The 71,625-nt window shown below is 42.9% G+C and overlaps 6 protein-coding genes across 6 annotated transcripts in view; all 6 read left to right on the forward strand.

The window, feature by feature from the left end:
- The first annotated feature begins 9,909 nt into the window (after window positions 1–9,909).
- LOC121546335 (oocyte zinc finger protein XlCOF20-like) lies at window positions 9,910–11,470 on the forward strand. The gene is made up of 2 exons (XM_041857533.2): window positions 9,910–9,943; window positions 10,132–11,470. Exon 2 carries the CDS (start codon window positions 10,573–10,575, stop codon window positions 11,257–11,259), a length of 687 nt encoding a protein of 228 aa, XP_041713467.1. The 5' UTR covers window positions 9,910–9,943; window positions 10,132–10,572; the 3' UTR covers window positions 11,260–11,470.
- Window positions 11,471–13,998: 2,528 nt separating this feature from the next.
- LOC121546330 (zinc finger protein 205) lies at window positions 13,999–19,783 on the forward strand. The gene is made up of 4 exons (XM_041857529.2): window positions 13,999–14,034; window positions 14,397–14,496; window positions 14,806–14,933; window positions 18,447–19,783. The coding sequence occupies exons 2-4, from the start codon at window positions 14,406–14,408 to the stop codon at window positions 19,386–19,388; spliced, it is 1,161 nt and encodes a 386-aa protein (XP_041713463.2). The 5' UTR covers window positions 13,999–14,034; window positions 14,397–14,405; the 3' UTR covers window positions 19,389–19,783.
- Window positions 19,784–20,272: 489 nt separating this feature from the next.
- Window positions 20,273–32,128, forward strand: LOC121546323. Its single transcript, XM_041857520.2, has 6 exons — window positions 20,273–20,896; window positions 21,143–21,273; window positions 21,477–21,656; window positions 30,091–30,255; window positions 30,640–30,751; window positions 30,980–32,128. The coding sequence occupies exons 1-6, from the start codon at window positions 20,614–20,616 to the stop codon at window positions 31,924–31,926; spliced, it is 1,818 nt and encodes a 605-aa protein (XP_041713454.2). The 5' UTR covers window positions 20,273–20,613; the 3' UTR covers window positions 31,927–32,128.
- Window positions 32,129–38,045: 5,917 nt separating this feature from the next.
- On the forward strand, window positions 38,046–40,678 carry LOC121546327 (zinc finger protein 613-like). Its single transcript, XM_041857525.1, has 3 exons — window positions 38,046–38,240; window positions 38,599–38,729; window positions 38,914–40,678. Exons 1-3 carry the CDS (start codon window positions 38,231–38,233, stop codon window positions 40,078–40,080), a joined length of 1,308 nt encoding a protein of 435 aa, XP_041713459.1. The 5' UTR covers window positions 38,046–38,230; the 3' UTR covers window positions 40,081–40,678.
- A 737-nt stretch (window positions 40,679–41,415) lies between these two features.
- LOC121546331 (zinc finger and SCAN domain-containing protein 12-like) lies at window positions 41,416–45,350 on the forward strand. The gene is made up of 3 exons (XM_041857530.2): window positions 41,416–41,451; window positions 41,681–41,802; window positions 43,242–45,350. Exons 1-3 carry the CDS (start codon window positions 41,439–41,441, stop codon window positions 44,184–44,186), a joined length of 1,080 nt encoding a protein of 359 aa, XP_041713464.1. The 5' UTR covers window positions 41,416–41,438; the 3' UTR covers window positions 44,187–45,350.
- A 19,544-nt stretch (window positions 45,351–64,894) lies between these two features.
- LOC123481620 (gastrula zinc finger protein xFG20-1-like) overlaps window positions 64,895–71,625 on the forward strand; it is a 14,271-nt gene continuing 7,540 nt past the window's right edge. The window contains exon 1 of the mRNA XM_045206314.1: window positions 64,895–65,401. Coding sequence (XP_045062249.1) covers window positions 64,911–65,401 — 491 coding nt within the window. The 5' untranslated portion in view covers window positions 64,895–64,910. The remainder of the gene's footprint in view (window positions 65,402–71,625) is intronic.

The raw sequence follows: 71,625 nt of genomic DNA on the forward strand, positions 1-71,625 counted from the left end.
CTGTGACAGGCAGCAATACGAAACAACACTAGTCTGCCGAAAAACCACACGAAGAGGAAGAAGTAAACGGAAGTGAACAGTGACCAAGAACACGTTAGCGTTTTTATTGTGGTTATTTAGTCATTTATTAACACCCTGGAACTCAAAATAAGACAAATTTAACTGCACAGCAACACATACTTACCACAGGCAGTCTTTAATTTGCGTTGGAGACAGGACTTGGTTAATAGATGTGTTATCTAGGTAACGCTAGCTAACTAGCTGCTAACGTTAACTAACAATGGCTAACTGTAATGGTAACGTTATGGTTTTTCACACTCAAATAGCCTCCATCATGGAGGTGCTAGCGAATGCAGCCGTGGCAGAGATCTGTAAACTTGTAGACGACGACTATGCAGTGTGTCGTTTGGAAATAACTCAAAGCCAGAAAGAAAACAGGGCATTGCGGAGGAAACTACAGCTACTGGAACTGAAGGTGTCACGGGAGCGCATCCTCGGCAGTCGTCCCAGAAGTGTCAAGATCCTCGACCGATACAGAGGAATGGCAAGAGGTACATTTAGCCCCGTTCCCCTCTGCACGTGTGTTTGGATAGTATGCAATAATTCCTCTGATGTGATTACTTGGCTATCTTGCAAGAAGTTTTGAGAAGTGTTAACTAACATCCTTGCCAATTATAGACAGTGTCAAAACTGACCGAGGTCAAAAGTTTCATATTGGATGTTCGGTGTATATTTGCTACGCTCTCGTCAATAGCTACCAAGCATGAGATAATACGATTTGGGATTAAACAATACGTGCCATGACTATGAAAATACTATATTCTGAATCAGAAGATGGAGAAAAATCCACACTTTTTTTCGTTGTTTTATTATTATTTATTATTTTCTGATTTCAATCTTCAATAGCTCTTAAATAGCGGTCTCTGTTTAGTAGTTGATTATTATCAGTTATTACAGTGCCTTCAGAAAGTATTCACACCCCTTGAATTTTGTTATTTATTTTTTGTTACAGCCTGAATTTAAAATGTATTAAATTGAGATTTTGTGTCACTGGCCTACACACAATACCCCGTAATGTCAAAGTGGAATTATGTTTTTAGAAATGTTTACAAATTAATAAAAAATGTAAGCTGAAATGTCTTGTCAATAAGTATTCAACCCCTTTATGGCAAGCCTAAATATGTTTGGAGTAAAAATTGCTTAACAAGTCACATAATACGTTGCATGGACTCACTCTGTGTGTAATAATAGTGTTTAACATGATTTTTGAACGACTACCTTATCTCTGTACCCTACATATAATTATCTGTAAGGTCCCTCAGTTGAGCAGTGAATTTCAAACACAGATTCAACCACAAAGACCAGGGAGGTTTTCCAATGCCTCGCAAAGAAGGGCACCTATTGGTAGATGGGGGGGGAACTAAAAAAAACGGACATTGAATACGCCCTTTGAGCATTGTGAAGTTATTAATTACACTTTGAATGGTGTATCAACACACCCAGTCACTACAAAGAGACATGCGTCCTTCCTAACTCAGATGCCGGAGAGCAAGGAAACTGCTCAGGGATTTCACTGCCTCGCAAAGAAGGGCACCTTGACAGAGCTTGAAGAATAAAAAAGAGTCACAGCTGTAATCGCTGCCAAAGGTGATCATATGTATTGACTCAGGGGTGTGAATACTTACAGTACCAGTCTAAAGTTTGGACACACCTACTCATTCCAGGGTTTTTCTTTATTTTGACTATTTTCTACATTGTAGAATAATAGTGAATATATCAAAACTATGAAATAACACATATGGAATCATGTAGTAACCAACAAAGTGTTAAACAAATAAAAATATATTTTATAACTGAGATTCTTCAAAGTAGCCACCCTTTGCCTTGATGACAGCTGTGCACACTCTTGGCATTCTCTCAACCAGCTTCATGAGGTAGTCACCTGGAATGAATTTCAATTAACAGGTGTGCCTTGTTAAAAGTTGATTTGTGGAATTTCTTTCATTCTTAATGCATTTGAGCCATTCAGTTGTGTTGTGACAAGGTAGTCCCCTATAGCTCAGTTGGTAGAGCATGGCGCTTGCAACGCCAGGGTTGTGGGTTCGTTTCCCACGGGGGGCCAGTATGAAAATAATGTATGCACTCTCTGGATAAGAGCGTCTGCTAAATGACTAAAATGTAAAAATGTACAAATGTAGGGATGGTATACAGAAGATAGCCCTATTTGGTAAAAGACCAAGTCCATATTATGCCAAGAACAGCTCAAATAAGCAAAGAGAAACGACAGTCCATCATTACTTTAAGAAACAAAAGTCAGTCAATCCGGAAAATGTCAAGAACTTTGAAAGTTTCTTCAAGTGCAGTTGCAAAAACCTAATCAAGTGCTTTGATGAAACTGGCTCTCATGAGGACCACCACAGGAAAAGAAGACCCAGAGTTACCTCTGCTGCAGAGGATAAGTTTATTAGAGTTAACTCAACCTCAGATTGCAGCCCAAATAAATGCTTTACAGAGTTCAAGTAACAGACACATCTCAACATCAACTGTTCAGAGGAGACTGCGTGAATCACCCGACCTCAATCCAATTGAGATGAGTTGAACGGCAGAGTGAAAGAAAAGCGGCCAACAAGTGCTCAGCATATGTGGGAACTCCTTCAAGACTGTTGGAAAAGCATTCCTCATGAAGATGGGTGAGAGAATGGCAAGAGTGTGCAAAGCTGTCATCAAGGCAAAGGGTGGCTACTTTGAATAATCTAAAATCTAAAATATATTTTTATTTGTTTAACACTTTGTTGGTTACTACATGATTCCATGTGTTATTTCATAGTTTTGATGTCTTCACTATTATTCTCCAATGTAGAAAATAGTCAAAATAAAGAAAAACCCTTGAATGAGTGGGTGTGTCCAAACTTTTGACTGGTACTGTATATAAATGAGATATTTCTGTATTTCATTTTCTATTAATTTCATTCAAAACATTCTAACATTGGGCATTCTGACGTAATAGATTTTATTGTAAACATAAACATTGGGTGCCTGGAGAACAGAGGATTCCCCATTATTGCATTTTTACCACCAGCCAATGGGATCACATCCCACCAGAGAAGCTCTCACCATTCAAACCACCCCGCCAGTTCACTCTGTGAACGCTGTAGCTTATTTTTTATCCAGCAAGCAAGAGCAAGGTGCTTCTTTCCTCTAAAATAATAATGATAGATAGATATATCTATAGATACAGTGTATTCGGAAAGTACCCCTTGATTTTTTTCCACATTTTGTTACGTTACAGCCTTATTCTAAAATTGATTAAATTCACGTTTTCCTCATCAATCTACACACAATACTCCTTAATGAAAAAGTGACGAGGTTTTTAGAGATTTTGGCAAATGTATTTAAAATAATGAACAGAAATACCTTATTTACATAAGTATTCAGACACTTTGCTATGAGACTCGAAATTTAGTTCAGGTGCATCCTTTTTCCATTGATCATCCTTGAGATGTTTCTATAACTTGATTGGAGTCCACCTGTGATTGATTGGACATGGTTTGGAAAGGCACACACCTGTCTATATTAGGTCCCACTGTTGACAGTGCATGTCAGAGCAAAAACCAAGCCATGAGGTTGAAGGAATTTTCCGTAGAATTCCGAGACAGGATTGTGTCGAGGCACAGATCTGTGAAAGGGTACCAAAAAATGTCTGCAGCATTGAAGGTCCCCAAGAACATAGTGGCGTCCATCATTCTTAAATGGAAGAAGTTCGGAACCACCAAGATTCTTCCTAGAGCTGGCCGACTGGCCAAACTGAGCAATTGGGGGAGAAGGGCCTTGGTCAGGGAGGTGACCAAGAACCCGATGGTCACTCTGACAGAGCTCCAGTGTTCCTCTGTGGAGATGAGAGAACCTTCCAGAAGGACAACCATCTCTGCAGCACTCCACCAATCAGGCCTTTATGGTAGAGTGGCCAGACGGAAGCCACTCCTCAGTAAAAAGCACACGACAGCCCGCTTGGAGTTTGCCAAAAGGCACCTAAAGGACTCTCAGACCATGAGAAATAGGATTCTCTGGTCTGATGGAACCAAGATTGAACTCTTTGGCCTGAATGCCAAGCGTCACGTCTGGAGGAAACCTGGCACCATCCCGACAGTGAAGCATGCTGGTGGCAACATCATGCTGTGGGGATGTTTTTCAGCGGCAAGGACTGGTAAACTAGTCAGGATCGAGGGAAAGATGAATGGAGCAAAGTACAGAGAGATCCTTGATGAAAACCTGCTCCAGAGCGCTCAGGACCTTAGACTGGGGCGAAGGTTCACCTTCCAACAGTACAACGACCCTACGCACACAGCCAAGACAACGCAGGAGTGGCTTCGTGACATGTCTCTGAATGTCCTTGAGTGGCCCAGCCAGAACCCGGACTTGAACCTGATCGAACATCTCTGGAGAGACCTGAAAATAACTGTGCAGAGATGCTCCCCATTCAACCTGACAGAGCTTGAGAGAATCTGCAGCGAGGAATGGAAGAAACTCTCCAAATACAGGTCTGCCAAGCTTGTAGTCATACCCAAGAAGACTCGAGGCTGTAATCGCTGCTAAAGGTGTTTCAACAAAGTACTTTGTAAGGGTCTGAATATTTATGTAAATGTGATATTTCTGTGTTTTTTTTAAAATTAATTTGCTAACATTTCTAAAACCTGTTTTTGCTTTGTCATTATGGGTTATTGTGTGTAGATTGATGAGGGGAAAAAACAATTTAATACATTTTAGAATAAGGCTATAACGTAACAAATTGTGGGAAAAGTGAAGGGGTCTGAATACTTTCCGAATGCACTGTATATATAGATATAGATTTATATAGATATATTTTTTAATTGCTCAATAAGTGACAACTATATTGCTACTTCTGGGACACGCATTGGGCTAGGCAACTAGTTCAAGAGCTATAACAGGAATAGAGAGAGGATGGAAGAGTCAGAGGCCAGTGGAGATGCATGAATTATGCAAGAATGGAACAGTGAAGACAGAAATGTGTTAGTTAGAAGTTTATTCATAGGATGGTCTATTAATCAACCATTCGTATGATAGTTTTTATATATTTGGCCTACTACAGTGAATTTAGGCATATTTTGGTCTGACGCACGTTTTGTGCCAATGAATTGAACATTTAATAAAATGTGCTAATAAAAAGTATAGTGCCTAGCCTATTTAATGAAACCCTGGCTGTTGATGTAGGCAACAGATCGCAAAGCAGGGAATCCCCGATTCCTCACTGAGCTCATTTTTGGAAATGGCAAGTTCACTTTCTCATCCATAAACGCATATCACGTGCAAGTCAGCAGAATGGGGGCATTTTCATTACGAGGGACGTCTAACGTGGATCGCTAAAATAATGATTATGATCGCATTTCCCCAATTTAAATATTAGGCCTTTCGGGACACCTATACATTTGGCAGCCAAGCACGAGTGATCAGTGTCGCCTTTAATCGTCTAGACTTGATGTTGAAATATCTTTACACCTGGACAAAAAAACACCAGGCTTCCGTCATATACTCCATTTTAATGAAAAAATTAAGAATTACAGGCAGTTTGGAAAAACAAATGTCCATTCAGAAAGTATAAGAGAGGAGGGACAAATAATGTAACTGAAATGAGCATAACATTTTAAAAATGTAAGCAAGTCATGATGATCAGCCAGTGCGAGGAATGAAGACAGGTGCCAGTTTTGCATTTCTTTCCTCTTATTAAAGCAAACGTAGCTCGATTGAATATTTGTAAAATTATTTTGTTATTTATTTTGGTACTTTTTACCCCTTTTTCTCCCCGTGATATCCAATTGGTAGTTACAGTCTTGTCAAGAGAGCCATGCGTCCTCCGAAAGCCGGATATGTAGTGACGCCTCTAGCACTGCGGTGCAGTGCCTTAGACCGCTGCGCCACTTGAGAGGCCAGCTCGATTGAATCTTGTAGGCTAATATTTTCCCTATCATTATTTCTCTCGCTCTCATTACGGAGTCATCTTTGAACAACATGATCTTGCATTGACACTGCCTTCTAACAAGGGAATTACCGCAGCAGGCATTGTTTTATGTCAGCGCGTTGGATTAAGCCTACACATCGGTTGAGGGACGAGTGTCGAGGCGGAGTGACACCATCTGACGTGAGACAATGCGTAGCAGGTTTATTGTTATTGTTTATTGTTTTTAAAATTCTATATTGCGCCAAATTTGCGCACACCCCATGTTCCATAACATTGTCATGGAAAAGATTGTTGTTTCCAACTACCAATCAGCAAGTGCGCCGTAAATCCGGCTGCATATTGAATGTTGAGATTACCGAAAGACCAGTCTCTTTGGAAAATGACAGGAGTGGAATGTTAGCTAAGAAGACTGGTACCCAGACTAGCTCTTAAACAAAGCGTGCCATGACTATGAAAATGATATATTCTGAATCAGGGGAGGATGGAGAAAAATCCACTTTGGGGGGTGGGGGCGGGGGCAGGCTTGGCACACTTTGTTTAAGAGCTATTGAAGATTGAAATCAGATAATATATACAGTGGGGAGAACAAGTATTTGATACACTGCCGATTTTGCAGGTTTTCCTACTTACAAAGCATGTAGAGGTCTGTAATTTTTATCATAGGTACACTTCAACTGTGAGAGACGGAATCTAAAACAAAAATCCAGAAAATCACATTGTATGATTTTTAAGTAATTCATTTGCATTTTATTGCATGACATACGTATTTGATACATCAGAAAATCAGAACTTAATATTTGGTACAGAAACCTTTGTTTGCAATTACAGAGATCATACGTTTCCTGTAGGTCTTGACCAGGTTTGCACTCACTGCAGCAGGGATTTTGGCCCACTCCTCCATACAGACCTTCTCCAGATCCTTCAGGTTTCGGGGCTGTCGCTGGGCAATACGGACTTTCAGCTCCCTCCAGGACAACTCAGGTCTGGAGACTGGCTAGGCCACTCCAGGACCTTGAGATGCTTCTTACGGAGCCACTCCTTAGTTGCCCTGGCTGTGTGTTTCGGGTCGTTGTCATGCTGGAAGACCCAGCCACGACCCATCTTCAATGCTCTTACTTAGGGAAGGAGGTTGTTGGCCAAGATCTCGCGATACATGGCCCCATCCATCCTCCCCTCAATACGGTGCAGTCGTCCTGTCCCCTATGCAGAAAAGCATCCCCAAAGAATGATGTTTCCACCTCCATGCTTCACGGTTGGGATGGTGTTCTTGGGGTTGTACTCATCCTTCTTCTTCCTCCAAACACGGCGAGTGGAGTTTAGACCAAAAAGCTCTATTTTTGTCTCATCAGACCACATGACCTTCTCCCATTCCTCCTCTGGATCATCCAGATGGTCATTGGCAAACTTCAGACGGGCCTGGACATGCGCTGGCTTGAGCAGGGGGACCTTGCGTGCCCTGCAGGATTTTAATCCATGGCGGCGTAGTGTGTTACTAATGGTTTTCTTTGAGACTGTGGTCCCAGCTCTCTTCAGGTCATTGACCAGGTCCTGCCGTGTAGTTCTGGGTTGATCCCTCACCTTCCTCATGATCATTGATGCCCCACGAGGTGAGATCTTGCATGGAGCCCCACACCGAGGGTGATTGACCGTCATCTTGAACTTCTTCCATTTTCTAATATTTGTGCCAACAGTTATTGCCTTCTCACCAAGCTGCTTGCCTATTGTCCTGTAGCCCATCCCAGCCTTGTGCAGGTCTACAATTCTATCCCTGATGTCCTTACACAGCTCTCTTGTCTTGGCCATTGTGGAGAGGTTGGAGTCTGTTTGATTGAATGTGTGGACAGGTGTCTTTTATACAGGTAACGAGTTCAAACAGGTGCAGTTAATGCAGGTAATGAGTGGAGAACAGGAGGGCTTCTTAAAGAAAAACGAACAGGTCTGTGAGAGCCGGAATTCTTACTGGTTGGTAGGTGATCAAATACTTATGTCATGCAATAAAATGCAAATTAATTACTTAAAAATCATACAATGTGATTTTCTGGATTTTTGTTTTAGATTCCGTCTCTCACAGTTGAAGTGTACCTATGATAAAAATTACAGACCTCTACATGCTTTGTAAGTAGGAAAACCTGCAAAATCAGCAGTGTATCAAATACTTGTTCTCCCCACTGTATACAGCTCTGAAAAAAAGTAAGAGACCACTGCAAAATTATCAGTTTCTCTGGTTTTACTATTTATAGGTATGTGTTTGGGTGAAATTAACATTTTTGTTTTATTCTATAAACTACTGACAACATTTCTCCCAAATTCCAAATAAAAATATTGTCATTTAGAGCATTTATTTGCAGAAAATGACAACTGGTCAAAATAACAAAAAAGATGCAGTGTTGTCAGACCTCGAATAATGCAAAGAAAATAAGTTCATGTTAATTTTTAAACAACACAATACTAATGTTTTAACTTAGGAAGAGTTCAGAAATCAATATTTGGTGGAATAACCCTGATTTTCAATCACAGCTTTCATGTGTCTTGGCATGCTCTCCACCAGTCTTTCACATTGATGTTGGGTGACTTTATGCCACTCCTGGCGCAAAAATTCAAGCAGCTCGGCTTTGTTTGATGGCTTGTGACCATCCATCTTCCTCTTGATCACATTCCAGAAGTTTTCAATGGGGTTCAGGTCTGGAGATTGGGCTGGCCATGACAGGGTCTTGATATGGTGGTCCTCCATCCACACCTTGATTGACCTGGCTGTGTGGCATGGCGCGTTGTCCTGCTGGAAAAACCAATCCTCAGAGTTGGGGAACAATGTCAGAGCAAAAGGAAGCAAGTTTTCTTCCAGGACAACCTTGTACGTGGCTTGATTCATGCGTCCTTCACAAAGACAAATCTGCCTTGGCTTGTAGGCCTCTCCAGGTCTCCGTCTAACCATTTAGACGACCAGGTGTTGGGCAAAGCTGAAAATTGGACTCATCAGAGAAAATGACCTTAATCCAGTCCTCTACGGTCCAATCCTTATGGTCTTTTGCAAACCTCAGCCTGGCTTTTCTTTGCTTCTCATTGATGAAGGACTTTTTTCTAGCTTTGCACGACTTCAGCCCTGCCCCTAGGAGCCTGTTTCGAACCGTCCTCGCCGTGCACTTCACCCCAGCTGCCGTTTGCCATTATTTTTATAGGTCACTTGATGTCATCCTACGGTTGTTGAGTGACATTCGAATGAGTTGGCCCTCATCCCGGTCAGTAGAGAGTCGTTTTCGCTCTCTGCCGGTCTGTAGCTTTGTTGTCCCCAATGTCTGCTGCTTGACCTTGTTCTTATGAACCGCCATCCCTCTGCCAGTAAAGCCAGAATTGAACCCTTCTTTTCCTCTCTCAAAACTTTCCTTTTCAACTCTTTTGGCATGGTCAATAGTTATTTTTGGATTAATATTACTTTTGAGGTACTATTAGCACTGTTTTTGCCATCCAGCTGGTCCTATTGCAAGAGGATAGCGATGACCACAGCAGTGGTTTTTATACTTTTTCTCGTTAAATAAGATTTGGTTCAGGTGATCACCTAATCAGTACCTAATTCAGTAGAATGAGGTGTGCCTGTGTTGGAATTCAACATACACTGGAATGGAATGGCTGTCATACATGTAGAGATGCTGATTTAAGAAAAAGAAAAAATCCAGAGCTGTATATATAAAATTAAAAGGTATGGATTTTTCCTCTAACTCCCCCGAGTTCTGCAACCAAATTGTACGCATTGCCCTCGTGTGGCAATGTTTGCAAACACAGAAAGAGGTCTATACCACAGTAGCTAACCTAACAACCTGTTTTCCCCCAATCACTCTCTCAGGTGAAGGACATCTCACTGGAGGACACAGGAGCTTTGTGAAGCCAGCGGGACACAATACATGGAGAGATGACCAACCAATCACTGTTGATGAGGGGAGTGGAACCTCAACCCAGCACGTTATCGTGATAGAGGTTAGTGTAGTGCAGTGTTGCATAAAAAATTACTTTGTAAATCAAATGTGGCCTGTTTATCTCAGCTATTCACTTGCTTACATGTACATCCTAATGTATCTGCCATAGGGGAGCTTGTGAGACTTCCCTACAACATTGTTATCCAATTATATTCATGTACCGATAAAAACCTCCTCTTTTCTTGTCAGTCTGCAGATGCAGAGGCTGCAGTTCCTGGTGTCAAGCAAGAGAGGTCTGAAGGAAAGGAGGACCCACGGCACAGCAGAGACATCCAGACTGGAGGGTCTGGAGCGCCACCTGTAGCCACGGAGGACAACACCACCACCCCAGCGCAGCCCTGGACCCGAAGCAGCATCACGGAGGTCAGTGGAACGCAGAACGCCGTTCTCAAGTCAGCGACAGACACCAAGACTATAACTGTAACACACAGGCTCTTACACACAGGATCTGACCACATATCAGACCAAGAGAGACTGGGGCTGGGGATACTGGGCTGTCCTCCTGCTCCTGGCTCAGATTATTTACCGGTATTTCACCAGAGCCAGAGGACGGTTCATTCCCGTGGAGATGGTGATGGTGATGCGTTAGACACTGGCGGTGATGTTCCGTCTTGTTCTTATTCTACAGAGATGGACCCTGGCAACATGCCCTTGGGTTTAGAGACACAGACTGATCTGTCTAGAGGGGACTGGAACCAGTACAGTAGTAGTGTATACTCTGAAGGGTGCCTAGATAAGAAAGGGGAGGGTCTGGTCGTAGATGACGTGACTGTGAAAGTGGAGGGTGACGTTCCTCCCACATGGAATGCAGATAGTAACCTAGGAGACGGACACTCACAGGGCAGAGATTTCTTAGATTACAGGGAAAGCTTAGAGACAAATCCAAATGTTGCGACCCACTCTCCTTTACACTTGTTCAGGGATCACGACCCAGTGTCCACATCGATGGGACCTTCCGATTCACACAGCCACATGCTTTTCGATCAAGTTTTGAACTCAAATGACAGGGCTAGAGCCCAGGCTCAGGGTGGGGGAGCCACATCAGGCAATAGTAAAGAGAAAAGGTTCAGCTGTACCCAGTGTCACATGCGCTTCACCGAGGCAGGCACCCTGAAGAGGCACCAGAGGGTCCACACAGGGGAGAAACCCTACAGCTGCCCCCAGTGTGTGAAGAGGTTCTCCCGCCAGGACCATCTGAAGATGCACCTGAAGATACACACGGGAGAGAGGCCGTTTGCCTGTATACACTGCGGGAAGAGGTTTTCAGAGAGGAGCTACCTCAGGATACACCTGCAGAAAAACCATTCCACTCTATAACATAGAAAGTAACCATTCCACTCGATAGCTTTTGACGTTTAGATCAATCCCTGTATTAAAGGTAGACTCAGCGAGATGATGTAGATGCACAAAGTAAACCGCAGTAGTGGGTCAATTTCCACAACAACTAAGTGCGTTGAAATGCAAGGCCCAGACATTGTGGGATATACAGGTGCAGCTCAATAAATTAGAATGTTGTGGAAAGTTAAGTGATTTCAATAATTCAATTGACAAAGTGAAACTCATATATATCATGGATTAATTACACAAAAAGTGAAATAGTTCAAGCCTGTATTTGTTTTAATCTTGATGATTACGACTTACAGCTCATGAAAACCCCAAATTCAGTATCTCAGAAAATTTGAATATTGTGAAAAGGTTCAATATTGTAGACTCAAGGTGTCACACTCGAATCAGCTAACTAACTCAAAACACCTGCAAAGGTTTCCTGAGCCTTTAAATGGTATCTCAGTCCAGTTCAGTAGGCTTCACAATCATGGGGAAGACTGCTGACTTGACAGTTGTGCAGAAGACAGTCATCAATACCCTCCACAAGGAGGGAAAGCCTCAAAAGATCATTGCTAAAGAAGCTGGCTGTTCACAGAGTGCTGTATCCAAGCATATTCATGGGGTCGAGTGGAAGGAAGAAGTATGGTAGGAAAAGGTGCACAAGCAACAGGGATAACCAGAGCCTTGAGAGGATTGTCAAGCAAAGGCCATTCAAAAATGTGGGGGAGCTTCACAAGGAGTGGACTGAGGCAGGAGTCAGTGCATCAAGAGCCAACACGCACAGACGTATCCAGGAAATGGGCTACAACTGTCGCATTCCTTTTGTCAAGCCACTCCTGAACCAGAGGCAACGTCAGAAGCGTCTTACCTGGGCTAAGGAGAAAAATAACTGGTCTGTCGCTCAGTGGTCCAAAGTCCTCTTTTCAGATTAAAGTACATTTTGCATTTCATTTGGCAATCAAGGTCCCAGAGTCTGGAGGAAGAGTGGAGAGGCACAGAATCCAAGTTGCTTGAAGTCCAGTGTGAAGTTTCCACAGTCAGTGATGATTTGGGGAGCCATGTCATCTTCTGGTGTTGGTCCACTGTGTTTCATCAAGTCCAAAGTCAACTCAGCCGTCTACCAGGAAATGTTAGAGCACTTCATGCTTCCTTCTGCTAACAAGCTTTATGGAGATGCTGATTTCATTTTCCAGCAGGACTTGGCACCTGCCCACACTGCCAAAGGTACCAATACCTGGTTCAATGACCATGGGATTACTGTGCTTGATCGGCCAGCAAACTCGCCTGATCTGAACCCCATAGAGAATTTATGGGGTATTGTCAAGAGGAAGATAAGAGACACGAGACCCAACAATACAGACGAGCTGAAGGCCGCTATCGAAGCAACCTGGGCTTCCATAACACCTCAGCAGTGCCACAGGCTGATCGACTCCATGCCACGCCGCATAGATGCAGTGATTCATGCAAAAGGAGCCCCAACCAAGTACTGACTGCATGTACAAGAACATACTTTTCAGAAGGCCGACATGTCTGTATTACATTTCCTTTTTTCACTGGTCTTATGTCATATTCTAATTTTCTGAGATACTGAATTTGGGGTTTTCATGAGCTGTAAGCCGTAATCATCAAGATTAAAACAAATACAGGCTTGAACTATTTCACTTTTTGTGTAATTAATCCACAATATATATGAGTTTCACTTTGTCAATTGAATTATTGAAATTACTTAACTTTTCCACAATATTCTAATTTATTGAGCTGCACCTGTATAAGGCATATTTAGAGGGCATCAGGTAGCCTAGCGGTTAAGAGCTTTGGGCTAGTAACCAAAAGGTGGCTGGTTCGAATCCCTGAGCCGACTAGGTGAAAAATCTGTCTGTGCCCTTGATCACGGCACTTAACCCTAATTTCTCCTGTAAGTCGCTCTGGATAAGAGTGTCTGCTAAATGACTTAAACATGTAAATGTAAAATGACATACAGTATAAGCCTAAAAAGCATTTTACACATTGTGTTTGTACTGTGTAGTTATATGATGTTCACAAATGCCTATTTCATTACTTCCATTCAACTACTTCTTTCCCCAAGACACTTTTAATGAGAAGAATGCAGTTTATCAAGTTCATGCAGATTTTTAGTTGAGACGTGTATATGTGGTTTTCATAAGGTGTATTTAAAACTGGTTTATGTTTAATAAACACAAAATGGGACTTTTCATTCTAAGACTTTCATTGAGATTCTCTTCAGTATACATCACATCTGATCTCACCCTATTCTGCATACACCCAACAGAGCTTTATAACCAATATACTCTTACTAAATATACCTACACAAACCCACACACTAACACACACCTACTGTACATGTCACAATAGTTTAGTCAGGTTTGTCTGATGATGACTTTTGACTTACCTTAGCTGACTCCTATTTACCCACAACATCATATTTATGTCCACCATGATGGGTTTAACAACAATGAAGTCAGTCTGTAACTACAGTATAGGACTCAAACGTAGTGGGGATGGGTAAACACTCCATGTTGAAAGTGTGTTTATTTTCTGTGTGTGTACGTACCTGTAATCTGTATCACCTGTCTCTTCCAGGAGGAGGAGGATCCAGAGGTGCTGCTGGTGAAGGAGGAGGGGTGTGAGGAGGGTCTGGGGAACCCTGAGGGGACCATGGTCATGGAGGACAACCAGACTACACCTCCTCCTGAACCCACAGAGGAACCAGCTGAGCAGCACAGGAACACACACAGTCTCACTGAGGTGAGCCCCACTGTGAACTACTGTCTGTATGGTATTAGGTCAGGGTCCGTATCCACAAAGCCTCTCAGAGTAGGAGTGCTGATCTAGGATCAGTTTAGCCTTTTAGATCATAATGAATAAGATTATATGGAAAGATCAGCACTCTTTGTGGATACGGGGCCAGGTCTTTATGAATTCTGTGTTAAGTGTGGGACCATTCCTTTTAATTATCAAACCATTAAACAGTGTCAAGTAATCAAATCAACTAAATGTTGCATAGTGCTCATAGCAATCCCTCATTGCCCAATCAGAAGATGCTCCATAGCAGGGTGCTCATATCCGATTTCTTGATCCAACATCCTCTCACTCTGTATCTCTTACAGTCAGTAGACATGGAGGATGGGAAGCCTGATCTGCTGCTGGTCAAAGAGGAGACAATAGAGGACGAACCAGAGAGCATTGACCTGCTGAGTGGGGAGCAAGGTAAGGGAGAAATACATATAGCCCATTGTCTTCCGACAGGTGGCGTCACTCCTACGCGACACTCGTCCCTCATCAGTGCTGGAGGAATCGTCTCACTATCTGACGTAAGACAATGCATATAGTCCATACAGTAATAGATCTTCAATAGGAATAGTGATGCGCCTGGCTATTTTCTCCTCATTCATAAAATGAAATCATACATAAAAAAACACACATTATAATGTCTGAACTTGACCAGTTAATTGACCAAAATGAAGTGAGTGTTCTCTGTCATGTTTGTAAAGTCTAGTTTGTAACCTCTTCCTGCAGGTGGTTGGCTGCAGGCTAACAGAGGAGACTGGGCAACCATCTTGGATTCCCAGACCCAGACCAGTGCAGCCAAGGGCCCAGGGGACAACATCACTGAGCAGGCCAGGACCAGAGGTGACATAGTAGAGGTCAGTGGATGGGACATGATCCTCAACTCTGGGCTGGAGAACAACATGTTAACCACAACCAGAAACAGACAGTCGAAAAACAAAACAGACTGCGGGTACTGGGAGGCATAGATTTGGTCTGCGGGGGGGTCCATATGCGGCAGGAGAGAACAGACACAGACTCGGCTAGCGATGATCCGTCCTGCTCCTATAGTTGTGATTCAGAGAGACTGATGGGACCTCAGGTTAATCCCCCTAACAGGTGCTGCCTTCAGCCTGCCTTCTATAGGATCTATCAACTGGAACATGGACCCTGTGACAACACAGACACTCCCTGGCCTTCATCCTCCTCACACTCTCCTAATGTTAAACCAGACCTCAGACAATGCCAGTGCCTCAACACTAAATGGCAACACAAGCCCATTGACAAATGACAGTAGTAGTAACGCTATCTGTAGATCCGGTGGCAAAGAGAAGCGCTTCCCGTGTTCGTTCTGTGGGAAAGCCTTCAGTTTCCCCCAACAGGTGGGGGGCCACCAGAGGATGCACATGGGGGTGAAACCGTTCGGCTGACACCTGTGCCAGGCCAGTGTTTCACACTCGTCCAACCTGATGTGGCAGGGGAGAAATCCTACAGCTGCTCCCCAGTGTGAGAAGAGGTTCTCCTGCCAGCATCAGCTGAAGAAGCACCCGAAGGTCCACGCGGGAGAGAGGCCTGTATGCACTGCGGGAAGAGGTTCTCCGAGAGCAGCTACCTCAGGATACACCAGCAGAAAATGCACACGGCCCATGTATAGAGTATAGTGACATGTAATGTAGTACTAGTTAGTTTGTAGTTAATTCTGTTGGTTGTGGATGTAGTAGGGAACTGGGTGAGGTGAACTGAGGAAAGAATGAGTATGATGAGGCAGAGTAGATGATATGGTGATGGTTGGTGTGATGGTGTCTGTAAAAATGCTTCACTGATTAAGTGTCATGTTTTCTTGACATAAAGTAGTGAAGATGTGTGTAATGTTGAACCTTTTCCAAAGTATTCTAAAAGGTATTTTATTAAAGCGAAGGTACGGAACAGTTAATGTAATATTGAGAATGTACTCAGGTTGTCCCTCGTTTATAGAGGCACAGACCAGTGTCCCTTCTTTTTATAAAAATAGTTTATTAGGACAAAAGAGCAAAGTGGAAGATACTGTATCAATGGGTTTGTAGGAGCAGATCAGGTTCACATTATTTAGGTTAAATGCTTAATGCATATAGAGTTCTAGTAGGCTATCAGAAGCTCATATAGCTATTCAGGTCTAAGAAACGGTGACAAAAGCCAAATCTGAATCCAAAAACAGAACACAATGTAAGAAATACAGCATGGCTACAATGCATGGTTTAAAGATGAAAATGCAATTGGTTAAGCATGAAACGCACTGAGAATCTCACTGCAGATAGACTGCCAATAGGTACTTATCACAGTGGGAGGCCGTTCCTTCTCTTGCTAGAACAAAAGCGGTACCTGCTGCGTGCCGACCCGGAAGCGACAAACCTGTTGAGTCTACTTGTAGAATCGTAATGCTCGTCAGTGGCCAACAACTTGACCTTAAGTCAATCCGAGAGCACGAACTGGGGGAGCTAAAAGGAGTGACAACAAAATGGAAAAGAATAGGGCATTTTCTCTGTACATCCGCGGTTAAATGTCATGAGCCAGTCACACTTCATATGCAATGGAAGCTATGGGATGGTAGCTCCTGTAGCTCAGTTGGTAGAGCATGGCGTTTGCAATGGCAGGGTTGTGGGTTCGATTCCCACGGGGGGCCAGTATGAAAAATGTATGCACTCACTAACTGTAAGTCGCTCTGGATAAGAGCGTCTGCTAAATGACTAAAAATGTAATGTAGCTAGCGAAGTGCACAGACGCAATGCACACAACAGTAAATACTTCCTCCCAGCAACCTAACCACTGTAGCTAGTATTGACATAATTAAATCACAATGGATTAGTTTCCATGAAACAGCTGCCTGTGTTAGTGCAGTGTCCTTAGCTAGCTATGGTGTGCTAGCTAGCGAATATGCTAACGTTAGCTAGATAGCTAAACATTTGGCCATGGGCTGGTACTGGTAGTATGAGATTATGCAGAGTGAATTACATCTTCTTCGTTATCTTGCTAGGTAGCTATCTAGCTGTGGCCGTCTGGCTAGTATCAACAAGGGCTTTCTACAAAATAGCAACATTAGCACAGCTATTTAGCTAACATTGGAATCTAGACCATAAGTAAGTAACACACGGACATCCATTGCCAAGCAATGCTACTGCCACCTTCTGGTTTGGAGTAGTTTAACAAGGCTGAGTGGCTGACGACTTCAAGGTCTTTGCTGTGTGAACTCAAAAGAGATTGACTGTCGACACTGTTCAGAGGTGCTAAGTACTGTCGGCAGGCAAACGTTTGACAATCCTACCAGTGTGTCTGAGCTTTTACAAAAAGCAATACAGTTCATTCATCAATACAACAATAGAATCAGCAAAAGTAACATAGCGTATCTTATCTGTAACCAGTGTTGTAAAGTACTTAAGTAAAAATACTTGAAAGTACTACTTAAGTAGTTTTTTTGGGGTATCTGTACTTTACTATTTATATTTTTTACAACTTTTACTTCACTACATTCTTAAAGAAAATGATGTAATTTTTACTGCATACATTTCCCCTGACACCCAAAAGTACTCGTTACATTTTGAATGCTTAGCAGGACAGGAAAATATTCTAATTCACACACTTATCAAGAGAACATCCCTGGTCATCCCTACTGCCTCTGATCTGCCGGACTCACTAAACACATGCTTAGTTTGTAAATTATGTCTGAGTGTTGGAGCGTGCCCCTGGCTATCCTTACATTTAAAAAAAACAACAAGAAAATGGTGCCGTTTGTTTTGCTTAATATAAGGAAATTGAAATGATTTACTTTTGATAAAGTATATTTGAGCAATTACATTTACTTTTGATACTTAAGTATATTTAAAACCAAATACTTTTAGACTTTTTCTCAAGTAGGATTTTACTGGGTGACTCACTAATACTTGAGTCATTTTCTATTAAGGTATCTTTACTTTTACTCAGTAAAGGGGGGGGGGGGTCTGACACCAAACTTCTACCTGGTTACATTAACATAGTGTGAAATTATATTTTACTTGTCACATGTATCGTTTTGTGCGATAAAAGTACTGTACTTCGAAGTTATGTGAGCTTATGGCCATTTTGTTGAAATGAAATACAAACTTGACTCTGCTGACTTGATTTTTTATTTGTATTTTTAGGGACAGTTTCCCTTACCTCAGTCAAACCCAAACATTATACTTCATTCTTAAATTAACACATATGGAATTGTTTTAATAATAGACTCCAATGGCTCCATATTGTTAGGTAATTTTATCACAGTATTAGAGATGGTCTTGACTGTGGTTAACAGTTTATAATATCATGTCATGTTTCTGTGTGTACAGCAAAGAGTTTCTTATATGAACTTTGACACTTTTCTCTACAATATTTTTTTGCAGTCTGCAGTCGAAGAAGACCTGCTGATATCCAGTGTTACTGGTGGGAGAGAGTGGACCTCTGAGATGGCTGGTCACAAACCCTGGCCCCGGATCAGGATCCTGGATCAGGAGTCTTCGCTCTTCCTTTCCGAGTCGGAACCAGGACCCAAACGCGAGGTTGAGAGACTCCACCACCACACAGAACACAACCAGTGGACAGGTGGACTGAACAACCTCAGTCCTGGTGGTCATCAGAGAGATAGAGGCTCCAGTCAGGGATCCAGTCTGCAGCCCAGACCCTTCTCTTCACAGTCTCAGTGCAGGGATGAAGCAGGGCCTGGGGCTGATAGAGATAGACCCTCCTTTTCCTATGATTCAAACACCACAGTATCCATGATGAATAGAGCAGGTCACCCTGGGTTTCAGCCTTCACAGAGAGAGGTGGGAGACCCCCCTGGCGGTAGTCTTTCAGGAAGTCGGTCTTCTCCTTCAGGGTCTAGTCTAATGCCTGGTGACTGGGTTCATAGAAGGCCTGGGCCTGGACCTAGTGTTCCTCAGCTTCCTCATGGTAACCCCACAAATGCAGACAGGGTCAGGATGAGCGTTCACCATGAGAGGTACCTAGCCTATAACACAGCACACAATCCCAACAACACCCAAACAATGACTAGAGGTCAAGGAGGGAGCTCAAAGACTAACCACCTGAGGGCGGTGGTTCCTGCTTCTACCTCCTCTGGTGTCATTGGGTCACAACGTGGAAGGCCGAGCATTAAGACGGACGCCGACAAGCCGTACGCCTGCCCCACTTGTGGGAAGCGCTTTGCTCATGCAAACTATGTGAAGCAGCACCAGACCGTTCACACCAAGGAGAGGCCATTCATGTGCACTCTGTGTTACAAGAGCTTCTCCTTCCAGAGTAACCTTATTAAACATAGGAGTGTCCACAATGGGGAGAAATCATAGCAGTGTGGCTTGAGATGTACACAGGGGATATCTGGGAACCATTCTTTAACTGATATATTATAGTTATCATGTGAAGTGTTTTTGGATTACTAAGTCCCTCAGTGCTGTTCAATGTCGGTCCTGGAGGGCCAAAACACTTCTGGATTTCATCCTCTCCTTCTAATAAGGGACTAATTCAGACCTGGGACACCAGGTGAGCGCAATTAACTAACAGGTAGAAACAAATACCAGAAGTGTTTCGGCCCTCCAGGACTGAACAGTAGTTAGTTTTCTACAAAAAAATTGGTGATACAATCTGTTAATAAATGAGAAATCATGTTGTCCTTTTGATATGTTGATTTTGTATTTGCTTGTTTATCATTTAGAATAAAAATTGGCCTCAGTTTTCTTGGCTTCCTTCGAACCTATAGGTTTCTGTCCTTACTGATCTAGCCAACCATTCTTTTTAGGTCATTTACGGTACATTTTCTAAACAAGCCTGCTCTGAGCTTGAAATATACTGATCATGGCCTTTTCTCAATTGGTTTTGAGCAACTTTTGCGTCCTCTCTCGCCTCCTTTTGAAAAAGGTCAAAGGTAATCAAGGAGAGGCAATGTGGACGAAAATGCTCTTGTATGAAATGAGACTACTTCTCCATATTCGCGGGTCATGAGGCAAATAATGTTTACGGGTGGATCACAGAATACATGTGTAAAGTGATAATTAAGTTAGTAGTGCAAGACATTTTATAGATAAACATAAGTAGCATATTGTTTTTAAATTGCTTTTCCCCACCAACAAAACAAAAGCAGATGACTGACTATCAATGAGGGGAGGACACTTCCGTTTGTCCACTAACGAATTTACTTCTCCTCAACCACTTATCGGTTTCCGGTTCACGGAGGACAGACTTTATCCAAATAAGGAAAGGTGCATGAATAGGTTTGATGTGTAACATATTAAGTAATACCGTATTTCAAAGTACTGCGCGCATAATCTTTTTATTTAGCCGCACACTTTGAGCCAACCAATAACATCCATTCTCTGTAAACGTAAGTAAACAATGTCCAAGAACAAATTCCACGTTAGTATTTTTGTTGTTATTTAGACGTTTATTAACACTCGAACTCAAAACTGCACGACATCGCATACATATCCCATGCAGTCTTTAAATCGCGTTGGAGACAGGACTTGGTTGATAGATGTTATCTAGGTAACGCTAACTAGCTGCTAATGTTACCTAACAATGGCTAACTATATGGTTTTTCACACTCAAATAGCCTCCATCATGGAGGTGCTAGCGAATTCAGCCGTGGCAGAGATCTGTAAACTCGTAGACGACGACTATGCAGTGTTTCGTTTAGAAATTTCTCAAAGCCAGAAAGAAAACAGGGCATTGCGGAGGAAACTACAGCTACTGGAACTGAAGGTGTCACGGGAGCGCGCAGAGAGGACAACGAGAGATCGCGTCCTCGCCAGTCGTCCCAGTAGTGTCAAGATCCTCGACCGATACAGAGGAATGGCAAGAGGTACATCTTGCAGAAGGCCGAGGCTGTGGGTCAGGTCTAGAAGGGATGTCATGCCGCTAATAGCACAGTTGATTGATTTAATTAATTTACTGTTATCATACTCAATTAAAAGAATGATGCATGGAACATAATCAATCAATAAATTACATCCTTGCCAATTGTAGTCAGTGTCAAAAGTGTACAATGTAGCGTTGATCATTGACAGTACTTACTTAACCACTCCTTTTCCCTCAATCACTCTATTAGGTGAAGGACATCTCACTGGAGGCCACAGGAGCTTTGTGAACCCAGCGGGACACAGCACGTGGAGAGATGACCAACCCATAGCTGCTGTTGAGGGGAGTGCAACATCAACCCAGCATGTTATCGTGATAGAGGTTAGTGTCATAGTGTAACATAAAAAATGACAGTACATCAAATGTTGCCAGTTAATTTTTTAGAAAGGCTCCCCTCAGCTATTAATTTGCATACATGTACATCCTTATTTATCTGCCATAGGGGAGCTTGTGAGACTTCCCTACGACATTGTTATCCAATTCAAATCATGTACTAATAATAACCTCCTCTCTTCTTGTGTCAGTCTGCAGATGCAGAGGCTGCAGATCCTGGGGTCAAGCAGGAGAGGACTGAAGGAGAGGACCCAAGACACAACAGAGACATCCAGACTGGAGCAGTGGTTGGAGTGGCGCCCCCTGTAGCCATGGAGGACCTCCCCACCGTCACCATGCCCCAGGCCAGGACCCGACGCAGCATCAGGGAGGTCAGTGGAATGGCGAACGCCGTCCTCAAGTCAGAGACATACACCGAGACTTTAACTGTAACACAAAGGCTCTTACACACAGGGTCTGACCACAGATCAGATCCAGAGAGGCTGGGGCTACTGGGCTGACCTCCTATTCTTTTAATTGTGTATGATAACAGTAAATTAATTAAATCAATCAACTTTGCTATTAGCGGTATGACATTCCTTCTAGACCTGACCCACAGCCTCGGCCTTCTGCAAAATGTACCTCTTGCCATTCCTCTGTATCGGTCGAGGATCTTGACACTACTGGGACGACTGGCGAGGACGCGATCTCTCGTTGTCCTCTCTGTGCGCTCCCGTGACACCTTCAGTTCCAGTAGCTGTAGTTTCCTCCGCAATGCCCTGTTTTCTTTCTGGCTTTGAGAAATTTCTAAACGAAACACTGCTCCGAATATTTACCGGTATTTCGCCAGAGGACGGTTAATTCCCGTGGGGATAGTGATGCGTTAGACACTGGCGGTGATGATCCATCTTGTTCTTATGCTACAGAGATGGACCCTAGCAACATGCCCTTGGGTTTAGAGACACAGACTGATCTGTCTAAAGGGGACTGGAACCAGTACAGTAGTAGTGTATACTCTGAAGGGTGCCTAGCTAAGAAAGGGGAGGGTCTGGTCGTAGATGAAGTGACTGTGAAAGTGGAGGGCGACGTTCCTCCCACATGGAATGCAGATAGTAACCTAGGAGACAGACACTCACAGGGGAGAGATTTCTTAGATTACAGGGAAAGCTTAGAGACAAATGCAAATGTTGCGACCCACTCTCCTTTACACTTGTTCAGGGATCACGACCCAGTGTCCACATCGATGGGTTCTTCCGATTGAAACGTCCTTTTCGATCAGGTATTGAACTCAAAGGACCAACGGGCCAAGTCGCAGGGAGGGGCAGCAACATCAGTCAATAGGAAAGCGAAACGGTTCCTCTGCATGTTCTGTAACAAAGGCTTCAGCTGCCCCCATAAGGTGGAGATCCACCAGAGGGTCCACACAGGGAAGAAATCATATAGCTGCACCCATTGTGAGAAGAGATTCGCCCGCCAGCACCAGCTGAACATGCACCTGAAGGTCCACAGGGGAGAGAGGCCGTTCGCCTGTACACACTGCAGAAAACATAATGTCAAAGTGGAATTATGTTTTTTGAAATTTGTACAAATTATAAAAAATGAAAAGCTGAAATGTCTTGAGTCAATGAGTATTCAACCCCTTTGTTATGGCAAGCGTAAATAAGTTCAGGAGTAAAAATGTGCTGAACAACTCATATAATAAGTTGCATGGACTCACTCTGTGTGCAATAATAGTGTTTAACATGATTTTTGAATGACTACCTCATCTCTGTACCACGCACATATAATTATCTGTAAGGTCCCTCAGTCAGTCAATCAGTGAATTTCAAACACAGATTCAACCACAAAGACCAGGGAGGTTATCCAATGCCTCGTAAAGAAGGGCACCTATTGGTAGATGAAACAAAAACGGACATTGAATATCCCTTTGAGCATTGTGAAGTTATTAATTACACTTTTAATGGTGTATCAACACACCCAGTCACTACAAAGAGACATGCGTCCTTCCTAACTCAGTTGCCGGAGAGCAAGGAAACTGCTCAGGGATTTCACCATGAGGCCAATGGTGACTTTAAAACAGTTACAGAGTTTAATGGCTGTGATGGGAGAAAACTGAGGATGGATCAACAACATTGTAGGTACTCCACAATACTAACCTAATTGACAAAAGAAGTAAGCCTGTACAGAATAAAAATATTCCAAAACATGCATCCTGTTTGCAACAAGGCACTAAAGCAGTCATACTCAAATGGTGGATCGCGGTCCATATCCGGACCCAGCAAAGGGTCAATACGGACCGAACAGCACCAAACGATATCGAAGTCAGTAAATAATTTAATTTCAGACAGCTTTCAAACATGATCGACCGGGCGCCGTTTCCCAAGTGCAGTGCAGCCTCTCTCTGTCTCTAGCAGTGGTGAAGAAACACCAGCCTGGGGCCGTGTCCTATCCAATCGCGTGCATTTATGCAAATTAGTCTCATCCAATCGCATAAATATATGCAAATATCTTCGACAGTGAAAGACTGTGTTGGGACTGGGAGCAAGCAGCAGACAGACACACACGGAAATACGTCCATCGATAGACATTGTGAATGTGAGGATGGCTTGTTCAAAGAAAATAAAAGTTGATAGCAAAAATCACATTTTCAAAGACGAGTGGACAGACAAGTATGCATTAATTCTCCTCGCATTAAGTTCAAAACCAATGTGTCTGATATGCTCAGAGTCCGTAGCGCTCGTGAAAAGTGCCAATGTGAAGCGCCACTATGACACAAAACACAGTCATTTCGAGCAAACGTATCCCCAAAACACAGAGGTGAGAACGAGAAAAATCAATCAGCTCAAAGCCCAATATGCGAGGTCATCATAGCTGACAGAGGTTAATGCCAGCTATGATGACTTACTACTGCACAACAATGTCAGATGGCTCAGCAAAGGCAGGGTTTTGGATGCGCTTTTGGGTCATTCGGAAGGAGATAAAATCTTTCCGATCAGAGCAAAAGAGTGAAAAGGCAAGTCAGTTTACAGAGTTAATGGAAGATATGGAAAAAAATGCAAACAGCTGCAATTTTGGCAGACATTACATCACATCTTAATGAGCTCATCATTGTTAAGCTGCAGGGACAGAACAACACCGTGTGTGATTTGATAACAGCAGTCTGGGCTTTCCAGAGGAAATTTGAGATTTTCAAGACTGATCTCCAGGGAGAACTTGTCCACTTCCCCAATCTTCTGGAGCAAACCCAGGGAAAGAAAGATGTGCCCCACCATGGTGGTTTCATACAGAAGCTGATGGATAACTTCAAGGCTCACTTTGATGACTTTGCTCTTGGAAGACAACTGCTGCTGTTCATACAGAACCCCTTCTTGGTCACAAATGTCACAGAGTTTTCAGAGGAAGCAAATGGGTAAATGTTGCAATACTACAAATGGAGTTGATTGAACTGCAAGAAAATGTGGCTTTGAAAGAGCAGGTTGGTGATTGTGACCCTGTCAGTTTGTGGGGAAAGATGGTGCCTGCAGCTGGTTTCCCTGTTCTAAACAAAATGGCACTACACATCCTGATCATGTTTGGTTCCACATACTGCTGTGAGTCAGCCTTCTCCACAATGAACATTATTAAAACCAAATACCACACCAGGCTCACCAATGAACACCTGCACCAGTGTCTTAGAATTGCACTCACACCATTTCTGTCATTTCTCTCATTAGTCATTGATGCAAGGCCCAGAGTGACTTGTGCATGCATGGAACACAGTCTGTGCACTCAGATTTTCTTTTCTATTGGACTCTCCTTTTCTCTCCATAAAATGTGCACTTTAGTTTATTATTATTATTTATTCAATTAAGAGAAATGCAAGGCCCATGTACATTGGCTCAGTAACTTTTTTGCTTACAGATTACTATGCAACCACTTTTGTTCTTCAGCAATGTTGTCACAAATGTGCACTTCATTATATTTTTGTCAAAAGAGAAACCATTCATTTTTAAAATACTTTTTGTTGTACTAATTTCTTAACTTTCTTTGAAGCAGCATGACAAATAGTAATAGCCTACTTACTACTACAGTACAGCCTGGACAATGCACATGTTCACAGTCAAAATAAAGAAGTTGTTTGTAATTCATTACAATGAATCTGATTGGTTTCATTTAATGTATTTAATAGTAGTCCTGAAAAAAATTGATATAAAGCCATGTATCCCAAATCATAATATGGACAATGGTAAGTTCGTTACTATGCTGTACTAGAGCACCGATAAATGACAATAACTATTCTATCAGGACCTTTCCCACATAGGACATTTGTGTGACTGGACCTTCTCAAATTGCATTTGAATACCCCTGCACTAAAGTAATACTGCAAAAAATGTGGCAAAGCAATTGACTTGAAAGTGTTATGTTTGGGGAAAATACAATACAATACAACACATTTCTGAGTATCACTCTCCAAATTTTCAAGCATAGTGGTGGCTGCATCATGTTATGGGTATGCTTGTAGTCGTTAAGGACTGGGGAGTTTTTCAGGATAAAAAAGACACAGAATGGAGCTATGCACAGGCAAAATCCTAGAGGAAAACCTGGTTCAGTATGCTTTCCACCAGACATTGGGAGATGAATTCACCTTTCAGCAGGACAATAACCTACAACACAAGGCCAAATCTACACTGTTTTTTCTAACTTGATCACTAATAATCAGAATAATTAGAGTGTGCTCTTCTTGACCATTGATGGCCTGATAAATCCTACCCCCGCAAACCTATGTGAACTTTCCTCCACATCTAAATGTGATGAGTTTGCGGCATATTTTAGAGATAAGATAACAAACATTAGGCTGGGTATCAGTCAAGAAAGACCTGATGAGAAGTTTGATGATACACTACATGACCAAAAGTATATGGACACCTGCTCGTTAAACATCTAATTCCAAAATCATGGGCATTAATATGGAGTTGGTCCCCCCTTTGCTGCTATAACAGCCTCCACTTTTCTGGGAAGGCTTTCCACTAGATGTTAGAACATTGTTGCGGGGACTTGCTTCCATTCAGCCACAAGAGCATTAGTGGGTCGGGCATTGATGTTGGGCGATTAAGCCTGGCTCGCAGTCGGCGTTCCAATTCATCCCAAAGATGTTCGATGGGGTTGAGGTCAGGGCTCTGTGCAAGCCAGTCAAGTTATTCCACACCGATCTCGACAAACCATTTCTGTATGGACCTCGCTTTGTGCACGGGGGCAATGTCATGCTGAAATGGGAAACGGCCTTCCCCAAACTGTTGCCACAAAGTTGGAAGCACAGAATCGTCTAGAATGTCATTGTATGCTGTAGCGTTAAGATCTCCCTTCACTGGACCTAAGGAGCCTAGCCCGAACCATGAAAAACAGCCCCAGACCATTATTCCTCCTCCACCAAACCTCACAGTTGGCATTATGCATTGGGGCAGGTAGCGTTCTCCTGGGATCCGCCAAACCCAGATTTGTCAGTCGGACTGCCAGATGGTGAAGCGTGATTCATTACTCAGAGAACGCGTTACCACTGCTCCAGAGTCCAATGGCGGCGAGCTTTACACCACTCCAGCCAACGCTTGTTATTGCGCATGGTTATCTTAGGCTGTTCGGCCATGGAAACCCATTTCATGAAGCTCCTGACAAACAGTTATTGTGCTGACGTTGCTTCCAGAGGCAGTTTGGAACTCGGTAGGGAGTGTTGCAAACGAGGACAGATCCTTTTTACGCGCTAAGCGTTTCAGCACTCTGCGGTCCCGTTCTGTGAGCTTGTGTGGCCTACCACTTCGCGGCTGAGCCGTTGTTGCTCCTAGACATTTCCACTTCACAATAACAGCACTTACAGTTGACCGGGGGCATTTCTAGCAGGGCAGAAATTTGATGAACTGACTTGTTGGAAAGGAGGCATCATATGACGGTGCCACGTTGAAAGTCACTGAGCTATTCAGTAAGGCCATTCTACTGCCAATGTTTGTCTATGGAGATTGCATGTCTGTGTGCTCGATTTTATACACCTGTCAGAAACGGGGGTGGCTGAAATAGCCGAATCCACTAATTTGAAGGGGTGTCCACATACTTTTGTATATATAGTGTATGTGCCCTATCCTACCACGCAAAGGCACTATGGATGTATTTATTTTCCCTGGTTGACACAGACATGCTCAGGAAAGTGATATCACAACTTCTACCTGCCTTCTCGATCCTATCCCCACCACCTTCTTAAAACAGTTTTTAATTGCATATCTGAAGAAGTGCAAGCTATTGTTGTTAATCACTCCCTGTTCACATGCACTTCTCCCACTGCACTAAAAACTGCTATGGTGAAACCCCTTCTGAAGAAAAGTAATCTAGATTCTTCAGCTCTTAGCAATTTTCGCCAATCTCCAACCTTGCATTCTTACGCAAAATTCTGGAGAAATTGGTGTTCAAACCGGTAAATTATTTTTTAAGTGCCAATCTGGTTTTCGGGCCCAGCACAGAGACAGCCTTAGTTAAAGTGTTAAAGGATCTTAGAGCCAACACAGATGCCAAACAGATGCCAAACAGATGCCAAACAGCTCTCCGTCCTTGTACTCTTGTATTTAAGTGCTGCATTCGACACTGTGTTGAGGTGGGTTGGCCTCGCCGGTCCAGTTCTAAATTGGTTTAGGACCTATTTAACCGGTCAAGAGTTTTTTGTCACCCTTGGTGAACATAACTCAGAGAAAATACATGTGGCGTACCACAAGGTTCGATTTTGGGACTGGTACTGTTCAGTTGATATATGTGACCCCTTGGCGGCATTATCAGAAAGCACAGCATTGATTTTCACTGCTACGCAGACGATACACAACTTTACATTTCTGTCTCTCCAGAGGATTTTAGCTCCACAGATAAATTATTAGACTGTATTATTAGTGATTTAAATACTTGGATGGCTCACAACTTCCTCCAGCTAAATCAAGACAAGACAGAGGTACTTATTGTTGGAGCCAAAGCACAAAGAGAGAATCTGGCCGCACATTTTAACTCAATAAAGATAAAACACCAGGTAAAAAACCTAGGCGTAATATTAGATTCTGAACTCAATTTTGAATCAGACATTAGCTTTTTACCACCTGAGGAACATTGCCACGTTGCGGTAATTTCTCTCTCAGGCTGATACAGAGAGACTCATCCATGCTTTTACTACAAGCAGGCTTGACTACTGTATTGCTCTCCTGTCTGGTCTACCCAAGAAAGGCATTGGTCAATTGCAAAACATACAGAATGCTGCAGCACGGGTACTGACCAAGACCAGATGGAGAGCACACATTACACCAGTTTTAAGGTTTCTGCACTGGCTGCCTGTGAGGTTTACAATTAATTTTAAGATTCTTCTCTTGGTTTTTAAATCAATCCATGATTGTGCACCCCAATACATGTCAGACATGCTTTGAAGTTATGTACCCAGTAGGTCCCTCAGGCCTTTTAACTATCCAAAAGCCTAGGACCAAGTGGCATGGAGAGGCAGCCTTTAGTTACTATGGCCCCAGCCTCTGGAAACGCCTGCCATAGAACCTGAGGGGGGCCGAAACTGGGGACCTTTTTTAAATAGATCTTAAAACACACCTTTGCTTTTCCTTGGGGTTCTTTTTAGTCATTCAGTTTTATTGTTATTCTTTTGTTTTTTATCCTCTTATGTTTGTTGAGTAGTAAATATTTACGTTTTTATTTTCATTGTTTTTATTAGTATTTTCCTGTGAAGCACATTGTATTGCATGTCTGAAATGTGCTGTATAAATAAAGCTTGATTTGATTTGTTTTGACACACGAGTTGCTTACCAAGAAGACAGTGAATGTTCCTGAGTGAAAATCTATGGCAAGAACTGAAAATGTTTGTCTAGCAATGATCAACAACCAATTTGACAGAGCTTGAAGAATTTTGAAAAGAATATTGGGCAAATATTGCACAGTCCAGGTGTGGAAAGCTCTTAGCGACTTACCCAGAAAGACTCACAGCTGTAATCGCTGCCAAAGGTGCTTCTACAAAGTATTGACTCAGGGGTGTGAATACTTATGTAAATTGAATATTTCATTTTCAATAAATTTGCAAAAATGTCTAAGAACATGTTTTCACTTTGTCATTATGGGTAGTGTGCTTAGATGGATGAGAAACAAAAATCTATTGAATCCATTTTGAATTCAGGCTGTAACACAACAAAATGTGAAATAAGTCGAGGGGTATGAATACTTTCTGAAGGCACTGTATAAGCCTAAAAAGTCTGTTACATATTGTGTTTGTACTGAGTAGGATATATGATGTTCACAAATGCCTGTTTCATTACTTCCATTGAACTGCTTAATTTTTTTCCCAAGATACTTTTAATGAGAAAATGAATGCAGTTTATCAAGTTCATGCAGATTTTTATGGCGTATTTAAAACGTGTTTATGTTTAATAGAATGAAATGTCCCATTTTGTGTTTAAGACATGATTGAGACTCTCTTTAGTATACATCACATTCTGCATACACCAGACAGCGCTTTATAACCAATATACACTAAATATAGCTACACATACCCACACACTAACAAACACCTATTGTACACCTTAAAATAGTTTAGTCACGTTTGTCTGATGATGATTTTTGACTTATCATAGCTGACTCATATTTACCGACAACATCATATTTATGTCCACCATGATGGGTTTAACAATAATGAAGTCATTCTGTAACTACAGTATAGGACTCAAATGTAGTGGGGATGGGTAAACACTCCATGTTGAAAGTGTGTTTATTATCTGTGTGTACGTACCTGAGGGAGTGTATGTCTGTGTAATCTGTATCACCTCTCTATTCCAGGAGGAGGAGGGTCCAGAGGTGCTGCTGGTGAAGGAGGAGGGGTGTGAGGAGGGTCTGGGGAACCCTGAGGGGACCATAGTCGTGGAGGACAACCAGACTACACCTCCTCCTGAACACACAGAGGAACCAGCTGAGCAGCACAGGACCACACACAGTCTCACTGAGGTGAGCCCACTGTGAACTACTGTCTGAATGGTATTAGGTCAGGGCCCGGATCCACAAAGCCTCTCAGAGTAGGAGTGCTGATCTAGGATCAGTTTTGCCTTTTAGATCATAATGAATAAGATTATATGGAAAGATCCTAGATCAGCACTCCTACTCTGAGACGCTTTGTAGATATGGGCCCAGGTCTTCATTAATTTTGTCTTAAGTGTTTAACCATGCCTTTGAATTATCAAGCCATTAAAGAGTGTAAAGTAATCAAATCAACTAACATGTTTGCATAGTACTCATAGCAATCCCTCATTGCCCAATCAGAAGATGCTCCATAGCAGGGTGCTCATATCAAATTTCTTGATTCAACATCCTCTCACTCTGTATCGCTTACAGTCAGTAGACATGGAAGATGGGAAGCCTGATCTGCTGCTGGTCAAAGAGGAGACAAAAGAGGACGAACCAGAGAGCATTGATCTGCTGAGTGGACTAAAGATGGGGGAGCAAGGTAAGGGAGACATACATATAGCCCACATACAGAAATAGATCTTCAATAGGAGTAGTGATGCGCCTGTCTATAGTTTTTTCTTCATTCATAAAATGAAATCAATACAATTTATGTTAAAAACACAATGTATAAACCTGACCCCAAAAAAATGATTGAGAAAAAAAACCTCCATATGTAGAGTTTTTTCTGCCATGTTTGTAAAGTCTATTTTCTAACCTCTTCCTGCAGGTAATTGGCTGGAGGCTAACAGAGGAGACTGGGTGGACATCTTGGACTCCCACACCCAGGCGGGTGTAGCCAAGGGCCCAGGGGACAACATCACTGAGCAGGCCAGGACCAGAGGTGACATAGTGGAGGTCAGTGGATGGGACAGCGCCCTCAACTCTGGGCTGGGGAACAACACTATTAACCACAACCAGAAACAGACAGTCGAACACAAAACAACATCTGAACTTAGTCTCCATGACAACAGACTGGCTGAGACCAGGGCGAGGCGTAGATTTGCAGGTGTCCCAATGCGGCTGGTGAGAACGGACACAGACTCGGCTAGCGATGCTCCGTCCTGCTCCTATAGTTGTGATTCAGAGAGACTGATGGCGCCTCAGGTTAACCCCCTAACAGGTGCTGCCTTCAGCCTGCCTTCTATAGGATCTATCAACTGGAACATGGACCCTGCGACAACACAGACACTCCCTGGCCTTCATCCTCCTCACACTATCCTAATGTTAAACCAGACCTCAGACAATGCCAGTGCCTCAACACTAAATGGTTACACAAGCCCATTGACAAATGACAGTAGTAGTAACCCTATCAGCAGGTCCAGTGGCAAAGAGAAGCACTTCCCATGTTCGTTTTGTGGGAAAGTCTTCAGTTTCCCCAAACAGTTGGAGATCCACCAGAGGATGCACACAGGGGAGAAACCGTTCGGCTGCCATCTTTGCCGGTTGAGTTTTTCCCAGTTGTCCAACCTGAAGAGGCACCAGAGGGTCCACACAGGGGAGAAACCCTACAGCTGCCCCCAGTGTCACATTCGCTTCACCCAAGCTGGCAGCCTGAAGAGGCACCTGAAGGTCCACACGGGAGAAAGGCTGTTCGCCTGTACGCACTGCAGGAAGAGGTTCTCAGAGAGGAGCTACCTCATGATACACCAGCAGAAAAAACATTCCACTCTATAAAATAGCAACAATCCACTTTATAGCTTTTTACGTTTAGATCAAACCCTGCATTTAAGACAAAGATTACATTTCATTGTTGTCAGCAGAAAAGATCCACAGATGCATTTGGAATAACAAGGTTAACAGATTTCAGTGTTGAATATTCCTGGGTAGAATATTGCATCCAGACATCGTGTGATATATAAGGTGTACAGTGGGGGGAAAAAAGTATTTAGTCAGCCACCAATTGTGCAAGTTCTCCCACTTAAAAAGATGAGAGGCCTGTAATTTTCATCATAGGTACACGTCAACTATGACAGACAAATTGAGAAAAAAATTCCAGAAAATCACATTGTAGGATTTTTCCTGAATTTATTTGCAAATTATGGTGGAAAATAAGTATTTGGTCACCTACAAACAAGCAAGATTTCTGGCTCTCACAGACCTGTAACTTCTTCTTTAAGAGGCTCCTCTGTCCTCCACTCGTTACCTGTATTAATGGCACCTGTTTGAACTTGTTATCAGTATAAAAGACACCTGTCCACAACCTCAAACAGTCACACTCCAAACTCCACTATGGCCAAGACCAAAGAGCTGTCAAAGGACACCAGAAACAAAATTGTAGACCTGCACCAGGCTGGGAAGACTGAATCTGCAATAGGTAAGCAGCTTGGTTTGAAGAAATCAACTGTGGGAGCAATTATTAGGAAATGGAAGACATACAAGACCATTGATAATCTCCCTCGATCTGGGGCTCCACGCAAGATCTCACCCCGTGGGGTCAAAATGATCACAAGAACGGTGAGCAAAAATCCCAGAACCACACGGGGGGACCTAGTGAATGACCTGCAGAGAGCTGGGACCAAAGTAACAAAGCCTACCATCAGTAACACACTACGCCGCCAGGGACTCAAATCCTGCAGTGCCAGACGTGTCCCCCTGCTTAAGCCAGTACATGTCCAGGCCCGTCTGAAGTTTGCTAGTGTGCATTTGGATGATCCAGAAGAGGATTGGGAGTATGTCATATGGTCAGATGAAACCAAAATATAACTTTTTGGTAAAAACTCAACTCGTCGTGTTTGGAGGACAAAGAATGCTGAGTTGCATCCAAAGAACACCATACCTACTGTGAAGCATGGGGGTGGAAACATCATGCTTTGGGGCTGTTTTTCTGCAAAGGGACCAGGACGACTGATCCGTGTAAAGGAAAGAATGAATGGGGCCATGTATCGTGAGATTTTGAGTGAAAACCTCCTTCCATCAGCAAGGGCATTGAAGATGAAACGTGGCTGGGTCTTTCAGCATGACATTGATCTCAAACACACCGCCCGGGCAACGAAGGAGTGGCTTCGTAAGAAGCATTTCAAGGTCCTGGAGTGGCCTAGCCAGTCTCCAGATCTCAACCCCATAGAAAATCTTTGGAGGGAGTTGAAAGTCCGTGTTGCCCAGCGACAGCCCCAAAACATCACTGCTCTAGAGGAGATCTGCATGGAGGAATGGGCCAAAATACCAGCAACAGTGTGTGAAAACCTTGTGAAGACTTACAGAAAACGTTTGACCTGTGTCATTGCCAACAAAGGGTATTTAACAAAGTATTGAGAAACTTTTGTTATTGACCAAAATACTTATTTTCCACCATAATTTGCAAATAAATTCATTAAAAATCCTACAATGTGATTTTCTGGATTTTTTTTTCTCAATTTGTCTGTCATAGTTGACGTGTACCTATGATGAAAATTACAGGCCTCTCTCATCTTTTTAAGTGGGAGAACTTGCACAATTGGTGGCTGACTAAATACTTTTTTCCCCAACTGTATATAAGCCCAAAAGTATGTTACATATTGTGTTGGTACTGTGTAGGATATATTATATTCACACATGCCATTATGATGATCACAAATGCCTATTTCATGACTTCAACTGAATAACTGTTTTTTTCCCACAACCTTTTAATGAGAAAATGAATGCAGGTTATCAAGTTCATGCCGATTTGTTGTTGACATGTGTATGTGTGGTTTTCAGATGGTGTATTTAAACCTGGTTTATGTTTAATAAACACAAAATGGGACTTTTCATTCTAAGACTTTCATTGTGACTCTTTAGTATTCATTACATCTGATCTCACCCTATTCTGCATACACCGACAGAGCTTTATAACCAATACAACCTACTAAGGGCCCGATTCAATGAGATCCACTTTAGCCAACACCAGCATAGCTGATGTTTTGACTGTGCCGGAGGTGGAACTGGAGGAAGCACTATCAAATCCTCAAGCTGCTCCAGGCATTATACCTAAAGCGGACATTGCCTTTGGCTGCACGGAGTCGCATTAAGAGAAATCCCATGCAGCCTCCTTTACAAGTTCGAACACTGGAATTTGAGATGTAATCTACATCTCGATTAGACTGATATAAATATTCATTATTTAGTTTAATGATTTTCAATTTGAGCCTCACTATTTCTATACACTTTCTCATTCTGAACTTCTAACGCGAGTGGGACGGGTGTGGCTTCGTGACAATGATCACAAGAGCAGCTGGTCACCGATTTGACAGCACCAACGCAATTCCACCGCCAAAACAGCTATGCAGGTGTCGGCTATAGCCGGTTAACGATGGATCGTATTGAATCTAAGCCTTAATATGCCTACCGATGTAACACACTAACAAACACCTACTGTACACGTCAAAATATTTTAGTCAGGTTTGTCTGAGGATTTTGGACTTATTATAGATTACTCATTTACCCACAACATCATATTTATGTCCACCATGATGGGTTTAACAACAATTAAATAATTATGTAACGACAGTATAGGACGCAAACGTAGTGGGAATGGGTAAACACTCCGGGGCCATACTTGCGAACATTAGAAAAAGTTTAAGTTCAAGGTTAAGTTTAAGCATCAGCCCATTCAAATCGTTAATGTAGTGGCACGTGATCAAAAGCTACACGCTAGCTGTTCCCATTGCATAATTATTATTTTTTTTTACCTTGCACATTTAGCCCTATGATAACCTCACCAGGTGGTCGTGATTATTTCCTGTAACAAATTCCCTATCAGCCAATTAAAATCATCGACGTAGATGGACGTGTTCCAAAACTTGTTCACGGAAGCGTCCTTAAGAGAAGTACAACAGCACATACTGATAATCAAAACAACTACAAGTGTATTTAACGGACTGGTCAAATTGCTCTCTATGTGGAGTGCCTAGCTCCATGTAATTGTCGCAGATTGTGGCAAGAGTTCGAATCTCACATGTTTTTTCCTCCTTTGAAATGTAGAATTACATTTATTGTGTGTTGAGAAAGGACGTAGCCTACAGCCAACAGCTTGAAAATTAAGACTAAAACTGAATTTAATAAGGAGTTACCTTTTTCTTCAGCCTTGTAGACAAACACACTGTAAAAATGCTTCACTAATGAAGAGTGACAACCTTGTCCCTTTAGGTTGATACTGGTGTTTAATAGTCATATAATGATAGTACCTTAATTTATGTTTTCTTGACATAAAGTAGTGAAGCTGTTTGTAATGTAATGTTGAACCTTTTTCCAAAGTATTCTAAAATTCATTTTATCAAAGTGAGGATACCAGATTTACAGAAAAGGTAAAGTGTTACCATAGTGAGAAAAGTTCTACTTGTCACATGTTTTGTGATAAAAGTACTGTATTACCAATTTGTAGAAATTAAATACAAAATTGACTCTGTGCTGTTTGACTTGGTTATTTTTGTATCATTGCAGGAACTGAGTTCCCCTTATCTCAGTCGAACCAAAACATACTTAATTCTTGAATCAACACATATGGAAAGTCTTTATAACCTCCAATGGCTCCATATTGTTCAGTGTTAGAGATGGGACTTAACTGTGGTTAATATTTTATAATATCATGTCATGTTTATGTGTGTACTGCAAAGAGTTTCTTATATAAAACGTTATGCGTTTCTGTTCAATTTGTGTTTACAGTCTGCAGTCCTGCTGATGTCCGGTGTTGCTGGAGAGACTGGACCTCTGAAGTGGCTGGTCACAAACCCTGACCCTGGATCAGAACCCTGGATCAGGAGCCGTCGCTGTTCCTTCCAGAGTCGGAACCAGGACCAACCAACAAGGGACAGAGACTCCACCACTACACAGAACACAACCAGTGGACAGGGGGACTGAACAACCTCAGTCCTGGTGGTCATCAGAGAGACAGAGGCTCCAGTCAGGGATCCAGTCTGCAGCCCAGACCCTTCTCTTCACAGTCTCAGTGCAGGGATGGAGCAGGGCCTGGGGCTGATAGAGATAGACCCTCCTGTTCCTATGATACAAACACCACAGTATCCATGATGAACAGAGCAGGTCCCCTGGGCTTCAGCCTTCACAGAGATTGGTGGGAGACCCCCCCGGTGGTAGTCTATCAGCAAGTCTGTCTTCTCCTTCAGGATCTTGTTTAATGCCTAGTGAAAGGGTTCATAGAAAGCTTGGGCCTGGACCTGGGTCTAGCCTTCCTCAGCTACCTCATGGTTACCACACCAATACAGACAGGGTCAGGATGGGCATTCACCACAGGAGGTACCTAACCAGCTCTCTAAGCAGCGTCTCTCCCACTGGATTTTGGAGGCTGTCTCCCTGGCATATAGCAGCAAGGGGCAAGGATTACCTACTGTAGCGGTGTACACGTCAACTCCACCAGGAGTCTGGCGCCATCTTGGGTGTTGTTTAAAGGTTTGACTGTAGGACGATATTTGTGCTGTGGCGAGTTGGGCATCACCACACACTTTTGTGAGGTTTTATGGCTTGGATGTCATTGCTCCCAGTTCAGCCCACAGCTTGCTTACTGTGGGACAGGGGACTGAAAGTTGACTGACTGAAAGGAAACGTAATGTTATGACTATAACTGCTGTTCCCTGAAGGAGGGAACCGAGGTATGACATCCGTTTGTCCCAGCACCACCCGTTACTGGGCTCGGTGAAGAGCGGTATCAAATTGAAGTAATGGATCCGAGCCTCACGCTTATCACCTGTGGAAGGTGGGGCTTCCATGACGGGTGGATATCTTTGGCCATCATTGGATTTTACCATAGTATATTATACCTCGTTTCACTCCTTCAGGGTACAGTAGTTATAGTCATAAAGTTACGTTATATTTGATATTCTGTTAGGGCCTATGTTCCGAAACCGCTACGGAGCTTTAGGTGCCAAGGATTCGGACATGTTGCAGCAGTGTGTAGAAGGGAGATTCCACGATGTGAGAAATGTGCAGGAGGGCATAGTCAGAGGGATAGTAAAGTTGGAATAGAGAAAGCACTGTGTGTCAACTGTGGGGGCAACATGCAGCTGGGGATCCGAAGAGCCCTGTGAGAGAGAGACAGGTTGAGATTGCCAGAGTTTGAGTGGGGCAGAACGTTTCCTATGCTGAGGCAGTGGAGAGTAGAGCATAGCCCAAAGGTGAGTGATTCGACTGGAGCCCCCCAGTGAGTAGGCCTGAAGAGAGAGATCCAGAGAGGATGAGCTTTAGTAAGGTAGGATTTCTTGCGTTTATTGCTATGGTTAATTGTACTGCACTGATGGAGCATAAATCCCAGAAAATAGATGTGGTAGTGGCAGCAGCAGATACAATTTTGGGTGTAAGATTTTAGCGCATAAGATCTACAGGGGGTTTAAAGAGAATAGGTTCCATCCTCCCAGGCTGTTCTCCTGGAGTATGATCTGGTAGGGCTAAAGTAGTAGGATAGGGGTGGTTGTTTTTTTGGGTATAGTGGTGTATATGTGTAGGGTTAGATGGTGGTGCTTTTAACTCGTTTTTTTCTGACAAAATGTGCAATTCACACTCCGACCTGTGACAGGCAGCAATACGCAACACAGCGTCTAGTCTACCGGAAAATCACACAAAGACGTGACCACGAATAATTTCCAAGTTAGCGTTTTTATTGTTGTTATTGAAACCTTTATTAACACCCTGGAACTACAAAATATGACTAATTTAACTGCACAGCGTCACATACTCACCCCATGTAGTGTTTAATTCGCGTTAGAGACTGGACTTGGTTGATAGATGTTATCTAGGTAACGCTTGCTAGCTGCTAACAATGGCTAACTGTATGGTTTTTCACACTCAAATAGCCTCCATCATGGAGGTGCTAGCGAATGCAGCCGTGGCAGAGATCTGTAAACTCGTAGACGACGACTATGCAGTTTTTCGTTTGGAAATAACTCAAAGCCAGAAAGAAAACAGGGTATTGCGGAGGAAACTACTGGAACTGAAGGTTGCACGGGAGCGCGCAGAGAGGACTACGCGAGAGCGCGTCCTCGCCAGTCGTCCCAGTAGTGTCCGATACAGAGGAATGGCAAGAGGTACAGTACATTTAGCAGAAGGCGGACACTTAGCGGCCTGTCGCCCCGTTCCCCTCTGCACACAGAATTGGGACTTGGATTTTTTTTGGATAGTATGCAATAATTCCCCTAATTATTTAGCTATAATGTGCAAAGACACAATCATATTCTAACCAGATTCTTGATTTATTGCATTTCTTATTATTTACTAAATTAAAACAATGTGATGCATGGAACATAATCAACAAATAGTATATCAAGAAGTTATGAGAGGAGTTACATTACATCCTTGTCAATTGTCGACAGTGACAATAGTGTACAATATAGCCTTGAGCATTTACAGAATCTAACCTAACCACCACTTTTCCCCCAATCTCAGGTGAAGGACATCTCACTGGAGGCCAAAGGAGCTTTGTGAAGCCAGCGGTACACAATGCATGGAGAGATGACCAGCCAATCACTGTTGATGAGGGGAGTGGAACCTCAACCCAGCACGTTATTGTGATAGAGGTTAGTGTTGCATAAAGAATGACAGTTACTTTGTAAATCAAATGTGTCCCTTTTATTTCAGTAAGGCTCCCCTCAGCTATGCCCTTGCTTACATGTACAGTATATCCTCATGTATCTGCCATAGGGGAGCTTGTGAGACTTCCCTACGAAGTACTGGTAATAATCTCCTCTCTCCTTGTGTCAGTCTGCAGATGCAGAGGCTGCAGTTCCAGGGGTCAAGCAGGAGAGGTCTGAAGGAGTGGAGGACCCACGGCACAGCAGAGACATCCAGACTGGTGCGCCCCCTGTAGCTACGGAGGAGCCCACCACCACCCCAGTGCAGCCCAGGACCCAATGCAGCTTCACGGAGGTCAGTGGAACGCCGAACACCGTCCTCAAGTCAGAGACAGACACCAAGACTTTAACTGTACACACAGGATCTGACCACAGATCAGACCCAGAGAGACTGGGCCTGGGGAGACTGGGCTGTCGTCCTGCTCCCAGGTCAAAGTATTTACCAGTATTTCACCAGAGGACGGTTCATTCCTGTGAGGATGGTGATGGTGATGGTGATGATCCATCTTGTTCTTACGCTACAGAGATGGACCCTGGCAACATATCCTTGGGTTTAGAGACACAAACTGATCTGTCTAGAGGGGACTGGAACCAGTACAGTAGTAGTGTATACTCTGAAGGGTGCTTAGATAAGAAAGGGGAGGGTCTGATTGTAGATGAGGTGACTGTGAACGTGGAGGGTGATGTTTGTCCCACATGGAATGCAGATAGTCACCTAGGAGACAGACACTCACAGGGCAGAGATTTCTTAGATTACAGGGAAAGCTTAGAGACAAATCCAAATGTCGCCACCCACTCCCTTTTACACACGTTCAGGGATCACGACCCAGAGTCCACGTCGATGGGGCCTTCCGATTCACACAGCAGCGTCCTTTTCGATCAGGTATTGAACTCAAACGACAAAGCTAGAGCCCAGGCTCAGGGAGGAGGAGCCACATCAGGCAATAGTAAAGAGAAACGGTTCCTCTGCATGTTCTGTAACAAAGGCTTCAGCTGCCCCCAGAAGGTGGAGATCCACCAGAGGGTCCACACAGGGGAGAAACCATTCAGCTGCCCCCAGTGTAACATGCGCTTCGCTCAGGCCTGCAGCCTGAAGAGGCACCAGAAGGTCCACACAGGGGAGAAACCCTACAGCTGCCCCCAGTGTGAGAAGAAGTTCTCCCGCCAGCACCAGCTGAAGACGCACCTGAAGGTCCACACGGGAGAGAGGCCGTTCGCCTGTACGCACTGCGGGAAGAGGTTCTCAGAGAGGAGCTACCTCAGGATACACCAGCAGAAAAACCATTCCACTCTATAACATAGAAAGTAACTATTCCACTCGATAGCTTCTGATGTTTAGATCAAACCCTGCATTAAAGGGAGACTCAGTAGACGCACAAAGTAAACGGCAGTAGTGGGGCAATTTCCACAACAACTTAGAGCATTGAAGCGAGAGGCTAAACTTCTCTGCGGTTTTGGTCCCACAGCTGTGCACATGCGCAAATACTCTTTGTGACTAGGTGAGAGCAAAGTCTTGCATCTCGCTCATCGCAATATCTGCGGTGCTGCTTGTGGAAACGTCATAACGCTGAGTCTTTCTTTAAAGACAAAGGTTAATTTTCATCCAAAGATGCATTTGGAATAACGAGAGTAACAGATTTCAGTGTTGAATATTTCTGGGTAGAATATTGCATCCAGACATTGTGTGATATAAAAGGCATATACAAGCCTAAAAAGTCTGTAACATATTGTGTTTGTACTGTGTAGGCTATATGATGTTCACAAATGCCTATTTTATACTACTTTAATGAGAAAATGAATGCAGTTTATCAAGGTCTCTTTAGTTGAGACGTATGTGTTTTTTAATGTTGTATTTAAAAATCGTTTATGTTTAATAAACACAAAATGGGACTTTTCATTGAGACTCTCTTTAGTATACATCACATCTGATCTCACCCTATTCTGCATAAACACGACAGCGCTTTATAACCAATATACTCTTACTAAATATAGCTACACATAACCACACACTAACAAACACCTACTGTACACGTCACAATAGTCAGGTTTGTCTGATGACTTGATGTATCATAGCTGACTCATATTTACCCTCAACATATTTATGTCCACCATGATGGGTTTAACAACAATGAAGTCATTCTGTAACTACAGTATAGGACTCAAACGTAGTGGGGATGGGTAAACACTCCATGTTGAAAGTGTGTTTATTATCTGTTTGTACGTACCTGAGGGAGTGTATGTCTGTGTAATCTGTATCACCTCTCTCTTCCAGGAGGAGGAGGGTCCAGAGGTGCTGCTGATAAAGGGGGAGGGGTGTGAGGAGGGTCTGGGGAACCCTGAGGGGACTATGGTCATGGAGGACAACCAGACTACACCTCCTCCTGAACCCACAGAGGAACCAGCTGAGCAGCACAGGACCACACACAGTCTCACTGAGGTACGGATAGGGGCCAGGTCTTGATTAATCCCTCATTGCCCAATCACAAGATGCTCCAAAGCAGGGTGCTCATATCAGATTTCTTGATCCAACATCCTCTCACTCTGTATTTCTTACAGTCAGTAGACATGGAGGATGGGAAGCCTGATCTGCTACTGGTCAAAGAGGAGACAATAGAAGACGGACCAGAGAGCATTGACCTGTTGAGTGGACTAAAGATGGGGGAGCAAGGTAAGGGAGAAATACATATAGCCTACATACAGTAATAGATCTTCAATGGGAATAGTGATGCGCCTGGCTACAGTTTTCTTCTTCATTCATGAAATCAATACAACTTATGTTTACATACTAAAAACAAATGTTATAATGTATGAACTTGACCAGGTATTTGACCAAAAAAACCTTATAATGTAGAGTTTTCTCTACCATGTTTGTAAAGTATAGTTTCCTCTTCTTGCAGGTGGTTGGCTGGAGGCTAACAGAGGAGACTGGGCGGCCATCTTGGATTACCAGACGGGTGCAGCCAAGGGCCCAGGGGACAACATCACTGAGCAGGCCACAACCAGAGGTGACATAGTGGAGGTCAGTGGATGGGACAGCGTCTTCAACTCTGGGCTGGGGAACAACACTGTTAACCACAACCAGAAACAGACAGTCGAACACAAAACAACAACTGAACTCCATGACAACAGACTGGCTGAGACCAGGGCGATGCATAGATTTGGTCCGCGGGGACGGGGAGGTGTACGTATGCGGCGGGAGAGAACAGACACAGACTCGGCTAGCGATGCTCCGTCCTGCTCCTATAGTTGTGATTCAGAGAGACTGATGGCGCCTCAGGTTAACCCCCTAACAGGTGCTGCCTTCAGCCTGCCTTCTATAGGATCTATCAACTGGAACATGGACCCTGTGACAACACAGACACTCCCTGGCCTTCGTCCTCCTCACACTCTCCTTATGTTAAACCAGACTTCAGACAATGCCAGTGCCTCAACACTAAATGGCAACACAAGCCCATTGACAAATGACAGTAGTAGTAACGCTATCAGTAGATCCGGTGGCAAAAAGAAGCGCTTCCCGTGTTCGTTCTGTGGGAAAGCCTTCAGTTTCCCCAAACAGGTGGGGGCCACCAGAGGCCCCACCAGAGGATGCACACAGGGGAGAAATTATTTGGGTGCCACCTATCCCGGGCCAGTTTCTCAGACACATCCAACCTGAAGAGGCACCAGAGAGTCCACACAGGGGAGAATCCCTTCAGCTGCCCCCAGTGTGAGAATAGGTTCTCCCACCAGGACCAGCTGAAGATGCATCTGTAGGTCCACAAGGGAGAGAGGCCTGTATGCACTGCGGGAAGAGGTTCTTAGAGAGGAGCTACCTCAGGATACACCAGCAGAAAATGCACAAAGCCCCCTTATAATGTAATGTAGTACTAGTTAGTTTGTAGTTAATTCTGTTAGTTTTGGATGTAGTAGGGAACTGGATGAGGTGAACTGAGGAAAGAATGAGTATGATGAGGCAGAGTAGATGATATGGTGATGGTTGGTGTGATGGTGTCTGTAAAAATGCTTCACTGATGAAAAGTGAGAACCTTGTCCTGTTTTTTCATACTGTGGTTTGTAGTGAAATAATGATAGTGTCTTATTACATTTTTACTTTAAAGTATTTAAAAATTCATTCTATCAAAGTGAAGGTACCAGATTTAACTTCACGTTATATGAGTGTTTGACCATTTTGTTGAAATGAAATACAAAATTGACTCTGTGCTGACTGACTTGGTTATTTTTGTATCCTTGCAGGGACTGAGTTTCCCTTATCTCAGTGGAACCAAAACATTATACTTCATTCTTGAATCAACACATAATGGACATTTTTATAATAACCTCCAATGGCTCCATATTGTTAGGTACTTGAATCACAGTGTTAGAGATGGGCTTGACTTATCATGTCATGTTTCTATGTGTACAGCAAAGAGTTTCTTATATAAACCTTTATATGCTCTTCTGTACAATTTGTGTTTACAGTCTGCAGTCCATGAGGACCTGCTGATATCCGGTGTAGCTGGCTGGAAATACTGGACCTCTGAGGCGGCTGGTCACAAACCCTGGCCCCGGATCAGAACCATGGATCAGGAGCCATCGCTCTTCCTTCCAGAGTCGGAAGAAGGACCGAACCTCGAGGGACAGAGACTCCACCACACAGAACACAACCAGTGGACAGGTGGACTGAACAACCTCAGTCCTGGTGGTCATCAGCGAGACAGAGGCTCCAGTCAGGGATCCAGTCTGAAGTCCAGAACCTTCTCTTCACAGTCTCAGTGCAGGGATGAAGCAGGGCCTGGGGCTGATAGAGATCGACCCTCCTGTTCCTATGATACAAACACCACAGTATCCATGATGAACAGAGCAGGTCAACCTGGGCTTCAGCCTTCACAGAGAGAGGTGGGAGACTCCCCTGGTGGTAGTCTAACAGGACGTCTGTCTTCTCCTTCGGGATCTCGTCTAATGCCTAATGAATGGGTTCAGAGAAGGCCTGGGCCCGTACCTGGGTCTAGCGTTCCTCAGCTATCTCATGGTAACCCCACGAATGCAGACAGGGTCAGGATGGGTGTTCAACATGAGAGGTACCAAGCCTATAACACAGCATACAATCCCAACAACACCCAAACAATGGCTAGAGGTCAAGGAGGGAGCACAAAGACTAACCACCTGAGGGTGGTGGCTCCTGCTTCTACCTCCTCAGGTGTCAGTGGGTCACAATGTGGGAGGCCGAGTGTTAGGACGGACGCCGACAAGTTGTACTCCTGCTCCACGTGTGGGAAGCGTTTCGCTGAGGCGAACTATGTGAAGGAGCACCAGACCGTTCACACCAAGGAGAGGCCCTTCAAGTGCAAACTATGTTACAAGAGCTTCTCCTTCCGGAGTAGCCTCATCAGACATAGGAGTGTCCACAATGGAGAGAAATCGTAGCAGTGTGGCTTGAGATGTACACGGGATATCTGGGAACCATTCTTTAGCTGACATTATAGTTGTGAAGTGTCCTGGAGTAAGAGCAGTGGTGTTCAGGAGGGTATACGCAGGTAGCCATATACCCACTTATTTGTCATTGGGCAATGAGTATACTCACTTCTTAGTCCCCACGATGCGTATCAAAGTAGTGTAGTGGAGGTGTACGCCGTATCAATTAATAAGGCTGATGGAACAGATCGGAATGTTCAGCTTAAAATGTTGATAAACTATTATTTCTTCACATTTTGATGCACCACGTCACCACTGGGTAAGAGGACAATTAACCACGTACCCCTCATTTTGTTAATTTGTCATTTGAAACAGGCTTGTGTAAATACCTGTTTTGAGAGAGAGTGTAAACCTAGGCTAGAACAAGGACAGTTGAATATTTTCATTTCTGAGGTGATGTAGATGGAATGAATTCATTAGTTTGTATTCTATTCTTGCTAACACACTGTTATTTCTAAACAAGTCTGCTCTCAGCTTGATTGATACTGATCACAGGAGATTTGGGGCTCTATTTTCGGCTGGCGTTATGGCAGGGCAAGCACACGTTAGTTTGCAATTTCAGCATGTAAAAACGGGCGTTTTCGACCCCATGCGCCATGTTCTGCAATTTACCTGTCTAATATCAGCTCACTAGCTCTGAGGTGGGGGGTGGCAATATTAAAGGTGTCCTTGAAAACATGCGCAAACGTGTCAATTTCATGCAGCGCATATCGAGACATTTAAGACCAGTGAAAAGCAGGTCTTTGTTGTAACTCGCTTGGTAATGGCATGGATTTTGTGAGCGGAAGTGCAACCTATCCAGCCGTGACGCAGAGTGCCCTAATGCTCATGGAACAAGAGAAGAGATGTGCTTTTTGTGCCGGTAACCCTTGTATTAATAAACTTTTAAAACACTTATTTTTTTTCCATTTGGTTTAATTCGATTAAAAACCAAGCCTATGGCCTCCCTTCCCTTAAATTAAGGCATTTTTTTTTGGTCCTGCGAAGTGCGTTCGCCAAGTATCCAAGCCTATCAATAAAGGGTTTGGCTCGTGAGACTGCTTCGAAATACAGTGCCCTCCGTAATTATTGAGACAGTGACACATTTTTGTTGTCGTTTGGCTCTGTACTCCAGCACTTTGGGATTGTAAATTATACAATGACTATGAGGTTAAAGTGCAGACTGTCAGCTTTAATTTGAGGCTATTTTCATCCATATCGAGTGAACCGTTTAGAAATTACAGCACTTTTTGCACATAGTCCCCCCATTTTAGGGGAACAAAAGTATTGGGACAAATTCACTTATGTGTACTAAAGTAGTCAAAAGTTTTGTATTTGGTCCCATATTCCTAACATGCAATGATTACATCAAGCTGGTTACTCTACAAACTTGTTGGATGCATTTGCTGTTTGTTTTGGTTGTGTTTCAGATTATTTTGGGCCCAATAGAAATTAATGGTAAATAATGTATTGTGTCATTTTGGAGTCACTTTTATTGTAAATAAGAATAAATAAGAATGTTTCTAAACACTTCTACATTAATGTGTATGCTACCATGATTACGGATAGTCCTGAATGAATTGTGAGTAATGAATGATGAGAAATTTACAGACACAGAAATATGCTAACCTCCCCTGTAATTTGTAATGGTGAGAGGTTAGCATGTCTTGGGGGTATGATACTTGTGCGTCTGTAACTTTCTCACTCATCATTATTCAGGATTCATTCAGGACTATCCGTGATCCCCTTTTTATCTATGTATTGTGTAGGCCTACATTATTTTAGCCAGCTCCCGTTTTGGATGTGCGGAAAAACCCCTACATGTAGGCTACGTGTCCATATGCCCATCATGAAACGAGAGATGAGATGACGCTTGTGACACTTGTATTTAGAACGTACTTTCCTGTAACAGTTGCTAGTTTTACGTTTAATATGATTAAAACCATGCCCTCCGTAGGCTACCCCTTAACCTAGGCCTATAGGCTATAACGAAGGCTGGTTCAACAGCAATCTATAGTTTTTTTATCCTGTTGATTTTATGATATCATGCTTCTGACCCCAAGCTATTTAGAAATATGATATACACTAGCGTTCAAAAGTTTGGGGTCACTTAGAAATGTCCTTGTTTTCCATGAAAACATACATGAAATGAGTTTGAATAGGAAAAATAGCAGAATGCATAGGAAATGTAGTCATTGACAAGGTTAGAAATAATTATTTTTAATTGAAATAATAATTGTGTCCTTCAAACTTTGCTTTCGTCAAAGAATCCTCCATTTGCAGCAATTACAGCCTTGCAGACCTTTGGCATTCTAGTTGTCAATTTGTTGAGGTAATCTGAATAGATTTCACCCCATGCTTCCTGAAGCACCTCCCACAAGTTGGATTGGCTTGATGGGCACTTCTTACGTACATACGGTCAAGCTGCTCCCACAACAGCTCAATAGGATTGAAATCCGGTGACTGTGCTGGCCACTCCATTATAGACAGAATACCAGCTGACTGCTTCTTCCCTAAATAGTTATTGCATAGTTTGGAGCTGTGCTTTGGGTCATTGTCCTGTTGTAGGAGGAAATTGGCTCCAATCAAGTGCCGTCCACAGGGTATGGCATGGCGTTGCAAAATGGAGTGATAGCCTTCCTTCTTCAAGATCCCTTTTACCCTGTACAAATCTCCCACTTTACCACCACCAAACACCCACAGACCATCACATTGCCTCCATCATGCTTGACAAATGGCATCAAGCACTCCTCCAGCATCTTTTCATTCATTCAATCTTCCTCTGTCCAGTGTCTGTGTTCTTTTGCCCATCTTAATATTTTATTTTTATTGGCCAGTCTGAGATATGGCTTTTTCTTTGCAACTCTGCCTAGAAGATCAGCATCCCGGAGTCGCCTCTTCACTGTTGACGTTGAGACTGGTGTTTTGCAGGTACTATTTAATGAAGCTGCCAGTTGAGGACCTGTGAGGCGTCTGTTTCTCAAACTAGACACTCTAATGTATTTGTCCTCTTGCTCAGTCATGCACCGGGGCCTCCCATTCCTCTTTATATTCTGGTTAGAGCCAGTTTGCGTTATTCTGTGAAGGGAGTAGTCCACAGCGTTGTACGAGATCTTCAGTTTCTTGGCAATTTCTCGCATGGAATAGCCTTCATTTCTCAGAACAAGAATAGACTGACGAGTTTCAGAAGAAAGTTATTTGTTTCTGGCCATTTTGAGCCTGTAATCGAACCCACAATTGCTGATGCTCCAGATACTCAACTAGTCTCAAGAAGGCCAGTTTTATTGCTTCTTTAATCAGCACAACAGTTTTCAGCTGTGCTAACATAATTGCAAAAGTTTTCTAATGATCAATTAGCCTTTTAAAATGATAAACTTGGATTAGCAAACACAACGTGCCATTGGAACACAGGACTGATGATTGCTGATAATGGGACTATGTAGATATTCCATAAAAAAATCAGCCGTTTCCAGCTACAATAGCCATTTACAACATTAACAATGTCTACACTATATTTCTGATCAATTTGATGTTATTTTAATGGACAATTTTTTAAATTTTCTTTCGAAAACAAGGACATTTCTAAGTGACCCCAAACTTGTGAACAGTACAGTAGGCAGAAGATCGGTTGCATGCTATCAGGGAGAGGTCTGAGGTCCTCCGCTGCAGTACAGCTCATTCACTGCCAGCTTCTGTGGCTCACCATCAAAGGGATGCTGCAGATTTACGCCCTGCAGCCCCACTACACTCTCAACAGTCTAAAACTGCTCATTAGCGCCTCCATCAGCATGAGCCGTCGACGACTCCTTCCCCATCAGCATCAGAGTCGCCATCAGCCCGGGTCTCGGATCAGACCCCAGCTGTGAAGATCCAGCCTACCCCTGTCCTGGGGGCCTCTCCTGTCGCTGATGGGGCGTCGTCGCAGTCTTCAGTCCGGCCCGACCTCATGCTGCGGCCTGGCCTCCTGATCCGAGGCCCTCACCTGTCCCTCTGCCCGGGTCCGGCGGCCACCGCCCGTTGCTGCTTCGTGGCTCCAGCCACCTAAGTATCCAGCCCCAGAGTCCTTGTCGAGCTCTGCTGCTGCAGCCCTGCGGTCTCCAGTCCTAAGACCCTTGTCCAGCTCTGCCGCTGCGGCCTCCAGTCCTGGTGTCCTCAGCTGACACCATGCCGGGGGTCAAGATGACTCCTGCTCCTCCCCTGGGGGCCTTACAAGCCCTCACTGCTGAGATCCTCATGTTGCCTGTTTCTGGGCAGAGGGGGTGGCCGCCACCGGATCTACCGCCGAATCCTGATGGCTCCTTTCTTCCAGAACCGTCTCACAGCCTGCACTGACCCCTGTCACGTCACACACCCTGGTCTTGGGACCTCAGGCACCTTTGGGACGGGGCGGCCAGGTACACCAAGAGACAGGACATCTGTTGAACCAGCCGCCCGTCTGGTCTACGTCTCTGCCTCGCTGGATGACCACAAGTCTTCACGTCATCCCTCTCAGTGACTGTCTACCCATGCTGCCCTTTGTTGTTGATTTCAAATCTGTACAACACATTTGGGGGCGGCTGTTAAAAAAGGCCAGCTTTCTAGCACTCCTTTCTGGTTAGTTTAGTCAGGCAGCTTAATCTCCTTTTCTAAAACCTAACCCTATTTTCTAATATTTTTAACAATATATTTCCATATTGAAGCCATGCAAATTACTTGTTCAACGTCTGTAAAGAAAATAATAAAACAACGTATTTAGCAAAGATGGGATAGGCCTAGATTTTGTTATTTGTTTTCTGTAAGCTATTTAACAAACTAGGTTATAACGGACTGATTTATAAGTCCAAAAATGTATGAAGTAATTGCAGATTTTCCCTGTGGAATCGGTGAGGGTAACCAGAAGTGGTCTTGTGATAATTGTTTGTGTTTCTGCTCGTCAGACGGAGCAGGCGCTCTGCATTAAACAAATGGGGGCAAGAGATGGGAATTGTTTTGCGCACAAGAAAAGGGCACCATTGAAAGGGATGATTACTGGGGTAGCAGTAAATGTAAAAGTTGACCAACTGAAGGGGAAGATTCCCGGTGTTTGTGATGCTCGTCGTTTGGTGTGACGCAGACAGGGTGGCGTTAGTGGTGAAACAGAAGTCATTGTCTGTTCTTTTGAGTTTTGATGTTGAGTCTTTGCCTGACAAAGTTATGTTAGGATATGTAAGTTATCCTGTAAGAGCTTTTGTGCCGAATACATTACGTTTTTACAGGTGGCAGCAGTGTGTAGGAGGGAGGTTCCTAGGTGTGAGAAGTGTGCAGAAGGGCATGAGACAAAGGAATGTGTAGCATTGGGGAAAGTAGTGGTATGTGTTAATTGTATGGGTGCCCATGGGGCTGGGGATCAGAAATGTCCCGTGCGAGAGAGGCAGGTGGAGGTTTCCAGGGTTAGAGTAGTGCAGAAGTTATCATATGCTGAGGCAGTGAAGAAATTAGAGGAAGATGGGTCAAGGGGGAGGGATCGTGAGAGGAGTGGTGTGAGTAGTAGATATTTACCAGTACAGAGGGATAGGCCAACAAGTGGTATATGTTTCAGTAAGATTGGATTTTTTGCATTTATAGCAATGGTTATCAACTGTACTGCAGGGATAGAATGTAAGTCGCAGAAAATGGAGGTTGTGGTGGCAGCTGCAGAGAGCTATTTGGGTGTGCGAGACTTGACATCAGAAGAGTTACAAGGTGTGTTAAGTGGTGGTGTCCCATCCTTTCAGGTAGGACTAAAAAGATTTAAATAGTGGAGTAGGGTGGTGTTATGTTATTATTATTTTATATTTTTTGTGAGTGTAGTGTTAGATGGTAGGGTATTTGTTTATTTTTTCAAGCAAAGTATATAAGGGAGTTGTACTCCAGTCTAGTAGGTGGCGGTAATGCAACATTTATTGGATGCCAACTGCCGTTAAACCTCATCGAAGAAGAGGATTTCAAAGAGCGCGCATATCTTTTTCATTTCACCACGCCCTTTGAGCTATGACGCCAACCAATAAGATCCTTTCTCTTCAAGTGTAAACGGAAGTGAACAGTGACCAACACCAACGTTAGTGTTTTATTTTTTAGAGGTTTATTAACATCCTGTAACAAAAAATATGAATATCTTAACTGCATAGCACTACATACTTACCCCAAGCAGTTTATTTCGCGTTGGAGACAGGACTTGCTTGATAGATGTTATCTAAGTAACGCTAGCTAACGTTAGCTGCTAACAATGCCAATGGCTAACTTTAACGGAATGGGCTTTCACACTCAAATAGCCTCCATTATGGAGGTGCTAGCGAATGCAGCCGTTGCAGAGATCTGTAAACTCGTAGACAACGACTATGCAGTGTTTGGTTTGGAAATTTCTCAACGCCAGAAAGAAAACAGGACATTGCGGAGGAAACTACAGCTACTGGACCTGAAGGTGGCACGGGAGCGCGCAGAGAGGACAATGCGAAGTCGTACCAGTAGTGTCAAGATCCTTGACCGATACAGAGGAATGGCAAGAGGTACATTTTGCAGAAGGCCGAGGCAGCGTGGGCTATCGCCCCGTTCCCCTCTTCATATATAGCTCAGTGCCTGTTGCCCGGTTCCCCTCTGCACATGTGTTCAGATGAAGTGGCGGCTCCTGAAAAAATTCTCAGGGGGGGCAATTTTTCTGATGATTTAGGTGACCTACACACATTTAAAAAAAGATATGTCCAGCAACAACATGAAGACAGGGGCAGCATATAAGTCAATACTGATATACACATTACTTGCTTCAAAAAGGCCTCATGGTTGAATTGGAAATATGTGCACCTGAGCATAATTCACAACAAGCAAGCAGGAGCTTTTGATAGAGGCTACTGAAAACATTGATGCAAGTTATTGGTAATAAGAAATTTTTATAGACTTCCATATTCTGCCCTCTTGTATAGATTTGTGAAAATGAACAGTGATAGACATTTTGCCTGAAAACAGAATTTGAAAATAATTTCTAGAAAAGGTAAACACAGCTATCTGTATGGCTTTGTAAAAATGAACAACCATATTCTGGCCAATTGTATAGATTTGTAAATATGAACAACCATATTCTGGCCAATTGTATAGATTTGTAAAAATGAACATGAACAGATTTTTTTTATTTTATTACTTTTTTAAAAATGAAAAATAACTTTTAAACAACATCAACTGTGAACTGATTTGGGCGTGTGTGTGTTAAAGAGACAGACAGGGAGGGACAAAGAGAGAGAGAGGCTACATTACTTGTACTGAAACTGTTCTAGCTTGCTGCATGATCAAATTCAGCTGATGCGCATAGCAATGCACGTAATGGTCATTCTTGAAATGCTCACGCACCTTTTGCTGCACACCAGCCTTCTCTCCCCTCATCACACTGGCTCCATCGTAAGCTTGCGCAATGAGTTTGACTTTCTCGTCGTCGGCAAAAAGACCGTTCAGTCTCTCCAAAAGCACACTGGCGATTGAGACTGAGGTTGATTCCGAGATGGGAAGGAACTCAAAAAAGCGCTCCTGCACTTTGTGGTTGCTATCTATGTACCTCAGCACAAGCACCAGCTGTGTCTGTGTACAAACGTCCGTGGTCTCGTCAGCTTGGATAGCTACGAAGTTCGCCGACTTCACCTCCTCCACAATATGTTCCCTCATGACCGCTAGCATACACTCCAGTAGCTCGTTTTGAATGGTCTTTGATGTGCCCTTGAAAACTTTAGCATTTTTAAGATGGTCATCAAACACCTCATCTAATTGTGCCACAAAGTTGACAAGTCCAAGAAAAATAGCAGGGTTGGTGGAGCCCTCAGTTTCATCTTTGCCTCGCAAAGCTAGCCATCTTGACAGTAGTACGTGAATTGATTGACGCTGCTACCCGCTCTTTTCTTAGTTATGTTCATGGTTACTTATGTTACGTATGACGAAAGCGCGTAAGTGCAAGCCCTCCCGGAACCCATAGAGATTGTATTGAAAGCTCTGATATTTGAAAAAAAAAAAGATTTTACATGAGTCTATGAGAGACTCCTGGGCGATTTTCAACCTGACTGAAATCGCCCCAAAAGGGGCGGGGCCATTTGAAGCACGACTTTAGCCTGATTGGACATTTAGTGGCAGATCAGACGTCTAGATTAGAACACTGATAACTACTGTTGCCGTGATATAATTGATTAGAAAAAAAATCCCTTCCTTTTCCCGTTTGGCAGTACGTCGCCCATATCGCCCTAATGAACACACCGCCCCTGTTCAGATGTGTTACCCAGAATTGGGTCTTGGTCAGTTTTTGGATAGTATGCAATAATTCCCCAGATTACTACACTACATGACCAAAAGTATGTGGACACCTGCTCGTCGAACATCTCATTCCAAAATCATGGGCATTAATATGGAGTTGGTCCGCCCTTTGCTATTATAACAGCCTCCACTCTTCTGTGAAGGATTTCCGCTTGCTTCCATTCAGCCACGAGAGCATTAGTGAGGTCGGGTATGGATGTTGGGCGAGTAGGCCTGGCTTGCAGTCGGCGTTCCAATTCATCCCAAAGATGTTTGATGGGGTTGAGATCAGGGCTCTGTGCAGACCAGTCATGTTCTACCACACCGATCTCGACAAACCATTTCAGTATGGACCTCGCTTTGTGCACAGGGGCGTTGTCATGCACAGGAAAGGGCCTTCCCCAAACTGTTGCCAAAGTTGGACGCACAGAATCGTGTAGAATGTAATTGTATGCTGTAGCGTTAAGATTTCCCGGCTGGCTTCTGGGTTAAGCGGGCACTGTGTCAAGAAGCAGTGCGGCTCGGTTGGGTTGTGTTTCGGAGGACGCACGACTCTCGACCTTCGCCTCTCCCGTGTCCGTACGGGAGTTGCAGCGGTGGGAGAAGACTGTAACTACCAATTGGATACCACGAAATTGGGGAGAAAAAGGGGGTAAAATACCTAAAAAATAAGACTTGTGTGCACCTGCTCTGCCATGGAAACCCATTTCATGAAGCTCCCGACAAACAGTTCTTATGCTGACATTGCTTCCAGAGGCAGTTTGGAACTCGGTAGTGAGTGTTGCAACCAAGGACAGACGATTTTTACTCGCTACATGTTTCAGCGGTCCCGTTCTTTGAGCTTGTATAGCCTTCCACTTCGCGGCTGAGCCGTTGTTGCTCCTAGACGTTTCCAGTTCACAATAACAGCACTTACAGTTGACCGGGGCAGCTTTAACAGAGCAGAAATTTGACGAACTGACTTGTTGGAAAGGTGGCATCCTATGACGGTGCCACTTTGAAAGTCATTGAGCTCTTCAGTAAGGCCATTCTACTGCCAATGTTTGTCTATGGAGATTGCATGGCTGTGTGCTCGATTTTATACACCTGTCAGCAATGGGTGTGGCTGAAATAGACGTGTCCACTAATTCGAGGGGGTGTCCACATACTTTTGTATATATAGTATGCCCATGATATTGGAATGAGATGTTTGATGAGCAGGTGTCCACATACTTTTGGTCATGTTGTGTATCTTGCACAAAGACAATATACTATTCTAGATTGGAGAGTAGTGGATTACAAAAATACTAATTGTCGCCTAACCCATTACATTACCAGCTAAAATATTGTAATCAGATTACAGATTCCTTTTGAAAAACTAGATGATTACTTCTAGGATTACTTTGAAATTCAGAAAGGATGTTTTGTGTAAAAATTATTTTGACAGATTTTCATGCAAATATTCTCAAATCTGCAGAAAGAAAGTATGCAGTTGTTAGCTAGAATGCTAACGCTCATTGACATAGGCTGTAGCAAAGTTAGCCAAAGAGCCATTTTACTGGTCCAAGTTGAAGTGTTTTTTAAGTATAATGCAGTTGATTTGCGATGATGACACAAACATTATATTAAGCAGGACATTCATATGAGCCTTAAAATCCAATTATAATCCAAAAGTAGTTTGCAATGCATTCATAAGAAACAAAATATTGGCGTTCTATGAGAACTCCCCCATGTTCTGAAACCAAATTGTGCGTATCGCCCTTGTGCAGCAATGTTTGCGAACATAGAAAGGGGTCTATACCTTTGAGCTGACAATAGCTAACCTAACAACCTATTTTCCTCTAACTCTCAGGTGAAGGACATCTCTTTGGAGGCCACAGGAGCTTTGTGAAGCCAGCAGGACACAATACATGGAGAGATGACCAACCAATCACTGTGGATGAGGGGAGTGGAACCTCAACCCAGCACGTGATAGAGGTTAGTTTAATAGTGTTGCATAAAAAAATGACAGTTACAGTTGAAGTCGGAAGTTTACATACACTTAGGTTGGAGTCATTAAAACTCGTTTTTCAACCACTCCACAAATTTCTTGTTAACAAACTATCGTTCTGGCAAGTCAGTTAGGACATCTACTTCGTGCATGACACAAGTAATTTTTCCAACATTTGTTTACAGACAGATTATTTCACTTATAATTCACTATCACAATTCCAGTGGGTCAGAAGTTTCAGTTGATTGTGCCTTTAAACAGCTTGGAAAATACCAGAAAATGATATCATGGCTTTAGAAGCTTCTGATAGGCTAATTGACATCATTTCAGTCAATTGGAGGTGTACCTGTGGATGTATTTCAAGGCCTACCTTCAAACTCAGTGCCTCTTTGCTTGACATCATGGGAAAATCAAAAGAAATCAGCCAAAACCTCAGACATTTTTTTTTAGACCTCCACAAGTCTGGTTCATCATTGGGTGCAATTTCCAAACGCCTGAAGGTACCACATTCATCTGTACAAACAATAGTATGCAAGTATAAACACCATGGGACCACGCAGCCGTCATACCGCTCAGGAAGGAGACGCGTTCTGTCTCCTAGAGATGAACGTACTTTGGTGCGAAAAGTGCAAATCAATCCCAGAACAACAGCAAAGGACCATGTGAAGATGCTGGAGGAAACATGTACAAAAGTATCTATATCCACAGTAAAACGAGTCCTATATCGACATAACCTGAAAGGCCGCTCAGCAAGGAAGAAGCCACTGCTCCAAAACCGCCATAAAAAAGCCAGACTACGGTTAGCAACTGCACATGGGGACAAGATCATACTTTTTGGAGAAATGTCCTCTGGTCTGATGGAACAGAAATAGAACGGTTTGGCCATAATGACCATCGTTATGTTTGGAGGAAAAAGGGGTTTGCTTGCAAGCCGAAGAACACCATCCCAACCGTGAAGCACGGGGGTGGCAGCATCATGCTGTGGGGGTGCTTTGCTGCAGGAGGGACTGGTGCACTTCACAAAATAGATGGCATCATGAGGAAGGAAAATTATGTGGATATATTGAAGCAACATCTCAAGACATCAGTCAGGAAGTTAAAGCTTGGTCGCAAATGGGTCTTCCAGATGGACAATGACCCCAAGCATACTTCTAAAGTTGTGGCAAAATGGCTTAAGGACAACGAAGTCAAGGTATTGGAGTGGCCATCACAAAGCCCTGACCTCAATCCTATAGAAAATTTGTGGGCAGAACTGAAAAAGCGTGTGCGAGCAAGGAGGACTACAAACCTGACTTAGTTACTCCAGCTCTATCAGGAGGAATGGGGCAAAATTCACCCAACTTATTGTAGGAAGCTTGTGGAAGGCTACCCAAAACGTTTGACCCAAGTTAAACAATTTAAAGGCAATGCTACCAAATACTAATTCAGTGTATGTAAACTTCTGACCCACTGGGAATGTGATTAAATAAATAAAAGCTGAAATAAATCATTCTCTCTAATATTATTCTGACATTTCACATTCTTAAAATAAAGTGGTGATCCTAACTGACCTAAGACAGGGAATTTTTACTAGGATTAAATGTCAGGAATTGGGAAAAACAGAGTTTAAATGTATTTGGTTCAGGTGTATGTAAACTTCCGACTTCAACTGTACTTTGTAAATCAAATGTGGCCCATTTATTTCAGAAACGCTCCACTCAGCTATTCACTTGCTTACATGTACATCTGCCATAGGGTAGCTTGTGAGACTTCCCTACGACATTGTTATCCAATTATACTCATGTACTGGTAATAACCTCCTCTCTTCTTGTGTCAGTCTGCAGATGCAAAGGCTGCAGGTCCTGGGGTCAAGCTGGAGAGGTCTGAAGGAGAGGTGGATCCACGGCATAGCAGAGACATCCAAACTGGAGTGGCTGGAGCGCCCCCTGTAGCCACGGAGGACCCCACCACCTCCCCAGTGCAGCCCAGGACCCTACGCAGCATGACGGAGGTCAGTGGAACGCCGATCGCAGTCCTCAAGTCAGAGACGGACACAGGCTCTTACACACAGGATCTGACCACAGATCAGACCCAGAGAGACTGGGGTTGGGGAGACTGGGCTGTCCTCCTGCTCAGAGTATTTATCAGTATGTCACCAGAGCCAGAGGACGGTGATGGTGACACGTTAGAAACTGGTGGTGATGATCCTGCTTGTTCTTACACTACAGAGTTGGACCCTGGCAACATATCCTTGGGTTTAGAGACACAGACTGATCTGTCTAGAGGAGACTGGAACCGGTACAGTAGTAGTGTATACTCTGAAGGGTGCCTAGATAAGAAAGGGGAGGGTCTGGTTGTAGATGAAGTGACTGTGAAATTGGAGGGTGACTTTCCTACAACATGGAATGCAGATAATCACCTAGGATACGGACACTCACAGGGCAGATATTTCTTAGATTACAGGGAAAGCTTAGAGAAATCCAAATGTTACGACCCACTCCCCTTCACACACGTTGAGGGATCGCGACCCAGTGTCCACGTTGATGGAGCCTTCCGATTCACACGGGTACGTCCTTTTCGATCAGGAATTGAACTCAAATGACAGGGCTAGAGCCCAGGCTCAGGGAGGGGGAGCCAAATCAGGCAATAGTAAAGAGAAACGGTTCCTCTGCATGTTCTGTAACAAAGGCTTCAGCTGCCCCCAGAAGGTGGAGATCCACAAGAGGGTCCACACGGGAGAAACACTATAGCTGTACCCAGTGTCACATGCGCTTCGCCGAAGCTGGCACACTGAAGAGGTACCAGAGGGTCCACACAGGGGAGAAACCCTACAGCTGCCCCCACTGTGAGAAGTGGTTCTCCCACCAGCACCATCTGAAGAGTCACCTGAAGGTCCACACGGGAGAGAGTTCGTTCGCCTGTACGCTAAGGGAATGGCAAATAAGTCTGTCAACACAGCAGATTGGCAAACATACAATAAATTGAGAAATCTTTTTTTTTTTGTGATCTATACATAAGGACAAACCACCTGGAACTGACAACCTGGATGGTAAATGACTGAGGTTTTGTAGCAGAATACATTGTGACTCCTATTTGCCACATCTTCAATCTAAGCCAAGAAGACGGAGTGTACCCTCCGGCCTGGAGGGAGGCAAAGGTCATTCCGCAGCCCAAAAATAGCAAAGCACCCGTTAATGGTTCAAACAACAGACCAATCAGCCTGTTACCGGTGCTTAGCAAATCTTCTTTGACCAAATACAATGTCATTTTACAGAAAACAAATTAACAACAGACTTTCAGCATGCTTATAGGGAAGGACACTCAACATACTCGGTACTGACACAAATGATTGATGATTGGCTGAAAGAAATTGATAATAAGAAGATTGTGGGAGCTGTTTTGTTAGACTTCAGTGCATCCTTTGATATCATTAATCATAAAACTTTGCTGAGCGTTATGGATTAACATCCTCTGCCTTATCATGGATGGACAGTTACCTATCCAATAGAACACAGAGTAGTTTTTTTTTTATGGATGCCTCTCTAATGCAAATTCGGTTGAGTGTGGTGTACCACAGGGCAGCCAGCTTGGACCATTATTGTTTTCTGTGTTTACTATTGACCTTCCACTGACCTTGAATAAAACCTCTGTGTCCATGTACCCTGACGACTCAACAGTATATACTTCGGCTGCAACAGTAAAATAAATAACTGACATCCTTAACATAGAGCTCCAGACAGTTTTATAATGGGTAACTAACAATAGGCTGGTGCTAAATATCTCAAAAACTAAAAGTATAATTTCTGGGACAAATCACTCTCTCAACCCTAAACCTAATCTGGATCTATTATTAAATAATGTGGCTATTGAGCAAGTTGAAGAGACTAAACTGCTGGGTGTCACTGTAGATAGCAAGCTATCATGGTGAAAACATATAGACTCAATGGTTACTAAAATGGGAAGCGGTCTGTCCATTACAAGGCGTTACTCTGCTTTCTTACATCTCAGTCAACCAGACAGGTCCTACAGGACCTGGTTTTGTTGCACCAGGACTACCGTCCTGTTGTGCGGCAATGAGGAATATAGGACAATTGCAGTTGGTCCAAAACAGAGCAGCAGGTATTGCACTTAGATGTACACGGAGGGCAAATGTCAATGACATGTATGTCAATCTCTCCTGGCTCAAAGTTGAGGAGAGATTGACATGCATCACTGTTAGTCTTTTGTGCGAGGTGTTGATGTGTTGAAGGTACTGATGTGTCTGTTCAAGCAGTTGGCACACAGTTCCGACACTCATCGGTATCACACAAGACATACAACCAGAGGTCTCTTCACAGTCCCCAGGTCTAGAACAGAGGCTGGGAAACACACAGTATTAAATAGAGCCATGACTAAATGGAACTCTCTGCCACCCCAGGTAACTCAAGCTAGTAATTAAACCAGATTCAAAAACCAGATAAAAGTACAACAGTGACTGTGAAGAGAGACACAGACAATTCTATGCATTTTGTATTGTATTACGTATGTGAAATGTGGTTGAGATACGACTGATATGTGGTTGTCTCGCCTGACTATCTTAAGATGAATGCGCTAGCTGTGGGTCGCTCTGGATGGGAGCATCTGCTGACTGGCTAAATTGTAATGTAAATGTAGTGCTATGTATGTACTCTGAACAAAAATATAAACGCAACATGTAAAGTGTTGGTCCCATGTTTCATGAGCTGAAATAAAAGATCCCCAAAATGTTCCATATGCACAAAAAGCTTACTTCTCTCAAGGTTTGTGCGCAAATTTGTTTACATCCCTGTTAGTGGACATTTCTACTTTGCCAAGATAATCTATCCACCTGACAGGTGTGGCATATCAAGAATCTGATTAAACCGCATGATCATTACACAGGTGCACCTTGTGCTGGGGACAATAAAAGGCCACTCAACAACACAATGTGCAGTTTTGCCACACAACACAATGCCACAGATGTCTCAAGGGAGTGTGCAATTGGCATGTTGACTGCAGGAGTGTCCACCAGAGCTGTTGCCATAGAATGTTATGTTAATTTCTCTACCACAATCGCAGACCATGTGTATGGCATCGTGTGGGCAAGTGTGGTGGAAATTCTTCAAAACAACAACTTTTTATTGTAAGATTTACAAATCTGGATCTGGTCAACAATCCTCTCAACAGTGCAGCGTTTAGAGCCCCACGAACCAGAGTTGGGTCTCAGCTTTTATAACCGTTGTCTACGTGGCAGTTTAGCAGATGTGTGAGAGCCTGGTGGGAACATAGCATAAACAAGTGATAACACCAGTTTTGTTACTCCTTTCTGCTGATAGAATTGTTGCTGCTGCTCAAGCTAGCCTCTGTTCTCTTCATATCTCCACACAGCTGTGCCCTTGCAAGATACGAAAAGAACAGGATGGACCAAAAACTGTGGTCACTCTCAGAGGCTCTTTGTCTTTGGCCGCATGACCAAGTTACTCAAAAACAAGAGAGGAAAAACACTGGCTTCTTACATGAGTGAAACAGACAGTGGAAATGTACAGGTTTAAGGCTCATACAGCGCATGTGCATAACAAAGTTTGTAATTTTCTTCCATCATACAAGCGGTTAGCTGTTGTGAACAGAGTGCCCCATGGTGGCGATGGGGTTATGGTATGGGCAGGCATAAACTACGGACAACAAACACAATTGCATTTTATCTATGGCAATTTGAATGCGCAAAAATACCGTAACGAGATCCTGAGGCCCATTGTGAGGCCCATTTTTTAAAAAGGTATCTGTGACCAACAGATGCATATCTATCTGCATTTCCAGTTGTGAAATCCATAGATTAGGGCCTAAGAATTTATTTAAATTGACTGATTTCCTCATATGAACTGTAACTTAGTAAAATCAATTAAATTGTTGCATGTTGCGTTTATATGTTTGTTCAGTATATATTTGCGTATATTATGTATTTTATTTGTTGTTTCCTGTTTGGACCCCAGGAAGAGTAGCCGCTGCCTTGGCAGCAGCTAATTGGGGATCCTAATAAAATACTAAATACTAAAGTACACAGCAGTAGTGGGTCCATTTCTGCAACAACTAAGAGCGTTGAAGCTCAGACGTGTGATATATATAAGGCATATACAATACCAGTCAAAAGTTTGGACACACCTACTCATTCCAGGGTTTTTTATTTTTACTATTTTCTACATTGTAGAATCATAGTGAAGACATCAAAACTATGAAATAACACATATGGAATCATGTAGTAACCAAATAAGTGTTTAACAAATCAAAATATATTTTATATTTGAGATTCTTCAAAGTAGCCACCCTTTGCCTTGATGACAGCTTTGCACACTCTTGTCATTCTCTCAACCAGCTTCATGAGGTAGTCACATGGAATGCATTTCAATTAACAGGTGTGCCTTGTTAAAAGTTAATTTGTGGAATTTATTTCCTTTTTAATGCGTTTGAGCCAATCAGTTGTGTTGTGACAAGGTAGGGGTGGTATACAGAAGATAGCCCTATTTGGTAAAAGACCAAGTCCATATTATGGCAAGAACAGCTCAAATAAGCAAAGAGAAACAACAGTCCATTACTTTAAGACGTGAAGGTCAGTCAATACAGAACATTTCAAGAACTTTTAAGGTTTCTTGAAGTGCAGTCGCAAAAACCATCAAGTGCTATGATGAAACTGGCTCTCATGAGGACCGCCACAGGAAAGGAAGACCCAGAGTTACCTCTGCTGCAGAGGATAAATTCGTTAGAGTTAGCTGCATCTCAGATTGCAGCCCAAATAAATGCTTCACAGAGTTCAAGTAACAGACACATCTCAACATCAACTGTTCAGAGGTGACTGTGTGAATCAGGCCTTTATGGTCGAATTGCTGCAAATAAACCACTACTAAATGACACCAATAAGAAGAAGAGACTTGCTTGGGCAAAGAAACACAACTAATTGACATTAGACCGGTGGAAATCTGTCCTTTGGTCTGATGAGTCCAAATTTGAGATTTTTGGTTCCAACTGCCGTGTCTTTGTGAGACGCAGAGTAGGTGAACGGATGATCTCCGCATGTGTGGTTCCCACCGTGAAGCATGGAGGAGGAGGTGTGATGGTGTGAGGGTGCTTTGCTGGTGACACTGTCAGTGATTTATTTAGAATTTAAGGCACACTTAACCAGCATGGCTACCACAGCATTCTGCAGGGATATGCCATCCCATCTAGTTTGTGCTTAGTGGAACTATCATTCGTTTTTCAACAGGACAATGACCCAAAACACACCTCCAGGCTTTGTAAGGGCTATTTGACCAAGGAGAGTGATGGAGTGCTGCATCAGATGACCTGGCCTCAACAATCACCCGACTTCAACCCAATTGAGATGGTTTGGGATGAGTTGGACCGTAGAGTGAAGGAAAAGCAGCCATCAAGTGCTCAGCATATGTGGGAACTCCTTCAAGACTGTTGGAAAAGCATTTCTCATTAAGCTGGTTGAGAGAATGCCAAGAGTGTGCAACGCTGTCATCAAGGCAAAGGGTGGCTACTTTGAAGAATCTAAAATCTAAAATATATTTTGATTTGTTTAACACTTTTTTGGTTACTACATGATTCCATATGTGTTATTTCATAGTTTTGATGTTTTCACTATTATTCTACAATGTAGAAAATAGTCAAAATCAAGAAAAACCCTTGAATGAGTAGGTGTGTCCAAACTTTGTATAAGCCTAAAAAGTCTAACATATTCTATTTGTACTGTGTAGGCTATATGATGTTCACAAATGCCTATTTCATTACTTCCATTCAACTACTTCATGTTTTTCCCAAGATACTTTAAATGAGAAAATTAATGTAGTTTATCAAGTTCATGCAGAATTGTAGTTGAGACATATGTATGTGTGGTTTTCAGATGCTGTATTTAAAACTTGTTTATGTTTAATAAACACAAAATGGGACTTTTCATGCAGACTTTCATTGAGACTCTCTTTAGGATACATCAAATATTTTCCCACCCTATTCTGCATAGAACTGACAGCGCTTAATAACCAATATACACTTACTGAATATACACATACCCACTCACTAACAAACACCTACTGTACACCTCAAAGTAGTTTAGTCAGGTTTGTCTGATGATGACTTTTGACTTATCATAGCTGACTTATATTTACCCACAACATAATATTTACACTGAGTGTACAAAACATTAGGAACACCTTCCAAATGTTGAGTTGCACCCCCTTTTGGCATCAGAACAGCCTCAATTCGTAGGGGCATGGACTCTACAAGGTGTCGAAAGCATTCCACAGGGATGCTGGCCCATGTTGACTCCAATGCTTCCGACAGTTGTGTCAAGTTGGCTGGATGTCCTTTGGGTGGTGGACCACTCATGATACACATGGGAAACTGTTGAGCGTGAAAAACACAGCAGTGTTGCAGTCCTTGACACACTCAAACCGGTGTGCCTGGCACCTACTACCATACCCCATTCAAAGGCACTTCAATCTTGTATCTTGCCCATTCACACTCTGAATGGCACACATACACAATCCATGTCTCAATTGTCTCAAGGCTTACAAATCTTTTTTTAACCTGTCTCCTCCCCTTCATCTACACTGATTGAAGTGGATTTAACAGGTGACATCAATAAGGGATCATAGCTTTCACCTGGTCAGTCTGTCATGGAAAGAGCATGTGTTCCTAATGTTTTGTACACTCAGTGTATGTCCACCATGATGGTTTTAACAACAACAAGGCAACAGTAAACATGTCTAGACAGGGGATGTGCTTGTTCAAAGTTTGGAATTTCAGTTGATTGATATAGCGCCCTCTTGGGCCAATCAGTGTAATTTTGTAAATGGCAGGGCCCGGTTTCTCAAAATGGTTCTAGCGATGAACTTAGCCTTAAGTTGCTTTTGGGAAACTGGGCCCAAATCTCTATGGCAAGACGCTTCATTAACCCAAGTTTAGTCAAAATCGGGCCAGTGGTGTCTGAGATATCGCATGTGACTAACATGCGCACTAACTGATGGAGATAGATCCATAATCCCCTCTCCGATTTCATTGTGGGAGACAATGAGGTCATTCTGTAACTACAGTATAGGACTCAAATGTAGTGGGGATGGGTAAACACTCCATGTTGAAAGTGTGTTTATTATCTGTGTGTACGTACCTGAGGGAGTGTATGTCTGTGTAATCTGTATCACCTCTCTCTTCCAGGAGGAGGAGGGTCCAGAGGTGCTGCTGGTGAAGGAGGAGGGGTGTGAGGAGGGTCTGGGGAACCCTGAGGGGACCATGGTCATAGAGGACAACCAGACTACACCTCCTCCTGAACCCACAGAGGAACCAGCTGAGCAGCACAGGACCACATACAGTCTCACTGAGGTGAGCCCACTGTGAACTACTGTCTGTATGGTATTCGGTCAGGGCCCGTATCCACAAAGCCTCTCAGAGTAGGAGTGCTGATCTAGGATCAGTTTTGCCTTTTAGATCATAATGAATAAGACTACTCTGAGGCTCTTTGTGGATACGGGCCCAGGTCTTGATTCATTTTGTCTGAAGTGTGGGACCATGAATGATCAAACCATTAGAGTGTCAAGTAATCAATTCAACTAACACGTTTGCATAGTACTCATAGCAATCCCTCATTGCCCAATCAGAAGATGCTTCATAGCAGGGTGCTCAAGATTTCTTGATATAACATCCTCTCACTGTATCTCTTAAAGTCAGTAGACATGGAAGATGGGAAGCCTGATCTGCTGCTGGTCAAAGAGGAGACAATAGAGAACGGACCAGAGAGCATTGATCTGCTGAGTGGACTAAAGATGGGGGAGCAAGGTAAGGGAGACATACATATAGCCTACATACAGAAATTACCAATGGGAATAGTGATGCGCCTAGCTATTATATTTTCTTCATTCATAAAATGAAATCAATACAACTTATGTTTACATACAAAAACACACGTTATAATGTATGAACTTGACCAGGTAATTGACAAAAAAAACTCCATATGTAGAGTTTTCTCTGCCATATTTGTAAAGACTATTTTCTAACCTCTTCCTGCAGGTGGTTGGCTGGAGGCTAACAGAGGAGACTGGGCAGCCATCTTGGATTCCCACACCCAGGCGGGTGTAGCCAAGGGCCCAGGGGACAACATCACTGATCAGGCCAGGACCAGAGGCGACATAGTGGAGGTCAGTGGATGGGACAGCGTCCTCAACTCTGGGCTGGGAAACAACACTATTAACCACAACCAGAAACAGACAGTCGAACCCAAAACAACATTCGAACTTAGTCTCCATGACAACAGACTAGCTGAGACCAGGGCGAGGCGTAGATTTGGAGGTGTCCCTATGCGGCTGGTGAGAACGGACACAGACTCGGCTAGCGATGCTCCGTCCTGCTCCTATAGTTGTGATTCAGAGAGACTGATGGCGCCTCAGGTTAACCCCCTAACAGGTGTTGCCTTCAGCCTGCCTTCTATAGGATCTATCAACTGGAACATGGACTCTGCGACAACACAGACACTCCCTGGCCTTCGTCCTCCTCACACTCTCCTAATGTTTAACCAGACCTCAGACAATGCCAGTGCCTCAACACTAAATAACAGTAGTAGAGACGGAATCAGTAAAGGTGGCAGCGCCAAAGAGAAGCGCTTCCCGTGTTCGTTCTGTGGGAAAGCCTTCAGTTTCCCTAAACAGGTGGAGATCCACCAGAGGATGCACACTGGGGAGAAACCGTTCAGCTGCCACCTGTGCCGGGCCAGTTTCTCCGACTCGTCCAACCTGAAGAGGCACCAGAGGGTCCACACAGGGGAGAAACCCCACAGCTGCCCCCAGTGTGAGAAGAGGTTCTCCCGCCAGGACCAGCTGAAGATGCACCTGAAGGTCCACACGGGAGAGAGGCCATTCGCCTGTACGCACTGCGGGAAGAGGTTCTTAGAGAGGAGCTACCTCAGGATACACCAGAAGAAAATGCACACGGCCTATGTATAGTGACATGTAATGTAGTACTAGTTAGTTGGTTTGTAGTTAATTCTGTTGGTGTTGGATGTAGAAGGAACAGGATGAGGTGAATTGAGGAAATAATTAGTAGATGATATGGTGATGATGGTTGGTATGATGGTGTCTGTAAAAATGCTTCACTGATGAAAAGGGACAACCTTGTCCTGTTGTTTGATGCTGGTGTTTTATAATGAGGAAATGTTTACTTGACATGAAGTAGTGAAGCTGTGTGTAATGTAATGTTAAACCTTTTCCAAAGTATTCTAACATTCATTTTATTAAAGCGAGGGTGCCAGATTTACAGAAAATATAGTGTAACAATAGTGAGAAAAGTTATTCTAGTTCTCACGTATCGTTTTGTGCAGTAAAAGTACTGTACTTCACGTTAGGTGAGTGTATGACCATTTTGTTCAAAAATACAAAATTCACTCTGTGCTGACTACTTGGTTATTTTTGTATCATTCAGGGACTGAGTTTCCCTTATCTCAGTCGAACCAAAACATTATACTTAATTCTTGAATCAACACAGACATTTTTTATAAAAAACTCCAGTGGCTCCATATTGTTAGGTAATTGAATCGCAGTGTTAGAGATGGGCTTGACTGTGGTTAACATTTTATAATATTGTGTCATGTTTCTCTGTGTACAGCAAAGAGTTTCTTATATAAATGTTTTGTGCTTTTCTGAGACTCAGATTTTTTACTTCAAAATGTTACCAAACAAAAACCCTTGATTTCAAAGGTCAACAAATCATACAACTCTATGCACAATGACAAATTTGAAAGCAGTCTTATTAATTAAAAATTTTTAATCATCACTTTATGTCTAATAATTCAGTGTGTTTATTTTTTTTATTTAACACCAAACTATATGTTTTCATAATTTATTTCCCTAAGCCTCCTTGGGCCACTGAAATGCTCCGTCTGATCGTGTGGGCGTTAGGAAACAAATTTGAATATGAATGTATATATTTACATACACAGCCCTGATTGGCTGATAGGATGGTCTAGATAACTTCCACAGGTGTGTAGGCTACTTTGTCTTGTCATCAAAACAGAAGTCATCTTAATATCATTGTTGTACAGTTTCCCATAGGTCACCAGGAGATGTAGGACCAGAACAGACTTTTTGGTGGACCATCCTGGCCTATACCCTGTCTTTTACGAATGACACTTTTTGATGATACTGGAGATTTTAACTTATTAAAATGTTTCTAATGAATAAACACTCTTGAATTACACATTTTTGAATGTTTTCTGCTGTTGAAAGTAAATAAAGAAACCAGACTGCAATGAAAGGTTTTTGTTATTCTTCATAAATTATCTTTTCAGTTATGCACTCACTAACTGTAAGTCGCTCTGGATAAGAGCGTCTGCTAAATAACTAAAATGTAAAATGTAATTTACATAGCATAATAAACAGATCGTAAACAAGGTTATAATGAAAGTCTAAATCATGGCATGTAAGTGTCTTTTCAAGTTATGTGCTCAAGCTCCATAAGGTGTTCCTGTGAGAGGAAAACAGATTATGGTGAAAGTAAGAGGGTGTTAGCTAAACATAATCAGATAGGCGGTATAGAGCAGCAACAGAGTAGTTATCGATGGTATAAAGTACAAAAAAGTAGTGGTTTTATTTACATTGTCATCACCAGCTTTCTCAAACACTGACATTACTATAAACAACTAAACTCAGCAAAAAAATGTACGTCCTCTCACTGTCAACTGTGTTTATTTTCAGCAAACTTAACATGTGTAAATATTTGTATGAACATAACAAGATTCAACAACTGAGACATAAACTGAACAAGTTCCACAGACATGTGACTAACAGAAATGGAATAATGTGTCCCTGAATAAAGGGGCGGTCAAAATCAAAATTAACAGTCAGTATCTGGTGCGGCCACCAGCTGCATTAAGTACTGCAGTGCATCTCCTCCTCATGGACTGCACCAGATTTGCCAGTTCTTGCTGTGAGATGTTACCCCACTCTTCCACCAAGGCACCTGCAAGTTTCCAGACATTTCTGGGGGGAATGGCCCTAGCCCTCACCCTCCGATCCAACAGGTCCCAGACGTGCTCAATGGGATTGAGATCCGGGCTCTTCGCTGGCCATGGCAGAACACTGACATTCCTGTCTTGCAGGAAATCACAAACAGAATGAGCAGTATGGCTGGTGGCATTGTCATGCTGGAGGGTCATGTCAGGATGAGCCTGCAGGAAGGGTACCACATGAGGGAGGAGGATGTCTTCCCTGTAACGCACAGCGTTGAGATTGCCTGCAATGACAACAAGCTCAGTCCAATGATGCTGTGACACACCGCCCCAGACCATGACGGACCCTCCACCTCCAAATCGATCCCACTCCAGAGTACAGGCCTCGGTGTAACGCACATTTTTTCGACAATAAACGCGAATCCGACCATCACCCCTGGTGAGACAAAACCGTGACTCGTCAGTGAAGAGCACTTTTTTCCAGTCCTGTCTGGTCCAGCGACGGTGGGTTTGTGCCCATAGGCGACGTTGTTGTCAGTGATGTCTGGTGAGGACCTGCCTTACAACAGGCCTATAAACCCTCAGTCCAGCCTCTCTCAGCCTATTGCGGACAGTCTGAGCACTGATGGAGGGATTGTGTGTTCCTGGTGTAACTCGGGCAGTTGTTGTTGCCATCCTGTACCTGTCCCGCAGGTGTGATGTTAGGATGTACCAATCCTGTGCAGGTGTTGTTACACGTGGTCTGCCACTGCGAGGACGATCAGCTGTCCGTCCTGTCTCCCTTTAGCGCTGTCTTAGGCGTCTCACAGTACGGACATTGCAATTTATTGCCCTGACCACATTTGCAGCCCTCATGCCTCCTTGCAGCATGCCTAAGGCACGTTCACGAAGATGAGCAGGGACCCTGGGCATCTTTCTTTTGGTGTTTTTCAGAGTCCGTAGAAAGGCCTCTTTAATGTCCTAAGTTTTCATAACTGTGACCTTAATTGCGTACCGTCTGTAAGCTGTTAGTGTCTTAACAACCGTTCCACAGGTGCATGTTCATTAATTGTTTATGGTTCATTGAACAAGCATGGGAAACAGTGTTTAAACCCTTTACAATTAAGTTATTTGGAATTTTACTAATTATCTTTGAAAGACAGGGTCCTGAAAAAGGGACGTTTCTTTTTTTGCTGAGTTTATAATCTCATCCTGTTACAGGAAAGGTGGAAGAGTTAGTATGTCACACTTATTGCACACACACAATTACATTTAGCTTCTCAACAAGAACTTTGTTACCGGAGTCTTTAAGAGCTTTGCACACCTGGATTGTACAATATTTGTACATTATTCTTTAAAAAATTATTCAAGCTGAAGTTAGTTGTATTGATCATTGATGGACAGACATTTTTAAGTCTTGCCATACATTTTCAAGCCGATTTAAGTGAAAACTGTAACTAGGCCACTCAGGAACATTCAATGTCGTCTTGGTAAGCAACTCCAGTGTATATGTGGCCTTGTGATTTAGGTAGTTGTCCTGCTGAAAGGTGAATTTGTCTCCCAGTGTCTGTAAGGAAAGCAGACCAATTTTGCCTGTGTGGAGCTCTATTACGTTTATTTTTATCCTAAAAAACTTGCTAGTCTTTGCCGATGACAAGCATACCCATAACATGATGCAGCCACCACCATGCTTGTAAATATATAAGAGTGCTACTCCATGATATGTTGTGTTGAATTTGCCCCAAACATAAAGCTTTGTATTCAGGGCAAAAAGTTATTTTCTTTGCCACATTTCTTGTAGTATTACTTTAGTGCCTTATTAATTAATTACTTATTACTCATTACCAAGTAAAAATACCTACAAACAAAAGATGAGCTTCTACTTTAGTAAACTTTATTACAACATGTAAAAATACCTTACATTTCTTACAAAATAATAAGGATTTCTATTGTTAGAATAATCATTAAATTAATTACATGAAACAAAGATATAGGCCTACTCACGTAATACCCTTTGGTAACAGATACTGTGAGATAAAGGTTCAGGGAAGAGAAGACTATCGAGCCCAGCTAACGTTAGCAAGCTAGCTAGTTATCTAGCGAGTTGCGATCATAGCATATTTGCCAGCTTTCAAGGTTAGAAAACTAACCTAGTCAAGGTTAGAAAACTAGCTAGCTAGCTAGCGTGTTAGCTAATCCCCAAAAAACTCAACAGATTGAATGGAAAGTATAGATGTAGATGGTAACTAGCTAGCCTAGTTGGTAGGCCCAACAAAAACTCCAGCTAACATTTGCTATCTAGCTAGCTACAGTTAGCTAGCTAGCCAACACTAGGCTAGCTAACTAGTAAACGCTAGCTAACTACCTATGCTAAAACCTGCAGAATTCATGTATCCAAAAAAGCTAAACAAATTGCATAGAAAACTTACTTCCTATCTCCTGTGTTGACGTTTTTCATCTACAACACTTTTGTTTCTTTCGCGGCAATCTTTCATGTCTGGATTTTGCACACTTACATGATGTCAGTGTCAACACGTGGGCAAGTTCAAGGCCGTCGTTCTTCCAAGCGTGTTTCGCAAATGGGCAGATCTTGACATGATGCCTTAATTCCCGGGATAAATAATTGCACCAATGCATCCCATCCAAAAGTGAGAATGTTCCTCAACAGTGAAAACCTTGCAAGGTTGCATGATGAAATAAGAGTTTGCCTTATGACCATTTTAAGTGCATTTATAAACCATTATTCAACCAAGCTTAATAGGTTTACAATTTGACAAGCACAAATGACTCTCACAATTTTAACCATAACTTTTTATTAATGTTTCAAAAAATATTTAATTGATCGTTAAAATAATTGACCCATTGTCAAATGCACCATTAAATGATTTAACATTTATGTGAACCATTTGTGAATTCGTTTTTGCCAATTTTGTCATTGGGCCTGGGCATCAGACTCCAGAGCCCTTTATTGCAGAGTTGTGTCAATGAGGTGGTCGGTTTTCAATTGGATAACACTTATCACATGGTTTGTACAGCCTGCAATATGGTGCGTTGGAATGCTATCAGAAACATTTGTAACACCATGGTAACAAGCATTCATTGTTACACCCCTGTAATTACAGACTACATGTTATTACAGTGTAACTATGAAATATTACAATAATTACAATACTTGTTACAGTGGAGTTACATATATAATTACACTGCAATAAGGATCCCTTAAACTGAAGTGCTACCCATTTTTCTTCCAATTTGACATTAGAGTATTTTGTGTAGATCGTTGACAAAAAAATTACTATTAAATCCATTTTAATCCCACTTTGTAACAACAAAATGTGGGAAAAGTCAAGGGGTGTGAATACTTTCTGAAGGCACTGTATATGTACATATATTTTCTTTATTTCATATTTGATAAATACATTTTCCAAATATATTTATATTTTATTTAAATATATTATTTTTCTGTATGGGCTGACTCTATACACACACACACACACACACACACACACACACACAATCACATACAATCATCATTTGAGGAATGAGGAATCATTGTGTAAGACAAATCAGAAAGGCTAAATCTGATTATTATGTAATCGCTCTTTCGGATTGTAATGGGAACCCGACTAAATTCTGGAAAACTGTCAAATCCCTGAAAGGTTCTACTTCCTCCTCTCTGCCACAACAAATTAATTCAGACACTGGCCTCATTACGGAAAAAATGCCATCATTGATGCATTTAATCACCATTTTATTTCAGTGGGCAATCTCTTGAAAATAACTTCTAGGTCTATTCACAATGACATTGGGCTGGATGCTGATAGGGGACATTTGCTGAATGATCAGAGAAATGATAGTCAAAGCTTTTCTTTTAGGCTATTTACAGAAAAAGAATTCCTGGATGCTTTGGTAGCAATAGACTACAATAAATCCACAGGGGCCGACCAATTAAATCCTGTTTGCTTAAGTGTGCAGAGCCCATCATTGTTGGCACAATAACCCAACATTTTTATTTAACACTTATCAAGAAATATTTTGAAAGTATGGAAATCAGCTCTTGTGCTGCCATCCATAAAGGCGGGGATAGTAGGGATTTTAATAATTATCGCCCCATTTCAAGGCTTCCTTCTCTAGCTAAGATTCTTGAATCCTTGGTAAATGTACAACTTTGTTCTTTTTTATCTGGGAAATGTATTTTGAATGTAAACCAATCAGGGTTTAGGCCTGGGCATAGCACTATTACC

The sequence above is a fragment of the Coregonus clupeaformis genome, chromosome 22 (genome assembly GCF_020615455.1).
Source record: "Coregonus clupeaformis isolate EN_2021a chromosome 22, ASM2061545v1, whole genome shotgun sequence".
NCBI classification, from domain to species: Eukaryota; Metazoa; Chordata; class Actinopteri; order Salmoniformes; family Salmonidae; genus Coregonus; species Coregonus clupeaformis.

Coding starts and splice junctions, on each gene's coding strand:
- LOC121546323 (XM_041857520.2), top strand. CDS start 20,614: ATGGCTAACTATATGGTTTTTCACACTCAAATAGCCTCCATCATGGAG. Junction 30,256..30,639: donor CCACACACAGTCTCACTGAG/GTGAGCCCACTG, acceptor TATCGCTTACAG/TCAGTAGACATGGAAGATGG. Junction 30,752..30,979: donor ACTAAAGATGGGGGAGCAAG/GTAAGGGAGACA, acceptor CTCTTCCTGCAG/GTAATTGGCTGGAGGCTAAC.
- LOC121546331 (XM_041857530.2), top strand. Junction 41,803..43,241: donor CCAGAGGTGACATAGTGGAG/GTCAGTGGATGG, acceptor TTGTGTTTACAG/TCTGCAGTCCATGAGGACCT.
- LOC121546335 (XM_041857533.2), top strand. CDS start 10,573: ATGGACCCTGGCAACATGCCCTTGGGTTTAGAGACACAGACTGATCTG.
- LOC121546330 (XM_041857529.2), top strand. CDS start 14,406: ATGGAGGATGGGAAGCCTGATCTGCTGCTGGTCAAAGAGGAGACAATA. Junction 14,497..14,805: donor CCTGCTGAGTGGGGAGCAAG/GTAAGGGAGAAA, acceptor CTCTTCCTGCAG/GTGGTTGGCTGCAGGCTAAC. Junction 14,934..18,446: donor CCAGAGGTGACATAGTAGAG/GTCAGTGGATGG, acceptor ATTTTTTTGCAG/TCTGCAGTCGAAGAAGACCT.
- LOC121546327 (XM_041857525.1), top strand. Junction 38,730..38,913: donor AGCACGTTATTGTGATAGAG/GTTAGTGTTGCA, acceptor TCCTTGTGTCAG/TCTGCAGATGCAGAGGCTGC.